We start from the raw sequence: 72,089 nt of genomic DNA, 5'->3' as shown, positions 1-72,089 counted from the left end.
CCCCTCTTTGAGATTCATTTGTTCCAATTTTATTTATACCACTATTTACAGAGAAAATAAGTTAGGATATTGTTACTACTTGTGGCAAGTAGTTTTTAGTGTATTTGTAGTGTATTGATACTACATTGTGTTAGTGACTGATGATTATTTTGATCATATATACACAGTTATCAGTATTTTCTGTGATTTTTGTGATTTTTTAAAATGGCTTTCCTTAATCTGACTCTGTCATTAACTGATACTCCTATTTCTTTTTCATTTTATCACGATGTCTTCTTTTTCCTCTTCCTCTTCCTCCTTCTTTGTGTTTTTATCTAATAACTATCTAATAATGTATTATTTTACATTTTGAAATGATTTTGCAATTTCTGGATTAAATACAATATATTATATACATTAATTTCACCTGTTTCACTTTATTTTCTTAAATGCAGTGCCTTTATGTATGTGGCTCATATCTGTGGCTCATTTTTCTATTTCCATTGGTCAGAGTTGGTCTATCACCAATTCATCATCACCATCTCCAAATTCCAATGGATCCATTCAATTCAATAAATAGCTGAGGTGTGTGGTGCCACGGAGGATACAAAGATGTTTTCAAAATATTATTGCATATTAGAATCATCTACAGAGATTTTAAAAGTCCCCTTCCCAACTCACAGAATAACAAGACTTCTGACTCAGGCATCAATGTCCTCTCTGTTTTTTAACAAATTTTGCTTATATGCATTTATAAAGTATAAATCCATCCCAAGTGTACAATCAATGATATTTATTGTAATCATATATTTGTGCATTCATCATTTCATTCTTAGAGCAATTACATTATTCCAATAATAATAATAATTGTAATAAACAAAAAGCAAACAAATTTTCTTCTTCCTCTGTCATGTGTAGCAACTATTCTATTTCCTTCACATTAGTATATTAGTATTTATTTTGTAAATATAATCCTATATAAGCAATATCATCCATATTCATGTTTTACATGAGGTTTTACTATGTTATACATTTCTGTTAATTTTTTTAGCTATACTTCTAGTAATAAACATGACCTAGACTTTCCTTTTAAGCCATTATCCTACCCATATAACAGCTCTGTTAGCTACAACCACCATTATAAACTTTCACCATTTCTATTCAATTCCAAAGGTTTATAAACAACCTTTTTAACAATTCTGCACAGATTAATTTTCAACTTTCCATTCTCAATGCACCTTCTGTTGTCTGGTGATCTATATTCTAATTATTAAAACCATGATTTTGCACAATATATTTAGTTCATAATAGTGCAATCATGCAGTAATTGTCCTTTTATTTCTGGTTTGCTTCACTCAACATAATGTCCTCTAGGTTTATCCATGTATTCATAAGCTTCACGACTTCATTTCTTCTTACCTCTGCATAATATTCCATCATATGTATTCACCACAATTTATCTACTTATCAGTTGATGGACTCCTGAGTTCTTTCCAAATTTTGGCAAATGTGAATAGTGCACCTAACAAAATTGTTGTGCAGATGTCTATCTGTGTCTCTGCTCTCATCTTCTGGGTATATACCTAGAAATGGTATTACCATGTTACATGGCATGTCTATGTCTAACTTTCTTTGGAACTGCCAAATAGTCCTTCACTGTGGCTGTTCCAGTCTACATTACATCAAACAGTGAATTAGCATTCCTACCACTCCAGTCATCTCCAACATTAACAGTTTTCCAAGATTTCAATAGGGACCTGTCTAAAAGGTGTAAAACATATCTCATTGTAGTTTTGTTTTGGATTTCTCTTATTTCTAGTGATGTAGGACTTTTTTTTTTCATTAATTTTGTTGCCATTTTGAATTTTTCTTTGGACAATTGTCTTTTCAAGTCTTTTGCCCATTTTTAAATCAAGTAGTTTGTCTTTTTATTTTTTGACTTGTAGGATCTCTTTGTATATCATGGATATTAAGCCATTATTGGATATGTGATTGCCAAATATATTCTTCCATTCAGTTGGCTGTCTTTTCATCCATTGACTAAGTCCTTTAAGGTGCACAGCTGTTTTATTTTGAGAAGATCCAATTTATCTATTTTGTTTGTTTGTTTGTTTCTCTTGCTTTGGTTGTAAGGTTTAGGAAACTACTGCCTACCATAAGATCTTGAAGATGTTTTTTTCACATTTTCTTCTAAGAGTTTTATGGCTGTGGCTTTTATATGTAGGCCCTTGATACATTTTTATTTCATTTTTGCATAAGATGTAAGAAAGAGGTCCTCTTTCTTTGGGATATGGCCATGCTGGTTTATGATAGTAAAGATGTTGTATGTGTCACTTGATTCTTTCTCGAATTTATTTAATAACTGAGATGAGGCAAAGATTTAAATTAACATGAGTCTGTTTCTGCCTAAGCAATCTGCAGATTTACCTAGTTTAATAAGCATCCAAAGAAGACTTCTTTGAAAACCTCATAAAATAATTCCAATTTTTTCTAGAATTCTAAACTTTTTCTACAATAAAATATTCAATAAAAAATGGTGTATTAGTCAGTGAAAGGGGTGTTGATGCAAAATACTAGAAATTGGTTGGTTTTTATAATGGTATATTTATTTGGGGTGGAAGCTTACAGGTACCAGGCAGTAAAGCATAAGTTATTTCCCTTACCAACCTCTTTTGTCTTGTATTGGAGCAAGATGGTTGTTAATGTCTGCTTGGTTTCAGGCTTCCTGGGTTCCTTTGTTCCCAGGGCTTGCATCTCTTTGGCCTCAGGGTTCCTTTTTTCCCAGGACTTGCTTCTCTCCAGGCTCAAGTCTCCTCTCTTCCCAGGGCTTGCTTCTCTTTCCTAACAACCAAGCTCCTCTGTATACTTACTTCCTGGGATTCTGGCTCAAGACTAGAGCATCAAAACTCCAACAATAAATCTCCAACATCAAAGGTCCATCTCTGTCCTTTGCCATATCTTTTATCTGTGCCCCACCAAGGGACAGGGACTTAACACCCTACTTAAGTGGTCCAACCAAAGCCCTAATAATAATTCAATCACTATAACACCCAGGTACAGATGAGTTTACAAATATAATCCAATATCTATTTTGGAATTCAAAAACCATATCAAATTGCTTCACCTGGTTTATACATAATACAATGTAAATATAATTATACATTGATCATATTATATATTAATGATTATAATTTAAAACCTATGATGATTGTCAAATAACTGAATTTAGCTTGATATAAAAATCAATATGTAGATTAGTGAATCAGATCCAATTAGCCAAAATGAACTCCTGTCAAAGGTAGTGGTGCACAATAATCAATGTTGAAAGAAATTTTTGTTTAGTGAATGGCCCTGGAAGTATAGGTTAACCAATTAAGTCTTCCATTGTGTAAAATTTATAAACACCCACACTTGCTGCTAGCAATAAATGAGTATCCCTATTTCTCCACACCTTATGAAACATTTAATATGAACAAACTAAAAAAACAGGAGAAGATTCTAACAAACTAATAAACAGGAGTAAATGCAGAACATGGAACAACTAATGAGAGGTGTCCAAACAACCTAAGAGCCAATCTTGACAGTGACTTATAGGAGGGAAATATTTTAAAAGAAATTAAAAAAAATTTTGTTCCTGGGTGTGATGGAGTTGGACTCAGATGTGAACTTTCTACACATGCCTCTTCTATCACTTTTACTACAGCTGTGGTTGGAGCTGGGGTTTGTGTATAGCCAGGAGACTTCAATCTCTGGACTGGCCATGTGCCAGTTGTAGCTCCTATTCTCTGGTTTGTTGGAACTGCACAGGTCAGCTAACAGGAAGGTGTAGATGGTCAGCCACCACACCAGGGAATTGAGGGTGCCTACCACTCTAAGCAGGAGAATCACATCCATCAACCATGTGGTTTTTAAGACCGCACTTGATATAGAGGTGGAATGGACATCAACAAACCAGAACCACAGGATGGAGGAACAAAATATGGATTAGAGTGAACTTACTAGCATTGGACTATAGAACTATCATGACCAGTAATGGAAGAAACTATAACATTGATCTGGAGAAAGTGGCCAAGGGAGTTACTGAGGGTAGGGAGAGGGAAGTAGAGATGAAATATGGACATATTTTCAGGACTTGGAGTTATCCTAAATGATATTGCAAAGACAGAAACTGGACATTATATATCCTGCCATAACCCACTGCATGTACTGGGGGAAAGTGTAAACTACAATGTAAACTATAATCCATGCAGTGCAGCAGTGCTCCAAAATGTATTCACCAAATGCAATGAATGTGCCTCAATCATGAAAGAGGTTGATGTGGGAGGAGTGGGGGAGTGGGAAGTGGGGTATGAGGGAACCTTATATTTTTAATGTAACATTTTTTGTGATTTATGCATCTTTTAAAAAAGACAATTTATCATAAAAAATAAGTAAATAAAGTTTTAAAAATATATAAAAAAGAAGACAAATATATAAAAAAGAAGACACTGAGAGAATACACCCATGAAATCATAAACATACATAGAAAGAAAATGGATATGATGATTATAAATGGCATGATGCAAGAAATAAAAATTTCACCAGCAGCACAAAACAGAGTTTTACAGACAAAGGAAGAATCAATGATGTGGTAGACAATACATCTGAAATCAGACAGGTTTTAGAATAAATAGATAAGAAGATAGAAAAAAAATGAGCAGGAACTTAAGGACTTTAATAACTATATGAAATGCACAACCATATGCATTATAGTCATCCTAGAAGGAGAAGAGAAGGGAAAGTGGACAGAAGGTACATTGGAGGAAATAATGGCGGGAATTTAGCCAACCTTATTGAAGGACATGGATATACATGTCCAGAAAGTGCAACAAACCCCAGTGTAAATCCAAACAGGCATACTCCATGAAATATACTTGTCAAATTGTCCAATACTAAGGAAAAAGAGAAATACTGTAAGTGGCAAAAGAAAAGAGATCCATCAACATACAAGGGTAGGTCAATAAGATTAAGAGCTGATTTTCTCATCTGAAAACATGGCAGCTAGAAGGCAGTGGTATGATATAGTTAAAGTGCTAAATGAAAAAAAGAAAGTCTTACAGCCAAAAATTCTCTATCCAGCAAAGCTGGCATTCAAAAATGTGGGAGAATTCAAAATAATCAAAGATAAACAGAAATTAAGAGAGTTTGTCAATAAGAAATCAGCCCTTCAAGAAATCCTAAAGGAAGTTCTACAGAATGAAAGGAAAACTAGGAGAGAGAGAGATAGTTGGAGGAAAGTGTAATAATAACTAAAAAGATAAAAGAGAAATAAAAACATTTGGCATACATAAACCTTAGAAAATATGACTAATGTAATTCCTTTACTATAATAACACTGAATGATAATGGCTTATATTATCCCATCAAGAGACACAGCCACACAAAATGAATAAGGAATTATGACCCATCTATCTGCTGTCTGCAAGAAATTCACCTTAGGCCCAGGAATACAAGGAGGCTGAATGTGAATGGTTGGAAAATAATTTTACATGCAAACTATAATGAAAAAGGTGCAGGAATGACTGTACTAAACTCAGACAAAATTGAGTTTAATGTACAAATATGGTAAGAGACTAAGAAGGATGCTATATATTAATAAAACAGGTAATCTAGCAAGAAGAAAGAGCAGTCATAAACACTTATGCACCTAAACAGGGTGCCTCAAAATAAATAAAGTAAACATTGGGAAACTAAGAGGAGAAATAGATGCTTTTACATTTATTATGGGGGACTTTAATCCACCATTATCACCATTAGAACATTTTGACAGATAATCAATAAAGAAACAAAGACCTTGAACAATACATTAGAGGATTGGGCGTTACACCCAGTATATTGGAATATGCATTACACCCAAATATATTGGAATACGCATTCTTCCAGAATATACATGAAACATTCTTAAGGATATACCACATGCTAGGCCACACAATAACACTCAATTAATTCAGAAAGACTGACATTATGCAAAGTAATTTCTCTGACCACAATGGAATGCTGCTAGAAATGTGGTAATGAATGTACCACACTAATGAAAGATGTTGCTAATGAGGGAAAATATCATAGGTGTGGGGAGTGGAGCATATCGGAATCCCACATATATTCTCTGTAACATTTATGTAATTTAAGTATTTTTTTTAAATAAAATGAAAAGACTATATATATATATATATATATGGGATTCCCAATATACACCATCCCCCCCTCCCACACTTACTGTATTTCCTAGTATGGTACAACTGTTACAATTAATGAACATATGCTAAAACATTGTTGAACAATAAGTTTACATTATATTTTATACTTTGCCCCACACAGTTTTATAGGTTTTGACAGAATGTATAATGTTGATGAACTTTGTTATGTAGTATTATAAATGACTTAAGTTTTTGGGATACTGTGATATAATGGATGAATTTTGTACATAGAAATAAAATGCCCTTTTAAATATTTTTTCCTCTATTTTTAAAAAATGATATCTTCAAAAAATATAAGAGGTCCCCATATACCCCCCACTCCCCTCACCCAATTCCTCTAATATCAACAACCTCTTTCATCATTGTGGTACATTCATTGCATTTGGTGAATACACTTTGGAGCACTGTTGCACCACATTGATAATTGTTTACATTGTAGTTTACCCTCTCCCCCAGTGGGCCATAGCAGGACAAACAATATCCAGAATCTGTCCCTGCAGTACCACCTAGTACAACTCCAAATTCTGAAAATGCCCTCACATCATATCTCTTCTTCCCTCTCCCTACCCTCAGCAGCTATCATGGCCACTTTCTCCATATCAATGCTACAATTTCTTCCATTACTAATCACAATAGTTCCATAGTAGAATATCAGTAACTCACTCTAATCCATACTCTATTCCTCCATCCTGTGGACCAGATCCTGGGATGGTTATGTGCACTCCACTCCTATATCGAGAGGGGGCTTAGATTCCACATGGATGATGGATGCAATTCTCCTGTTTGCAGTTGTAGGCACCCTTGTCTCCTTGGTGGGGTGGTTGACCTTCTTCACCTCCCTATTAGCTGGCCAGGATAAGTCCAATGAACCAGAGGGTAGGAGTTGCAAGTCTACTGAAACTCAAGGTCTGGCTGTCACATGGACAGTCCAGAGATTCAGTTCTCCTGAGTATACACCAACCCTAGTGCCAACCACAGGCTCAGTAAATGTGAGAGAAGAAGCATGTGTAGAAAGGTCACATCTGAGTCCAACTCTATCACACCCAGGAACACAAACTCCAAAGTAGGGCCAACTGACATGGAACTGAACTGAGGGTGAGGGGACCATTTGAACATAGGAGATTGTTAGGTATGTGGCTGAAACTATAATGTTGAGAAAACTCTTTAGAAAATATAATAAGGAAGGCTACCTGTTTAAGATGCTTAAGGGGGGGGCATCTGACACAGGGCAGGTTTCTAGAGTGTGTGAGTGCTCATTTTGTCATAGTGGATTATATCATTGGGTGGAGACCCATACAATGAATGTGAAGGAATATCCACATCCTGGGGAGGACTGATGTTCTCAAACAGAGGGAATTGTTTCTCTTGATAGAATTGGTGGCTCCCAATGGATTAAGGCAGTTGAGTATGTCAAGCCCTCAACATTTCTGTAAGAATCTGTGAATACGGTCCATCAAGTAATGAAGATTGGTTGTCACTGTAGGCCCTGAGGGGAGAGAGAGAGAGAGATTGAATAGATGGAATCAATGTAACTGTGAGGCAGTGGAAGAGTTCCAGAAGATCAAGTAACGATGGATATAGGACATATTAAATTACACCAAAAATGTATAAAAGGCTATAGGCTAAAATATAAACCATAATGTGAAACATAAGATAACTAAAAATTTAGAAAATTGTAGTAAAAAATACAAACCATAATGCAAACCCAAATGGAACCATGTTTGAAAGCTATGTTTCAATATCTGTACATCAGCTGCAGCAAATATAATATGAACATGAAATTTTTTTTTTGTGCTCAGAAACTGGAATGTGGTGATTTCAAGCTGTATGTACCCTAAAAAAAACATAGCCTTAAATCTAATCCATTCCTGTGGGTGTGAATGCATTGTTAAGTAGGGTCTTTTGGTGAGGTTATTTCAATTAAGTTGTGGTCCACCTACTCAGGATGGGTCATAGTTCTTTAATGGATCCCTTTATAAATGGAATGAATACGTAGAGAAAGAAAACCATGGAAGAAAGTAAACAAAATCAACAAAACCCAGAAGAGAAGGAAGAGGCTAGCAGACATTACCATATGTTTTGTAATGTGGCAAAGGAAAAAATAATTGCCAGTAGCTTGTCTTCAGGAAGAAAGAAGGATCTTGACGATGCCTTGATTGGAACATTTCCCTTGCTCATAACCATGAGTAAATAAATTTCCATCGTGCAAAATGACCCATTTCATGATATTTGCATTTAGAAGCCCAGAAAAGTAAACACATTCAAAAGGTAAATACATAAATAAATATAAATCCCAGTATTATTGTATTGTTGCTGTGAAAATCCACTTTTTATTTTTGACATGATTGAAACTACAAATTCATGAAGTATAATCATAATTCTATGATTCTGGGCACAAAGCAGACATATGTAATCTGTGTAAATATTAAATTAAAAGAGGAGAACAGAAGGTTATAGGTTCAGAGATTTTGTATCTCATTCAAGTTAAGTTGTCATTAATTCTAGCTAGGTTTTTATACATTTAGCATGTTAAATGCAAACTGCATGGGAACTGCAAAATAAATGTTTTTAAAAAAATAGATGAAAGAGTTGGGAAGGGCATGAAAGTAGCAGAATAAGGGACTTCACAAGTCAGCTTATCCTATGGGGCAGTTAGTAAACACCCAGAGCTATCAAATCACCTGTTTGGGGGCCACAGGAGAGTAGACAAACATCCTGCAACATCCTTGAAAGAATGGAAGGAGGAGACTGACTATCTGCAGAGAAGATTCATGTGTAGAGCACTCCAGGTCACAAAAGCCAGTGCCTATAATACACAGTCAGCAAAAGTTGCCTCAGGAGATAGTCTGTGCCTCCAGTTGGAAGCTCCATTTCACAAAAATTGAGGAGGAAGAGATGTTTGGGCACCAACTTCAGCTACTGTTGAGTAAATTTGGCTACCTAAACTATAGCCCTAAGAAAAGCTAAAATTTCAATCTGTTCAAGCCAGTAAAAGACCATTTTAATTCCACCACCAGCATGAGAGGAAGTGGGGTTGACTTAAAAATCACAGAGAAGGTAGGGACCAGCTTTTTTTTCCCCACACAGATCAGATTGCAGACCTAGACTAGGCTCCAGCCCCATTTCTGGGAGGGAAAAAGCTATGGGTACATGCATCAGCCTGTCTGGGAAACTGCAGGTGCTGTCAGCTGGCAAAGACAGACTAATTGGCTCCACCTCTGCACCCAAATAAGATAGGAGAGTAGCTGTGTTTCTTTGACCTCTCTGGGCAACTGCAGGCACTTTTAACCCACATGAATTGTTTGTTGAATGCTTTCATTTCCATCTCCATCCTTGCCCACCTCCCCATAGTGTATGAGGGGCCTGATGGTTTCCTTAGCCTCTCTGGACAACTTCAGGCACATTTGGCCTATACTGTTTGGTACCTGTGGCTCAACTCCCAACCCTGACAGGATGAACAGTTACTGCTTTTCCACAGCCTTTCAGGTAACTCCATATGCTTTCATCCAACACAGACTGAGTTGTCAGACACCTTTAGCTCCATTCCTGTCCCCAAGTAGGATAGGAGGGGAGATATGTTCCCTCAGCCTTTCCAGGAAATGGCAGGCACTTTCAGCCTGCACAATTGGACTGGTGGCTGCTTGTGCATCCACCCCCACTACCCAATAAGAAAGGAGAGGGTTGGTGTTTCCTCTGCCTCTCCTGGCAACTGCAGGACTTTCAGCTTAAACAGACTGAACTATTGGGCATCAGTAGCTCCATTCTCACCCCTTAAAGGAGAGAAGGGACAGTACTCCCTCAGACTCTCAGGGCAACTGCAGGTGTATATGGCCCACACAGATTAGATTGCTGACCACTCCAGAGAGTCCATGCCCATGTCTGGCAGGAAGGGGGATCCAGGGCTATGCCAGTCTACCTGGGCAAGTGCAGTCATTTTTGACTCATAAAGAATAGACTGCTGTCTACACCTGCAGGTACATCATCACCCCATGCAGGAAAGGAAGGGTCATGAAGCTTCATCATTCTCTCTGGACTACTACAGAAATTCTTGGCCTGCACAACTTGGATTATTACACCAACCTGCAGCTTTGTCCCTAACCCTTGCAGAGGAGAACATTGGGAGATGCTTCATCATTTCCTGGAGTAACACAGGAAGTTTCAGACTCAGCTTACAGCACCAACTACACCCATGGCTCCTACTGCACAAGAAGCAAGGATGAAAGGGCAAGAAAGCCATAAACTAAAGAAAGAAACAGCACACATAATAAATGTATCTAGTAAGCCAAATGCCAAAACACCAACAAAAAATTACAATCCATATCAAGAAACTGGAAGATATGAACCTGTTAAAGGAAAAAGATAAGCCTCCTGATTACATAGAGGAGTTGAGGTAACTAATCATAGAAGTTCATACAAATCTCCTTATAAATTCAGTGAGATGGCTAAAGAGATTAAAGACATTAAATGAAACTGGGTGAGCACAAAGAAGAATTTAATAAGCAGATCTTATGGGAATGAAAGGTAAAATAAATGAAATTACATATACAAGAGAGGCATATAACAGCAAATTTGAGAAGGCAGAAAGACAGATCAGTGAGCTTGAACACATGGCCTCTGAAACCAAACATACAAATGAAGAGGTTAAAAAAAGAATGGGGGGGAAATTAACACTGTCTCCTGGAAATAAGTGATGGCGTATATGGGAACTTCATATTTTTTTAATGTAACATTAAAAAAACAAATAAAGAAAAAAAAATTTTTAAAAACCCTTTAAAAAAAAGATACATGCAAATGTATGTGTAACAGGTGTCCCAGAAAGGGAAGAGAAGGGAAAAGGCCAGAAGGAATATTTGAAGAAACAATGGTAGAAAATTTCACAACCCTATTGAGGGACATAGATATTGTCCTAGCAGCACAATGTACTCCCATCCAAATAATTATGAACAAACCACCTCTGAGACACACAAGCAGAATGTCAAAGACAAAGAATTCTGACAGCAGCAAATGGAAAGTGATGCACAATGCATAAGTGATATTCAATAAGATTGAGTGCTGATTTCTCATCTGATACCATGGAGGCAAGAAGGTAGTGGTATGATATAATTAAGATACTGCAAGAGAAAAATTGCTTTCCAAGAAACTTATATCCAGCAAGATTGTCTTTCAAAAATGAGGGTGATTAGAATATTTATTAAACAAAATAAAAGAAACTCAGAGAGTTTGTAGGAAGAGACCAGCTTTTCAGGACATATAGAGTGCTGGCTGAAAAGCAAAGGTAGGAGAGAAAGACTTGGAAGGCAGTCTAGAAGTAAATATTACATCAGTCAATGTAAATAAAAGTATAAAAATGATAGTGGAAAAAATATGACAGATAAACCCAAAGGAAAAAAATGGGTGAAATAAGCATTTCCTTTCCAGTAATAACATTGAATGTTAATGGATTACACTCCCCAATCAAAAGACACAAAATGGTGTAATGGTTAAGGAAATATGAACCATCTATATGCTGTCTATAAGAGACTAAGAGACTCAGCATAGACCCAAGGATACCAATATATTGAAAGTAAAAGAATGGATAAAGATATTCCATGCATGCAGAAACAAACAAACAAACAAAAATTTGAAATAGCTATACTTATATGTATCAGGTGACTTTATAAACAAAACTATTATTAGAGACAAGGCAAGACATTATTTATTAATAAAAAGGCCAATTCACCCAGGAAGTATTAGTAATCATAAATGCACCTAACTGGGATGCCCCAAGGTACATGAGGTAAACACTGGCAAAACTGGGGGTGAAATATGTATCTCTACAATAATAGTTGGAGACCTCAATACACCACTCTCACCAATGGGTAGAACACATAGACAGAGCCTCAAAAAAGATACAGAAAGCTTGAATATTATGATAAGTAGACTAAACCTAAGAGACATATATAGGACTTTGTTCCCCAAAGGGCAAGATATACATTCTTCTCAAGTGGTCATAGATTCTTATCCAAAATAGGCCTATCTTGTTTCACAAATCAGATCTCAATAAAATCAACAAGATCAAAATTACACAAAGCACTTTCTCTGATCATAATGGATTAAAGTTGGAAATCAACTAGAAAGAGAAAAAGGGAAAATCCACACAAAAAAATGGACATTAAACAACACATTGTTAAGTAATCATTGGGACAAATAATAAATTTAGAGAGAAATTAATAAATATCTTGAGATGGATGAAAATGAAAACACAATATATTAGAATATATGGGATGCAGGTAAGGTAGTTTTGAGATGGAAATTTATAGTTCTCAATGTTTATATTAAAAAAAGAAGAAAGATTTAAAATCGATGGCTAACTAACAGCTGGAGGATTTAGCAAAAGAAAAACAAACTAATCCCATACAAGTAGAAGGAATAAAGTAAAAAAGATCAGAGAAGAAATATGAAATTGAGTACAAAAATGCAATAGAGAGAATTAACAAAACTAAAACTTGGTTCTTCAAAAAGCTTAACATTGACAAATCTTTAGCTAGAGTGAAACAAATAAAAATAGAAGATGCAAATAAATGAAATAGAAAAATGAAAATGGAGTCATAACTACTGACCCCAGACAAAGAAATCATAGAGGATTCTATAAACAAGTGTACAATTAAAAAAAAAACAGAAAATGTAGATGAAATGGAAAATTTTCTAGGAATGTACAAACAACTTTCACAGACCCTAGGAGAAATATAATACCAAAACAAACTAATCACATGTAAAGAATTTGATACAATCATCAAACAACACCCAAATTGAAAAGCGCAGGAACAAATGGCTTCACAGTTAAGTTCTGTCAAGCATTCAAAGAAGATTTAATACCAATCTTATTCAAGTTCTTTGAAAATACTAAACAATACCAAATGCTACCAAATTCATTCTTAGAAGTCAATACCACCTTAATTCTAAAGCCAGATGATGTTATAAAAATTAAAATTATTGACCCATTTCTCTAATGAATATTGATAAAAAAATTCTCAACAAAATTCTTGCTAATCAAATTAAACAACACATTAAAAGAATTATTTACCAGGATCAAATGGGTTTATACCAGACATACAATGGTGCTTCAACACCAGAAAATCAACCAGCATAGTGCACCACATTAATAAATCAAAGAAGAAATTTCACTTGATTCTCTCAAGTAACACAGAAAAGGCACTTAACGAAATACAGAATGGACTCTTGATAAACATACTACAAAAGATAAGAATTGAAGAAAACTTTCTAAACATGTTAAAAGCTGTAAATGAAAATCCCACATCTAACACTGTATTCAATTGTGAAAAATTGAGAACTTTCCTTTTCAGATTGGGCAAAAGACAAGGATGCCCACTGTTACCACTGTTGTTTAACATAATGTTAGAGGTTCTAGCTAGAGTAATCAGGCAAGAAAAAAAATAAAAATGCATCCAAATCAGAAAGGAAAGAGTAAAACTTTCCCTATTCACAGATGATATGATCCTATACCACAAATCTACAACAAAGCTGTTAAAGCTAATAAAGGATTTCAGTAGAGTGTAAGGATACAAGATTAACAAACAAAATTCCATGGTGTTTATATACACTAATAATGTACAATTTGAGGAGAGAGTCAAGAAAAGCATTCCATTTACAATACTGACTGAAAGAATCTTATATTTAGGAATAAACTTAAAGAAGGATGTTAAGCACTTCTGTTCAGAAAATTGCGATGCATTATTAAAAGAAATAATAGGCCTAAAGAATTGGACAACACTTCATCTTCATGAACTGGAACACTAAATATTATTAAGATGTCAATTCTACATAAATTGCTATACATACTCATTGCAATCTCAATAAAAAATCCACCAGATGGTAAGCAGATGTGGTTCAAGTGATTGAGAGCCTGATTCCCACATATGAGGTCCTGATTCCACAGCCCATGTACAATAAAAAATAATAATAATAAAATAAAATTTCACCAGCATTTTTTAAAGAAAAGGAAAGCAGATTTATCAAATTTATTTGGAAAGGGAAGGGGCCCAGAATAGCCAGAAACATCTAAAATGAAGAGCAAAGTTGGAGGACTCTCAATTACAGACTTTAAATCATATTACCTAGAAAAAATGGTAAAAACAGCATGGTCCTGGCATAAAGATAAGCAAACAGATCAATGGGAACAAACTGATGGTTCAGAAACATACCCTCACATCTATGGTCAATAGATATTTCTCAAGGATTTCAAACCTTCCCAGCTGGGGCAAAACAGTTTTTAACAAATGGTGGAGGGATAACTGGATATCCATATTCAAAAGAAGAAAAAAGAAACCTATCTCACAGCTTATAGAAAAATTAACTCAAAAATGGATCAATGATCTAAATATAAAAGCTAGAACCATAAAGTTCCTAGAAGAAAATATAGGGAAACATGTTCAAGACTTTGTTGGTATGTCTTACATTCTTAATTTAAGCCTTACAAAAAAATTAGGCGCAATGAAAGAAAGCAAGGGTAAATTGGACCTACTCAAATATACGTACTTTTGTGTTTCAAAGGACTTTGTCAAGTAGTTGATAAAGCAGCCTTCTTAATTTGAGAAAATATTTGGAAACCACATATGTGATAAGAGTATGATTTTCAATAAAAATAAAGAGATCACACAGCCCAACAGTAAAGGAGCAAGCAATACAGTTTAAAAAAAAAGGCAAATGATTAGATATTTCTCCACAGAGGAAATAAAAGTGGACAAAAGCACATGAAAAATAATGTTCAGTATCACTAGTTATTAGGGAAATGCAAATCAAAACTACAATGGGGTAGCATCTCATACTACATAGAATGGCCATTATTAAAAAAAACAGAAAACATTAAGTGCTGGAGAGGATGTGGAGTAATAAGAACACTCCTTTGTTGGTGAGGATGTAAGATGGTGCAACCTTTGTGGAAGACATTTTGGTGGTTCCTCAGGAAGCTAAATATAGAACTGCCGTATTAGCCAGCAATGATTGTACTAAGAATATAACCAGAAGAACTGAAAACTGTGACATGAAGAGATATCTGCACTCCAATGTTCATAGCAACATTATTTACAATTTCTAAACATGGAAACAATACAAGTGTCCATCAACCAATGAATGAACAAAATGTGTTATATATCTGTATCTATCTATCTATCTATCTATCATCTATCTATCTATAACATGCTGTGCTTCAGTAAAAGAAATGAAATTTATACACATGATAAAATGGATGAATCTTGAGGACATTATGCTGAGTATAGTAAGCCAGACACTAAAGGGAAAATGTTGCATAAACTCACTAACAGGAACTAAACACAGAGAAAAAAATGTATGGATTTAAAAGCTAGAGTATAGGTTATTAGGTAATTGAGGAGTGCCAAGGAGGACTATTGATGCTAGAAAAGGTGGAGAAGTTTTAATTAACTTTACTATAAAAGTGTGTAACGGATAGAGTAGATGGTAATATATTATTGTAAGTAGTAGCTGATTTATAAATGGGATTGAGCCTGAAAGTGTTAGTATAGGGAAATGGCTGTCAATTGAGGAAAAGCTAGAGAATTATCTAGGGACTGGATGAAACAGTAAACCCAGAGGTTTTTGAGAATTGTGGTTGATGGTACAGATTCAAGAGTGTCATTCTGTGAGCTAGAGTGGATATATGTCACTATTGCAGGGTGGTGGGAAAATGCAATTGGTGTGATCAATGGACTGTTGCTAAAAGCAATACTATAATATTCTTAACATCAAAGCCAAAGATGTACTGTGTTGATAATGTGGGGATATGGAAAAAGTGTGCCAAATGTACTGTATGGACCTTTTTTGGTGGTAATTGTCTGATGTTATCTCATAACTGTAACAAATGTTCTACCACAGTGTAGTGTGTAGGAGAAGGGGTTTTGTATGGGACTTTTACCCCTTTGCATAATTGTTTTGTATGTTTCACAATGCCTGTAATGAAAATATTTTAAAAATATGCAGAGGAGGAAAGGGTAAAAATCACACATTTTCATGACAAATTTCAACTAAATTCTCAGGAAACATCAACAAAAGGAACATAACAGTTATAAACATATATAAACAAATGGCAAATATTTGAAATAAATCCTGCTTTATCAATAATTACTTGGAATGAAAATGAATTAAAATATCTATTCAAAGACAGAAATTTGAAAAGATGCATAAAATCTGTGATCATTTGTATACTGCTTATTGAGAATCATCTTAGTCCCAAAGGTACAAAAAAGTGGATGGGAAAATATTTCTCACAAATAGTAAACAAAACAGAGCCAGGATGACTAAAAATATCAGACAAAATGGTCTATAGTCAAAAAGTGTGATGAGTCAAATGATGATTTTATATATTCATAAAAATTAAATATTCAAGATTTAACAATTGTTAATATAAACATAGCTAATAACAGAGTCCTAAATACATGATAAATGGGACCTCCTCAAAATTAAACATGTTTGCACCTTAAAGGTCTTTGTCAAACGGGTGAAAATGTTGCTGACACAATGGGAGAAAATATTTGGCAATCACATATCCATAATAGTTTAATATCCATGATATACAAAAACATCACACAACTCAACAATAAAAAGACAAAATACCTGATTGAAAAATGTTCAAGAGACTTGTCAAAAGAAGAAATAAAAATGAAGAAACACATGAAAAAAATGTTCAAAATCTCTAGTATTAGGAAAATGAGATATCACATCTATTAAGCTGGTCACTAGTAAAGTCAGAAATCTGTAAATGTTGGAGGTGACGTGGAGAGAGAGGAATGCTTAGTCATTGTTGGTGGGTATGTAGAATGAATGGTACAGCCACTGTAAAGAAATGTTTTGCAGTTCCTGAGGAAGTTGAATATAGGCTTGCCAGGTAATTTGGCAATACAATTACCAGATATATACCCAGAAGAACTGAGATTAGAAACACTAATAGACATCAGCACACTGATGTTCATAATGGCACAATTCACAATTGGAAAAGTTGGAAAGAACTCAGATGTCTGTCAGCTGATGAATGGATAATGAATTTGTGGTGTATACACATAGTGGAATATTTTCTGTGGTAAGAAAAGATGAAGTCATGAAACATATGACAACATGGATAAGCCTGGATGACATTATACTGAGAGAAGCAAACCAGAAAAGGACAAATACTGTATGTTTGAGCTAATATAAACTAAATACATTGGGTAAACCATGGACTTAATAATTAGAATATAGGTCAGCAGAAAATAGAAGGAGGTTAGAGAATGGAAAACTAAGGGTTAATCTGTGCAGAATTGGTAAGAAAGGTTGGTTGTAAGTCTGTGGAAATACACAGAAAGGGTGAAAGCATATCATGGTGTTTAAAAACCAGTACTGTTGTATGGGTATGACATTTATGGAAAAGGAAAATAAGGCCATGTGTATTAATCTAAACTGTAACATGGGATTGTATAAGACTGTAAAACTTCATGTAAAACACAAATATGTAAAACACAAATATGATAATGCATATATGATTGTTTTTACAAAATATAAATGCAGATATACTACAGAAGGAAAAAAGTAGCTATGTACAACAGGGGAAGCATAGAAAGACTGAGAGATGATGAGTTTTTTTGGTTTATTATTATTTCGGAATGATGAAAATTCTCTAAGAATGATTGAAGGGATGAATGCATAAGTACGTGAGTATGCCAGCTACCAGTGATTGTACACTTTAGATGGATTTATGCTTTATTGTATGTATCAATAAACCTATTTATTAAGAAATAAAGTAAATTCATCAAGAAGATTTAACAATTCTAAACATATGTGCATTTAATAACAGAGTCCCAAAATACAGGAGGCAAGCATTGACAGATTTGAAAGAGTATAAATAATTCTTCCACAAATAGAGTTTGGTCCATAAACAAATTTTCAATAATGGACAGAAGGGAAGGGAGACAATTCTAAAATAATAATTGTTCTACAATACTTTTGGAAACTTCAAAACAGCACATTTAATAATGGAGGAAGTATCCACACAGAAGATCAACAAGGAAAAAAAGGACTGTAACAATACCACAAGACTTGACAGCCTCAGATAGAGCACTCTATGCAATAACAGCAGAATACATCTTCCTCTGAAGTGTACATGGATCATTCTCCAGAGTATATTGATATTTGGCCACAAAATAAGTCACTTTAAATTTGCAAATGATTATAATCATGGAAAGCATCTTCTTCAATCACAAAAGAATGAAGCTAGAAATAAAAAAGAAGGAAAACCAGAAAATCCATGAATATGTGTTTATTAAACAAAACACTCAAACAATCAGTGGATCTGGAAGAAATTGCAAAATAAATAATAGCTACCTTGAAACAAATGAAAATATAAACACAATATGTCAGAACCTATGGGATGCAGCTTAATCATGCTAAGAATGAAATTTATAGAAAAATGTCTTTATTTTAAAAAAAGAAGAGTTCAAAGCAGAGACTTAAACTGAACACATGGAGAAATAGAAATTAAAAAAATAAATAAATAAAACCAAAAGCAAACAGAAAGAAGGAAATAACAAGAGTGTATAACTAAATGAAATTGATAATAAAAACAGTAGAAAAACTTAACAGAACAAAAAACTCGTTCTTTGAAAAGATTAACAAAATTTACAAAATTTTAGCCTACCAAAGGAAAAAAGGGAAGATGCAAATAAACAATATTTTAAAAATTAGAGATGGGATATTACCACTGATCCCACAGAACGGATAACTTAGTTGATATGGATACATTTCCAGAAATAGCAAGCAACCTACTTTGACCAAAAATAAATTGAAGAACTCAACAGGAAAATCACAAGCAATGAGATTGAATGAGTCATTAAAGATCTCCCAACCAATAAAACCAGCAAGAGATGACTTCATGGGTGAAGTCTACCAATCATCCTGAAAGAACTCACACAAATCCTATTTAAACTTTTCCTGAAAATAGAAGTGGAAGGAAGATTACCTAAACTTTTCTGTGATGCAAACATCACCCTAACACCAAAACCAAATAAAGATGGCACAAAAAAAAGAAAACTACAGACTAATTTTTCAAATGCATTTACATGCAAAAATCCTCAACAAAATACTTCTTAAATCATTCAACAACACAACAATTGAATTATACACAATGACCAGTGTGTTTTATGTCAGGTTTGCAAGGATGGTTCAACATAAGTAAATCAAAACAATGTAATTCACCAAATTAACAGCTGAAAAAAAAAACTCATTATCATCTCTATTGACTCTGGAAAAACAATTCACAAGACACCTTCCCTTCTTGATAAAAACACTTCAAAAGATAGAATTAGTAAGAAATGTCCTCCTATGATAAAGGATATTTATGAAAATCCCACAGCTAATAACATACTTAATGGTAAATGCTAAAGGCTTCCCTGTAAGTTCTGGAACAAGACAAATATGTGAACCCATGCAGTGAGCCAGTGCCCATGCAAGTGAGTCACACAGCAAGATAATGGTGCAACAAAAAGAGACTTGAATGGAAGAGTCAAGGTGAACCACAGCAGAAACCAAGAACTGAGGTGGCGCAATTGACAGAAATCCTCTCTCCACATCAGAGGCCACCATTACTGAATCCCGGTGAATCCTATAGGAGAAAGACAAGAAGAGAAGACAAAAAGAGAGAGAAATAGATGCAGAAGATCACACCGCAATTGGACACAGACAGCCAAAACAGCAGGGTGAAGGAGGGGGAGGGAAAGAAAACAAAAGAGTAAGAAAATCAACTGGATCAGAAAATCAGAAAAGATATTTTATTCCAATGAGACTGGATATGTTTCTCAATGATTCCCTCAGCAATATCCTCCATTTTGTGTTTACTTCATCCCACACTTAGTTTCACCCTAGAGAACAAAGTGGATGAAGGTGGATACATTTCACAACCAAACACAATGCACCCAGATTTACTAACCAATTTGTGTGATTTTTTCAAAATAAAGGAAACATTTATCAGAACCTTCTAGAAAATCACCATTTTGTCTTTTTTTATAGTCTTTTTAAAAAAGATTTATTTATTTATATTTCCCCCTTCCCCTCCTCCCATCCTGCTGTTTTTGCTGTCTGTGTTGTCTTCTCTTCTCATTTTCTCTCTAGGATTCACCAGGATTCAATCCTGGAGACTCCTGATGTGGACAGAGGTTCCCTGTCAATTGTGCCACCTCAATTTCTGGTTTCTGTTGCACTTCACCTTGACTCTCCCCTTGTCTCTCTTATGTTGTGTCATCATCTTCCTGTGTGACTCATTTGAGCAGGCACTGGCATACCGTGCAGGCACTCATGTGGGCACTGGCTCACTGTGCAGGCATTTGCACTCAACATGCAGGCACTTGTGCTCACTGGCTCGCTTGTATGGGCACTGACTCACTGCACAGGCATGTTTTCTCTTCTTCTTTTCCATCAGGAGGCCAAAGGAATTGAATTCATTTCCTCCCATATGGTAGGTGGAAGCTGTATTACTTGAGCCACATCCATTTCCCAACCTTTTTGTCTTACTGGCAACAAACAAGGAACACATTTATTAAATCAACAGTATCTGGTAATATCTATAAATAAGAACTGAGGACATGGATGCAGAAATACATGAACCAACTTAAGGTGATAAGAAAATGGAAATGAAGTCAATGGATGCAAGGCTTACAATTAAATAATGTTCACAATTAGATGGTGGAATGAAGAGATATATCCATATAATTTAGAGCTTCTCAAAATTTTTGGTGTCTAAAAACTAGTTAGGATCAAAAAGAAAATTCATGTACATGGATTTTGTCTATTTATTAATTCCCATGTTAGAAATAATAATTTGGAAATTTAAAATATTATTTTACTTATAAATTTGAAAAAAATAATAAAACTATTACATGCAAACTTAATAACTAATAAAATTTTACATAACTTGTGAAAGGCGCATGGAAATTTATTTTGTCTACATTTATCATTTACCTTAATTAAACTTTAAATAAACAGTGTACAAAAAAACATAATTAAAAAACATCCAAATGCTTAAATGGAAGCTCTAGGAAAGAACAGAAAAGAAACTTTTCTTTTCCTACTAATTATCATGCTATTCTTACCATACATTTAGGATGGTTTTTGAACAACATTTTCAATAATCTGTGTATTGGTTCTTGAAAGAATATGAAGTTGTTTAAAACATTGCAAAGTTAGAAAGCAAAGAAATTATTGAGAAAATAATGAACCATGGGTATATACAAATGTCAGTAGCCTTTAGTTGTAAATTCTATATATAAATTGTAAGGCTCAAAGATATCTACACAAGGTTCATTTTCAAGGAAAATAAAAATTGCCAATAAATGTAAGAAAAATGTTTAAAATGGCAGTAATCAAAGACATAATAATCACATTTGAGTTTTTAAAATCATGTACCTAGGTAATTTTTCTCAAATGGTCAAGTTTTCAGGCACTCTTTTAAGTCTACTGGTAACATAATATCAAATATTGCATCAATTACACTCAAAGAAGAAGATAGTTCTTCATGTATGATCCGAAGTTTCAGTTTTATTTCATCTTCTTTAAAATACGCTTGTATCTATGCCACCCCTTCTCTCACAGCACATCCTCCATTTTAAAGTCTCTTTATCATTATGTGAATCATTGTTTTATGCCTCATTACTTCCAGACTCTTTCCAATCTAATGCATGGTTATTTCCTGAAAGATACTATCAAATTACTGTTCTGTTAGGAAGACTTCAGCGTGTGATTCTTCTGAGATAAATTCAGATTCCTTGAGCTGGCATTAAGAATCTCAGTAACCTGATCCACTTCCATCTTTATTATCCTCATTCACCAACAGCTCTCACCACAGCACTATGACTTTTCTAACTCATTCAACTCATAGTTCCCTTGCCTCATTCCCTACCACCAAGGTCAAGCTCTTTTCCAATGCATTGACTCTGTCATGCTATTACTTGTTTTAATCCAACCATCAAAAATATTTCCCTTGTTTTATGCACATTTACTTTTAATGCTACTTTGACTAAATACCTCAAGCTAGACTGACGACCATTTTCTAAATACCAAGCATATTATATAAGCACAAGACAATTTAAAATTCCTTGTGTATAATCTGCATTGTATTTTGCTCATGTTTGTTCAATATTCTTATAGTTTAAACCATTTTGGCATTAACTCTGACTTAAGCTAATGTGAATAAAGGTATGAAATATTAGGAGGTAAAGGCAGTGTTTATCCAAATCTCAGCCTTTTGATGGGTGACCTAGATGATCTTTGGAAAATACTAAATATTTTGATGTGTGAGTTTTACTCTTGAATATAATGTCTAACTCTATAGTAGGCAATATCTGTGACAGGTTTTCAGTATGTTAATTTTTCATTATTTTGCCCTTTTAAATGATGCAATAATTATTTTTTTTGCTTAGATATTTGTATAGCATTTTCCTATTTCTTTTCACCTCAATATAACATTAATTTATAATGGAAACTGTACTACTTATTAGTATTCTTAAAAGCTGACAAAGACAAGCAATGATATCAGGTGAAAAAGAAAAGCATTGATTTAATTAATATCATTACTTATGTCAATTAATTAGTATATAGAAATTGTTCTGTGTCCTGGGTAACTAGCAAAATTATAGGAAAATATTCAATTCCATAGGGATTTCTGTAAAAGTAGCACCATTTTCAAGCATAGAGTGATACATCATTTATAAATGATATTTTATTTCTGAGAGCTTAAAAACTAAATAACTTCAAAACAAAAGATTAACATGTTCTTAATTTGTATTTAAATAAATGCATGTATCCATGTTCAAATATAGTCTCCAAACTAAAAGTTTGGAAGTCAAATTAAAAAGCACAAAGTATACCTAATAGATGGTGCTACTTAAGCAGGGCTTAATATTTGAGAATATAGAACCCTGCAGAAATTTTTAAGATTACAGATTCAATATAATTGCTGAAATGCTAAATTTATATGCAATCTTCTCTTTTTTGTGTTTGTTGAATTTGATGAATTTGTAACTAATTACACTCTGCACACTTGTAACTAATTACACTCTGCAAAAATCATTGAACATAACTGTTGGACTCTATTAGCTTGGATTTTGAAATACTTCTCTGTAGAAACATTCCTCTGAGAACTTATTTATCAATTACACTTTTTGGGACTTACACATCATCATATTTTACTGATATAATATTTACATATGAAATGGCATTTTACACTTTATCAATATAACTTGAGTTTGAAAAAAAGTTAATATCATACCAAGGACCATTTACCTCAGTGACTGATATTCAATTTAGAATGTTCTGAGATTTATTTTTCATAATTCTTTTCATAGAATTTGTTATTTTATTTCTCAGGCTTTAAATAAAAGGGTTTAAAAAGAGGAATTACTAACTTATGAAAAGATTACAACAGGTATATCTTTATCTTCTTCTTTAACAGAACTTGGTTGAATGTACCCATAAAGAAGGGAACCATAGAATATTGAGACATAAAGTAAGTAGGATGCACAATTGATAAGGCTTTGTCTCTTTCCTCATTGGATTTCATACCAAAAACTGTGAAAAGTATGTAAAGATAAGATATAATGACTCTGATCTTAGTAAATATTTGAGTTGAACCTGTCAAAGATAGGTAGCAACAGTTCATTGATAAAGTTGTCAGCTCAAGAATGTCTGTGTAGTTGAAACACATCACAATAAAAATGATTAACTTTATGAGATCCACAGAATGTTCATCTAAAAAGTAGACCTATATGAACCATGGAATACAGGTTTCCAGGTATGTAATTCCCAGTGGTCATCTGAACACATAATTTCTTTGACATCATGGTGTGGTACTACAGTGGGCTGCATATTACCATATATGAATCATAGGCCATTTGCAACCAAAAGAAAACAGTCTACAGTTTCAGAAAGACAGAGAAATTAAAATTATGGAATGTATTCACAGAGAGAACTCATTCTTTCTTTTGAAAGGAAATTCTCTAACATCTTGGAGGTAATAGCACAGGAATAGCAGGAATACATCAGAGCCAGGATGCCCAGAAAGAGGTACTTTGTTGTGTGAAATCTTTGACCCACATAGATCAATGCCACCAGATCAACATTCCCCAGCATTTTGACCAGATCGATTGCAAAGTATCCTATGGACAGTAGGTGCTTTAGCACTTGTTGATCTGTAAATCCTGTGTGGATAAATTCAATTATAATGGAGTGGTTATCTCCCCTTATCTCCACCATCTCTGTTGAGGTGGGCATTATTGATAAATAAGGTTCTACCTTAAAATGTATCTTATTTTCCCTTGAAATTTCTCTTTATACCACAGTCAGTGTAGCTTCCTTAATTGTATTGTGTTGTGTTTGAAACATAGGCATACATAACTTCTATGATAGATTATTTCCTCTAACTTCAGTTCTGTGATCTCAAGTTATGAGATCAGGATTCATACAAATATTTTGATCATTACAAAGAAAGTGCTTATAGTAGTTCAGCAGATTGACCTTGTTTATGAATTCCAAAAATAGTTATTGGATTATGTTTTTAAACTGATGTGTCAGAAGTATCACTTAATTGATTAAATTAGGATTAGGACTTTGATTGGGTCATGTCAGTACGGTGATTAGCCCAGAGAAAACACTTGGCAAAGGACAAGGTTGGGAGTTTTGTGTCCTGGAACTTTGGGAAGTAAACATATAGGTAAAGAACCCAGAAGAATAGAGAGGTCTCCTAAGATATGGCAGTGTTCCCAGGAAGAGAGGCAAGCCATTCACCTGATAGTTCATACCTGGCCTTGTGGAGGGAGCAGAGCAGCTGAGTCTGAAGAGAGTCAAGCCCTGGGGAGCCAGGCAAAGCCTAGAGAGTCTCATCATCTACAACTGACATTGTGGAGAAAACAGAGCAGTTGAGCCACTAGAGAAATGAGCCCTGGGAGAGAGATGAGACCGATCCCAACCTGCTACTGAGATTGGAATATACTGGGACCACAGAGCCTAGGTAAGAGGAGGAAGGCTGAACCCTCACAGACTTTATCTGCTGTCTTGCACCAACACATGGCAACAGACTTTGGTGAGGGAAGAACTTATGCTTTATGTCCTTGTGAGGGTAAGCTTCTATCCCAAATAAATACCCTTTATATAAACCAAGAGATTTGTGGAATTTTGCATCAGCACCCCTTTGGCTGACTAATTCAAGTAGTAAAGGTTTACGGTATGAGTTTATGCAAAGTTAGTACACAAATCTAGGATAACCATGTTTTAGTCAGCATTTCCAAAGAATTATGTGACACTTTTTGTATTTTCTAACCTTAAAATATATTAAAAATAATTTATTGCATTAGAATTATTCCCCTGAGCAAACATTTTTCATAGACTGTCCTAATGGAATGAATATCTGATAATGGTAGACAACAGAATAATAAGGAAATATGAGTGGGGAGCCAAACGATGCTTGTATGCAAAGGGACTTTCTGTTAGTTTCTTCAAGTGTTTTATATGACTATTAGATAGGTTGTTTCCTCCAGGTAAGCTTGACTTAACATATATCCCCCACATTCCAGGTAGGCTTGACACATTTGGCTTGCATCCTCCCTGAATATCCAAAGCCTATAGAGTTTATACTTCTCAGTTGGCTTTCCAGGCATATTTGGATTTAAATAAGTTTGAGTTTATGCACAGGCTATATATTTTTGGCATTAAAAATGAATAGCTAGGTGACTGCTAATAGGTCAGTGTATTAGTCAGAGTTCTCTAGGGAAACAGAATCAACATGTTCTACTATGACATGAAAATAATGCAACTTGTCATATGATAGGGGAAAGAGTTAGGGAAGAAAATCAAATAAATTCATTTTGCGTACATATGCAATCATAATAATAATGAAACAAGAAAGACAGATTCATGACTATTAATAATTCCCTTTCTGTAAGTGGTCATATGCTCAAAGTTCATATTTATCACTTCCTTCATCGACAACCTATTCCATGTTTCAGTCAGCCACCCAAACAATTAGAGCCCTTTCTAACCACTTGAGCTACAGTTTGGAATATAGAATTTCTACTCTGTGAGTCAATATCAATAAATTCAGTTTAATCCAACTTTGTGTTCCTCCCACCACTATCCAATCCCCTTAATATTCATTCCCACAAATATCCACCTGATTTATGTCTATTTAAATTGGAAAACTCATGCAGTTCTTTCAGAGTGTACCATACTTCCCCATTGATCACACTTTGTATTTCACCGTTGGGTGCTTGTGATTTTAGTCTAGCAATAGATCTCAAAGATAAGACGGGGGTGGGGTGGTTAAGGAGAAGGATTAGAAATGCCTTGCAAGCCACTAACTTCAAGGCATTTCTTTGCACTTTTTTTTCTGGTGAGAAAGGGTTAATCTCTTCAGGCAGGGGTTGAAAGTCAGATTCCTCAGGGCAGACTGGAGGCTCTGCAGTACTTGCTGGAGTTTGGCTAGCTCCTCCCTCAGGGATGGGAAGAGGTGAAGACTTCATGGTGCAGGCATGAGGCTGGGCAGTACATGCTGAATTTGGCTTGTACCTATAGGAGAAAAACAATGCAGACCCTTAGGATTTTGGAGCAAAGCCCTGCATCCTCTGCAGATAAATACTCTCCATTTGAGAAAGGGCTTTGGGCCTGCTACTGGGCCTTAGTATAAAATGAATTCTGAACCATGAACATTCATGGTTAAGCATTGAATGCATGCTTAACTTGATGGGTCATGAAGTTACCATAAGACATGAGTTGCCTATCATGAGCTGGGTATTGTCTGGCCCACCAAGCCATAAAGTTGGACATACACAGCAGCACTCCATAATAATGTGGAAGTGGTATAAATGAGATAAGTCTCAAGAGGGTTCTAAAGGTACAAGAAAGTTACATGAGGAAGTAGCCCAAATGCCCATGTTCACCACCACTGCCCTGTTACCTTCTCTTTCCCAGTCCTAGCTTTGGCCTCTTGGGGAGTCCTTAAACAGTTGACTAAGGAAGAGGAAACTTGAGCTTGGTTTACAGATGCTTCTGCAGGTGAAATGCAGATACATCTGAAAATGGACAGATACAGCACTGTAGCCTTTTTCTGGGACAACCCTGAAGGATAGTGGGGAGGGCAAATACTTCCAATGGACAGAACCTCAAGAAGTGCACCTGGTTTTTCATTTTACTTGGAAGAAGAAATGGCCAGAGGTATATTTCTACACTGATTCATGGCCTATTGCCAGTGGTTTGGTTGAATGGTCAGGGATTTGGAAGGAACATGATTGGAAAATTGGTAACAAAGAGAACCAGGGAAGAGTTATGTTGATAGAAGTTTCTGAGCAGGCAAAAAAACCAAACAAACAAAAAAAACCATGAAAATATTTGCGTCCCACGTGAATGCTCACCAGAGGGTGACTTTAGCAGAGAAAGACTTTAGTAATCAAGTGGAGCAGATGACTTCCTCTGTGGCTAATACTCACTGTCTTTCCTCAGCCTCTCCTGTAATTGCTCAATTTGCTCATGAACATAGTGCTTATGGAGGTAGGGATGGAGGATATGCATAGGCCCAGCAGTGTGAACTTCACTTCACTTCACCAAGGCTGAATTGGCTGTAGCCACTGCTGAGTGCCCAATCTGCCAACAGCAGAGACCCACTCTAAGCTCCTGTTATAGCAACATTCTTTGAGGTGAACAGCTTGCTACCTGCTGGCAGGTTGACTAAACTAGACTACTTCCACCATGGAAGGGGCAGCAAATTGTTTTTACTGGAATAGACACATTCTCAGAATATGGGTTTGCATTTCCTGCACAAAATGCTTCTTCCAAAACATTCATCCGTGAAATTACTGAATGTCTTATCTACCACCATGACATTCCACACAACATTGCTTCTTACCAAGAAACCTATTTCACAGCAAATAATGTGTAGGAATGGGCACATGCTCATGGAATTCACTGGTCTTACCTTTTTGACATTACCCTCAGCAAGCACTTCAGCTGGCCATGGTTCTTTTCCTGGTGGGGTGACACAAACTTTCATAACTGAAGATTCTGGGCAATTGTTAGTCCTTCTTGGACTGAGTTGTTGAAATTTTCCATTGACATTATTCACAGGACATGACAATATTAGGAGACATCCTAGAGGATCTCCTATATTGCAGGCAACTCTTCTTTCCTCCCATTATGTAGATACATTCCTATTTCTCCGTTGATAGTCAGGATCAATCACCCGTGCCAGGACAGTAATTCCCATTTTTCCCTGTTGATTCAGAGTTAAGAATTGCACAAAGTGGACAGGTGACACTCTTAACTTCCAGTTTAATGAAATTAATGTTGTGTTCCCTGGTGGCAGCATTCCCCCTTTTGGGACTAAATCCTATAGACCAACAGAGCATGAGATTGCAGGGACATGAAGCAAAAATTTTCTTAGTGGGTTACCAGGGGTAATAGTGAGTTGTGCCACTCCCATTTCCACCCCTTGATTCCTGGACCCATGAATCCTGGTTATGGGAGAAAGCACCATAGAATGGAAGCTAATTTAGAGCATACACATCTTTCTGGAGAACATTGGCTTAGCCCTGCAAGGTATTGCCACCTAGTTGGTGCCATAATTGAGTCTTCAAAAGGCCATTTGACCATTCTATTAAGAGTGACAAGTGGTATACAGCCACACAAGATTGAGCAATACCAGTTCTGTGATGCCTTTAGATATCCGGGGCTCCACATATGTTACACTGATTGTCTCAGTGTTTGCCAAACATAAGCCAATAGGCATGGGTAACCCATTGAAACCCATACCTGGTACCAAGCCTTATTTGTCAGGGTTCTCTAGGGAATCAGAATCAACAGGATATCTTTCAATATTAACAGATTTTATAAGAGTTTCTCATGTGACTGTGGGGATGCACATATCCAGTTTCTGCAGGCAGGCTGTAAACCAGGGTTATAATGAAAGTCCGATTAAGGTCCTTGATGAGATTCCAGGAAATATTGGCTGTCCAAAGACAAGCTGGGAAATTCTCCCTGAATGGTGAAATCACTTCCCCTCTTAAGTCATTTGACTGATTGGATAAACCATCACCCTTTGCTGATGGCAATCTCCCTGATTGGTATAGATGTAATCAGCTATCTATGCAGTAAAGCAACTGGTGACTAAAGTCCATAAACATCCTTGTACTATAATTAGCCCAATGCTTGCTTGAATGAACAACTGGGAACATTTACCAGGCCAAGTTGACACATTATCCTAAACATCAGTCAGTGTTAATTATTAAGCTCCTCACAGTGTAAAATATGTTTTCCAGCAAATCCTAAAGGGATTTACTTGCAATATCATTTTATTTCTTGGGGGATATTTGGTCACTAAAACATATATACCATAGGGCAGTGATTAAAAATGATTTGAGAGACACTGAGGTTAAAGGAAATGACTTTTACTAAAGTCTGTTATTATGTTACTGCTGATACTGATGTAGCAGATCTCATTTTTACAATCTTCTTCACCATTCTCTGTACAATAATGAAAATTTTGTAGAAAACTCTGAGTCTGCTTTAAACTTTCCTGCAGGAACTTAGATTATAATAATATGGTTAATTAAAGATAATTATAACACGTTGGGAAAAATACTTTCAGGTGTGGTGGGTTAAAGTAAAGCAGCATCATTGACTACTTAATTCTATTAGTGAATCTGCTCCCAAATTCTACAGTGCAGTCTTTGAAATAATTGATAATATTATTAGACCTATATGAATTACTGAGATTGTTCTCCTTTTTATCTGTTCATTTAAAACTCTTTCATTCTATTTCCCTGTTTTTTACTTCAGATCATGAATCACTCCTTAACTTATATTATGGTTATTGTTTGGTACATTTAAAACCATCACCCTGGACCCACCTAAACATTAACATATAGGCTTCAAGTGATGAACCTTTATATATTTTGTTCATTCTTATATTTTAACAGCTTAAATAGTACCTGGCAATATCTTATTGAATGACTGAAGAAAAATGATACTCAAGAATTCTCCTCAAGAATACTTAATTGTCCCTCATTACTTTTCATCTAAATCCATTTTCCATAGTTTGTATTTTAGAAATTCAAAAATCTATCTACTCCTTGACTATTACTTTGCTTTCTTTCAAATCAGTACCCTTGTCTAAGTGCATCATTTCACCGTTCTTATGTGGCACTTGCTTCAGACTTGACACAGTAAAATTCCAAATGTTTATCTTACATAAATCACCTCTTTCTCCAACTCCTTCCTCCCAATCCTCTCTTCTTTGATCACATATCTGATCATCTCCATGAGAACTTCCTCAGGTATTTTAGAAGAAACTGATAATGATTTTCCCACTTCTTTATGTACATAGAACGTACTTGCTTTCATAACTTTAGCAACTTCATCAGGGTTGAACTGTTTGTTTTTCCAAACATGTATATAAGCCTTTATTAAATATCACTAAACAGAACTCATGTCATACATCATTTGGGTGTATCTTGAACTTTAGTATTTGATAGATCAGTTCAGTTCAAGCATAAGAGGAATTTAAAATAAAGAAGGATTTGGCCATGACAATGTGAATTGTTTGTTCATTGGGTGAATATGAAGGTTTGTGCAGTTCTCAGGTATAAGAAATGTCTCCTGACAAGAAGTTAAAAGAGTAAACTTGGAGAATGATACTTACATTACCAAGAAAAGTGTCATATGCAATGCCATAAACATTATAAAGACAAGTAATCCTATTAATTGTGAATATAGAGAAGGAATATCAGAGTGACCAGGTGACAAAAAGAGGTATTTCAAAGGAGGTATTTTCAAATGAATCCTTCAGACTCATTGTATTTTCTTTGGTGTAAGGCAAGTGGAATGGGAGTTTCCTGAGGGACCTGCATGTGTAAAGAAATAAGAGGTCCTAATCAGTCATTGGACAGTGTCTTAGTTTCACCAGAGACAAAATAAAAAAGTGCCACACATTTGTTGGCTTAAGAACAGGAAGTCACTGACTTAATACTCTTCAAAATATTAGAAAGCCAATATCAGGACGTTAAAAGGCTAACTTTCTCCCTGAATCCATAGCATTCCCCTGCTGACTTGGCACAAATGTTTGGATTTCTTGGTTTCCATCTTTGTGTTTGTCACATGGTTGCCTTTTTGGGGCTATATTGGAGGATTGGTTTCTACATCTTCTGATTTCTCTGAGTTCTTCCAAATTCCATCACTTTATAAAAGAGTTGGAAGTAATATTGATATTGTAATATTCATTAAGTTTCCCCCTCCCTCCCAATTCAGTTTGGTCACACATAAATAGGTTTTCAAAATAAGTAGGACTATTCACAAGTGAGTTCACACCTTAACTTATAACATATATTCAAAATGTTTGTTTTCAAAATAGGATCACACTGAAGTGTGGACTAAGTTTAAGAACATGTACTTTTTGGGGGTTCATGATTCATGATTCATTCCACAAAAGACAGTAAACTCAGTGTCAAAATGTTCAAAGTCCGTAATATAAGGAAATGCTTAAAAGTTAAATAAAAGGGAGTGTGGAAGTGAAGTCACCAACATGACAATGTAGGAAATCCCCTATAAATGTTTCAGAAACATTACAATATTAATCCCACATGCATGGAACTGTAGAGGATGAAAGAGTTTGAAGAAGACCTCCACAAAATCTAAATGGAAGAAGAAAAAAAAACCATTTAAAACAGGTAGCAGGTTTATCTCCCAGATCTACCTATCTATAGTCCTCCACCTCATTCAGTCCTGCACAGCTTATGAGTCAAGCAGAAGCCTCGTGGCATTGGTCTCTCCTGCCATGGATGCAGACCATAGAGTCAGTCAAAGTTGTGAGATAGATCCCACACATATGCAAAATCAGGGACACATGTGCAAAGAGACGCAGGGTGGAAAACAAGTAGCTAAGAAATGCCACATACAAAAGTGACCCCAGGGAAAAAAAAACACCACTGAAGAGTTGGCTAGAGTTACACACACAAATCCAGTATCTGTTTGTGGATCACTTAAAACAGGCATCTCTGATTTGATCCGATGTGTCACCATGAGGGGTGATAACCAAAGGGGGAAGGAAACAGAAGCAGAAAAGACTCACAGAGAGAAAAGTGGGAAAATGAACTGTTATAAAACATGACATGTCCCAAAACTTAAAATATATAATGAAAAGGGGGCACTGAGTAAGGGAGAAATTTAAACAAATCATAGGCACTAGGGAGAAAATTCTAAACGAAAAGAAAAAACATATCATGCATGATTTCTGGAGAAGGAAGAAAAGAAAGGGCACTTTCTCCTGGAGGTGAGACAGTTATGTGCAGAAGAATTGAGAAAATATGAACAGATAAAACAGGAAACCCTGACATTCCAAAATAAGTTGAATCATAAATTAATAGCTTTAACACAAAGTTAACCAACAATAAAATCACAGACAAAGAGAATGAATTTATTTTGAGTGTTACACCTCAAAATGATCAATGTCTAGACAGTGGCAAAAAATTACAAACCATACTAAGAAACTGTAACATATGCATCACAAAATAGAAAAAAAAATCGATGATGTATACATGAATTTTGAAACAGCTAATTGATGAAATTGAAACAAATTTCCTAAATCAATTCCAGGACATGAAAGTAAATATGGATAGAAATAAACTGATAGAGTATGTAGAGCTAATGTATATTAAGATGACAATTTGTGGAAAAAAGAAAAGTTAAAAACATTGAAAAGAAATATAACAGAAATTATCAGAATGAAAGGCACAATAATAAAATTAAAAATATTTTACTGTCATAATACAGCAGATCAAACCAGCAGTAGAATTAGCATAAAAAAAGGCAATTAAAATCAAACAGTAAGAAAAACAGAAAAAAATTAGAAACACTTGAACAAGGTCTCAGAGATTGAGTAATAGCTTGACACATGCAAACATTTGCATCATAGGAGTGCCAGAAGTAGATGAGAAGGAAAAAGGAGAAGAAAGGATGTGTGAGGAAATAATGCCCATAAGTTCTAAAACTCTGAAAAAAAAAATGTACAAGTCCAACAAATGCAATGTAATCCAAACAAATAAATCATATTAGAACTAATCTGAGATATATACTGTATTAGCCAGCCAAAGGGGTGCTGATGCAAAATACCAGAAATTGGTTGGTTTTTATAAAGACTATTTATTTGGGGTAGGCACTTAAAGATACCAGGCCATAAAGCATAAGTTACTTCCCTCACCAAAGTCTATTTTGATGATTTGGAGCAAGATGGCTATGTCTATGAGGGTTCAGTTTTCCTGGGTTTCTCCCTTCCAGGGTCTTGCTTTTCTCTGGGTTCATGTTCCAAATTTCCCAGAGCTTGCTTCTTCCCGGGCTCTGGTCTCCTCTCTTCCTGAGGCTTGCTTCTCTTTCCTCTGTGTGCTTACTTCCTGGAACTCCAGCTTAAGGCTTCAGCACCAAACTCCAACATCAAAAACCATAAACTATGTCCTTTGCCATGCCTTTTAGCTGTGAGTCCCCACCCACTAAAGGTTGGGGACTCAACACTCTAATGATCTGACCCAATCAAAGCACTAATTATAATTTAACCATACCCAGGTATGGACCAGATTACAAACAAATCCAATATCTATTTTTGGAATTCATAACCATATCAACCTGCTACACTCAACCCCTGAATTCCAAAAAGACATCACAGTATTTGAAAACCCTTGAATCAGTAACAATGCAAGCATTAAATCATATCACAATCAATTTAAAGAAATAGAGTTTGTCTTGGGACAAAGTTCTATCTGCCAAAAACCTCTGAAATTTACAAAACAATTTATCTGTTTCCAGTACACAAATGCACAGGCAAAGAATAAACATTTTCAGTACAAGGAGGAGAAACTGGAAGGAAACATGAGTCTTGGGTTCTCTACGATTCAGTAAAGCCTGCAGGGCATTCTCCACTATATTTCTGTCTGAGAGTCATTTTTTAAATTTAATTATTTAATTTAATTTAATTTAATTTAATTTTATTTTGTTTTACTTTTTAAAATATTATATTCAAAAAATATATGAGGTTCCCATATAACCCCCAACCCCTCACCCCACTCCTCCCACATCAACAACTTCTTTCATCATTGTGGCACATTCATTGCAATTGGTGAATACATTTTGGAACACTGCTGCACCACATTGCTAATAGTTTACTCAGAGTCATTTTTAAGATTATGGTTTCTTTTCTTTGGCGCCTCATGGGAACCCACCCTTTCAAAATGCTTTTTCAATGCCCATTTTCTTGTTTCTACCCTCATCACACATCTAGGTGTCAACCAAGCTTCAGACCTCTTGCTCCTATAGTGTTGGGGTGATTGCCACACCTTACCTAAACTTTGGGTTAGATTCATAACCCCACAAGTACAGTGATTTGAAGACAACATTCCGCCTAACCTTTGGTGTACAGGCTATACACTCTCAGAGCAATGAGTTGACCACCTGTTCTTCCATAACCTTTGCCATACAGGCTCTACCCTCTCAGAGAAATGAGTTGACTTTGTGGCCTTCCCTAACTTTTGGAATACTGGTTCAACCCTCTCAGAGCAATGAGTTGACCACCTGACCTTTCCTAATCCATGGGGGACAGGTCCATTCCTCTCAGACATGTGGGTGCTGACTTTAAACACCCTAATCCTTAGGTTATGTTCTCCACCCTCTCTATATCCTGGGGTGGCAAAACTCTCCCAGAACAACAGGTGGGAACATCCACCCTCTTAAGCTGCTAGTGCAAACTGACTCTCTCTGTACACATGTGTGGGATTCCTCTCTTGGCCCAATGTAATGCCTTAATTCCAGATCTCAGCTTCCATGGTTTTTCTCAAGTCATTTCCCCTTCAATCTCTCCTTACCATGTCTCTTTTATTCCAAGCTAACAGTGGTTTTGTTCATACAGCTCTCTCAAAAACACTGTTGGTTTAGTATGCAGGAAGCAGGGGTCCAAACCATCAGACAGCGAGACTTTCCAGAAGGCTTTCTGACATTCTCCATCTTCAATCCTGATTTACAAGTTCCACATTTAGTTAAGTCCTCCAGTGTGGCACTTTCTTCTGGGAGCTTGATTTCCAGAGGCTTGGAATTTCCAGAATCAGTTTCTGCTTTCTTTGTGCCTGACAGTTTATTCTTTAACATCTCTCTCTCTCTAGCATTTTGCTATAAGTTTCAGGTAGGTTCCTAGCTGCATTCTTCATGTTTACTTTGGAGATTTCTTCAGTTAAATGCTCAGGCTCACCATTTTCAAATTCTGCCTTCCATAAAACACCAGGAGTTAATTTTGCTAAGTTCTCTGCAACTTTAAAACATGGATTTCCTTTCCTCCAGTTTCCAATAATAGTTTCATCATTTACTACTAATGATGTGGGCTATGGGTGGGAGGCTCTTTGTTTCTTCAGAGATAACCTTAACCTAAACTGTCTGTCCTGACTTGTGGGTATGGAATGATAAGAGGCTACAGTCCTGCTCTTGGTGACCATGGCAATGACTCCAGTCCCAGGAAGCAATTTAGCAATGCAAACTCTATATACATACCAGTCAGTCCAGGGAAATTCTGATGGTGGTGATGCCAAAACTTAAGGGAACTTGGACTTGGCCTTGAATGGGAAATATAACATAGCCTGTGCATAAATTCAAAATCATCTAATTCTGTATCCAAGTGTGCCTAGTCTCTAGAAATCCAGTTAAGTGATATAGGCTTTGAATGTTCAGAAAGGATGTAAGACTGAATGTGTATTCAAGGTTGTATCCAGACAGAATATGGCAAGATGCTAATTCAAGCTCACCTGAGGTGTGGGCAAAATGTTAATTCAAAACTTACCTGGTACTCAGGCAAGCACTTAACTAACAAAGAAAGTAGTTTTCTTTAATAAAAGCACCATTTAACTCCCCACCCTGTATAAAAGGAACTTGAAAATCTTGTTTGGGGCTCAGGTTTGCAACAGAAATCTCCCTAGTCCAGGCAGCCATCAATAAACCATTTTTCCTTCTCAAAATCATTCCTGAGTTCTGGCCTTTCTATACACAAATAATTGAACCTAGTATCTAATTCTACAACACTAAGATATTATAAAAAGTCTCTTTAGCATCCATATTGCTGTCAATAGTTTCTTCAAAGCACTGTTGGTCTTTTCTTCCAAGCATCTCACAATTCCTTCAAAAAATACCCCTTATCTATTTACAAAACCATTCCAGCATTTTAGTAATTGCAAAAGCAATTCCCCACTCCTCGGTACCAAATTCTGTATTAGTTAGCCAAAGGGGTGATGGTACAAAATATCAGGAATTGGTTGGTTTTTATAAAGGGCATTTATTTAGGGTAGGAGCTTACAGATTCCAGGTCATAAAGTATACGTTACTTTCCTCACCAAAGTCTATTTTCACTTGTTGGAGCAAGATGTCTGCTGATGTCTGCAAGTGTTCAGGCTTTCTGGGTTCCTTCCAGGAACTTGTTTCTCTCTGGGTTCAAGCTTCCTTTCTTCCCAGGGCTTGCTTTTTCCTGGGCTCAACAGTTCTCTCTTCCTGGGACTGGCTTCTCTTTGCTCTGTGAGTTTACTTCCAGGGCTTCAGCTTAAGGATTCAGCATCAAACCCCAACATCAGAACTCCAACATCATCAACCCTCCATTTTGTCCTTTGCCATGCCTTTTTATCTGTCCTCAAGGGGTGGGGACTCAATGCCCTAATGTCATCACCCAATGAAAGCCCTAATCATAACTTAATCACACCCGGGTACAGACTAGATTACAAACAAATCCAATATCTATTTTTGGAATTCATAACCATATCAAACTGCTACATATACACTATTTAAATTTCAGATTTGAAGCCTTTAACTGGTCTCTTTCTTTGGTAACAGGATGCAGAATGTCAAAGAGGAGCCAGACAACATCATCATACCATTTGACTCCATAAAACTCAGTTAATGTGTTGAAAATACTCACTCAGACCCTTGCTTCTTATAAGTGTGGATGTAGGGGAATCCAGTCATGATATTTTGTGTATCTATTTTGCCAATTCATGCCATGCACTGTTAGTGGCCTCTTCATTACTGGAAAGGGATTCATTAGTACCCTTGAGTCAAATTAGATTAGAGAGTCAATTGCAAAACTCCCAGAACCACCTCAGACATCCCATGTTTAAGACTCTGTTCCTCAAGAAAACCTCCTGGTTCTAAGCTGTATTAGTCAATGTTAACTAGTGAGACAAAATCAAAAGGAGATATCTGTCAGTAGATTTTATAGGAATCTCTTATGTGACCATGGAGATGCACAAATCCAGGTACCATACACTTGTTGTAGAATTTGAGAGAAGTTCAATTACTTGAGTATAGAGAGGCCAGGACTCAGGAATGATTTTGAGAAGGAAAAATGGTTTATTGATGGCCGGCCGGACTCGGGAGCTTTCAGTTTGAATCCCGAGCCCTGAACAAGATTTTCAAATGTCTTTTATACCGTGAGGAAAGGCCAAATGGTCGCTTTGTTTCAGTTCAATAGGCTTCAATTAGCATATATATCTTCCACATCTTAGGTAAGCTTTTAGCATGGACTCCAGACATTCTAGATAAGCCTTTAGCATATTTGGTTTTTGCATTTCCCCTAAATACTTAAAGTTTATAGCCCTTGCATTGTTAAACTGTTTCCTGGGACTGGAGCAGTTGCCATTGTCCCTAAGGGCATGACTGCAGCCTCTTACTATTCCACACCCACAAGTCAAACAGCTTGGGTTATCTCTGAAGAGACAAAGAGCCTTCCACCCATAGCCCACATCACACTTGCTGCAAACCAGGGGATCCAGTGAAGGTCCAATGAAGGTTCTTGATGAGTTTCTGGGAGATGTTGTCTGTCCAAAGACAAGCTGAGAAACTCTCTGAATGCTGAAATCACTTCCCCTTTGAAGACATTCAACTGATTGGATAAAGCATCACTCATTGCTGATGGCGATCTCCCTGAATGATGTAAATGTAATCAGCTATCTATGCAGTAAAGTCACTGGTGACTAAAGTCCATAAATGTCCTTGTATTACACTTATCTCAGTACTTTCTTGACCAAAAACCTGGGCACAATTACCCACTCAAATTGACAGATTAGCTAACTAACACAATAACCAAACATTTTTAAGGTAAAACATATTTTAAAATATCACCACAAACAGATTCGTCAGTCTAAATGTGATAAACATGATAGTTTTGCAAAGGTCCAAGTACATGAAAGGCTTCTTGATAGGTAAAGCTGTGGTACTAAGATACTAGTATTTGGGCCATAGGTACTAGCAGACCTGTGGTACTAAGATATCTGAAAAGAGATGTATAAATCATGGAAAGCTATAGAAAACCTCAATATGAAAATCACAACATAGACTCCTAAAGTTTGATTCCAAGGCCTTTTTCCTCTAGCAGAGATGAACAAAACAAGCAATAAATACCTCCATCATGTTCTATGATCCATTAGTGGCATAGGACATCAATTTACCATAGGCTTTGAACTGCCCTCTCTAAACTGGAATATGTCAGACTAACAAAGTGTAAGTTGCCATTGGGCAATGTCCAATGTATTCATTATTAAATTGGCACATCTGGGATCAGGGATGAGATGGTCTGGAGGAAAAAGTGACTTGAGCAATAAGATGATCTATATGTTTATGTCATCCACCTCAATTGCAGTGAAATCTCAGGTAGTACTTCCAAGATCATGGATTTTCCCCTTTTGACCACCTGATAGATGAAAATAAAGACCTAGTTCATTTCTTAAAACAGTCAGAGATAAAATCACTAAGGAATTGAGAGGTATTTATGGGCATAAATCCCTACTTTAGGAAAAAGAATCTCAAAATAATAATATAATTTATATCTTGAGGAACTAGAAAAAGAAGGGCAAACTAAATTTAAGTTACTAGAAAGAAGGAAATATTGAATATTACAGAGAAGACAAATGAAATAACAGATAGAAACCATTTGAGAGATTCCATAAAGAAAAAGTTGTATCTCAGAAGAGATCAATAAAATTAATGAATATTTAATTAGATTCACAAAGAGAAGAAAATTTGAAAATCACTGAAGTCCTAAATAAAAGTAGGGACATTACTACTTATCATTCAGAAATTTAACATATTAATGAAGAATACTACAAAGAGCCATTTGTCAACACACCAGATAAGCTGATGAAATGGGAAATTCTTAGAAACATAGAAATTATCTAAGGGATCAAAAGAAGTAGACATCTGAGAACAGACGGCCAGGGGGAGATTGTCAATAGGTGGCAAGATCCTGAATGAAGAACCAGGAATCTGCGTTGAGAGCACAATCATACAGATGTAAGCTGGACTCATGAGTGAGTACAGCGCATCAGAAAATGAATAAAGGAGAAAAGACTATGGTATGGACAGAGAAAGTCTGGGTGACGCTAATTAAGAAGCAAGAGAAGTTTGTTTTTAGGATTAAATAAGATAAATGTGTCTGGACAAACAAAAAAAAAAAAAAAAAAAAGAAGTAGACATCAACAGACAGGAAAAGAGTTTGATGAATAATAAAAAACATCACAACAAGAGGAATCCAGATTCAGATGCCTTCCCTGGTGAATATTGCCAAACATTTAAAGACTTTTATTTATTTTTCATAAACTCATCAATTAAATAATACAGAGAATTCATTCTCACTCATTCTGTGAATTAGCATCATCCTGATTCCAAAACATTAAGACAGTGCAATGACAGAATATTACAGACAAAATTCCTTTATGAGTATAGATGCAGGAATCTTGAAGAAAACACTAAGAAATCAAATCTACAGCATATTACAAGGATTATGTACTATGGCAAGTGGTATTTTCTAGGTTGCAAGGTGGTTTAACAAAAGAAAATCAATGAAGGCAACATATCATGTATTAGATGTCAAGAGAGGTTCAATTATTTCCATATGAAAAGGCCAGGATTCATAATAATTTTGGGAAGGAAAAAGTAATTAATTTTTGGCCAGCAAGACTTGGGAGTTTTCTGTTCAAAACCTGATCCACAAACAAGATTTTTGACGTTTTTTTATGCAAAAGAAGGACCAAATGGTTCTTTGTTTCAATGTTCAATAAAATTGAATTAACATTTATTTTCCACATCCTAGGTAAGCTTTTAGCAAGGACTCCATGCCTTTTAGGTAAGCTTTTAGCATGGACTTCATACATTCTAGGTAAACTTTTAGCACATTTGGTTTGCATTTTCCCTGAATATTTAAATTATATAGTGTTTGCATTGCTGAACAGTTTTTCCAGGACTAGCGTTGTTGTCATGGTTACCAAGGGCAGGGCTGCAGTTCTCACTGTCCCACATGCACAGCTCAGGACACATATAGCTCAGGTTATCCATGAAGAAATGAACAGCCCCCCACCCATAGCCTACATCATTTCCTCCCTTTATGTCAACTTATCTTGCTAAGCTTTGGCATAATCATTGTTGGAGTTATGAGGTGGGTGGTTGTTTGTTGTTTTGATTGATTATCCCACTTATCAATTTCCCAGTGAGGGCCCAAAGACGAAGTTCCTGGGTAACATCCAGGGTTTATCCTGTTTTCAGAAGAAGTTCTCATCTTGGACAGTAGAATCCTGGTCAGGGAGAGCAACAGTCATACTGGGGATTATTGGTGCTTATGTAGATTTCTTGCTAAGCTCCAGATCCATCTATTAATTTTAATTTACCCTTAAAGAGTTTACACCTTTAATATTAAAGTGGTGCTGAAGGGGGATGATTTCTTTTCTGTAACTAATTCCTGCTGGACATAGGCTGTAGTCCTTACCTAACAAGGTATAAAAACTTTGTTAGTTTATTTTGAATGGTGGAGGATGGATCTGGCATTCTGTACAAAGCTGGATGAAGTTTTCATATGGTTAATAAGATGTTCATTCTGAAAGAAACAAACAATTAAAATCTTGGATTACCTGTTTTTTAAAAGAGGACATTCGTTTACAGAAGTAGACAAGGTTGGGTACCTATAAAGATGGCACCCTTTTTAAAAGTTGGTGGGGATTAATATATATATAAAGTTATTTATTTTCAAAGAGAAATTGTAATAGATAACAGTATTAGGCACTTAGCTTTGTTTTGAAGATGCATTCCAGGCTGTTTAATGATTAGCACTCATGTGCTTCATCAGATGTTTCTGGTGAACTGGCACCTTTTGGGCAGTTGGTTTCATTTAGGTTTAGTGCACCAAGTTGGAAATTCCCTTAGGTTTAGCTATGGGAGTGATCAGAACTACAGAATGAAGTTTTTACATGTTGGTTTTAATTGAATAATTTCTACTAATTTTGACTGTTCAATAGGTCACCCATCACTAGTGTTGTGGAATTTAAGAGAAGTTCAATTATTTGAGTATAGAGAGGCCAGGACTCAGGAATGATTTTGAGAAGGAAAAATGGTTTATTGACAGCCGGCCGGACTCGGGAGCTTTCTGTTTGAATCCCGAGCCCCGAACAAGATTTTCAAACGTCTTTTATACAGAGAGGAAAGGCCAAATGGTCCCTTTGTTTCAGTTCTCAATAGGCTTCAATTAGCATATATCTTCCACATCTTAGGTAAGCTTTTAGCATGGACTCCAGACATTCTAGATAAGCCTTTAGCATATTTGGTTTTTGCATTTCCCCTAAATACTTAAAGTTTATAGCCCCCGCATTGTTAAACATTTCCTGGGACTGGAGCCCTGCCAGTCCCCAAGGGCAGGACTGCAGCCTCTTATCTTTCCACACTCACAAGTCAAACAGCTTAGTTATTTCTGAAGAGACAAAGAGCCTTCCACCCATAGCCCACATCACTAGCAAGCAAGCTTTGTTTTGCTAAATAGTAGAGTACAGTAGAGTAGTAGGGTGGCTGAGCCTGGCACCAATTAACTGGCTACCTGCAAACCACTGATGGCCCCACTGATTTCAGCTAAGACCACAACCTTATTTTATGGATATGTTTATTAATTATTTAGAAAATGAAGTTACAAGAAATTTAACATATTTAATGTACTTTTGTACCCAATCCAGAATAGAAAAGATAACATTATAATTATTAGACATATTTTTAGAGCAGGATAAAAGTACAACTCTTAATATTAATTAATGTATTACTTAATGCATAAGGATTCTGAGTTGCAATTAATAGTTTTAATTTTCAGGTTTGTAATACTTTACATGTTATCTCTCCATGGGAGCAGGCCATAATGCCAATTGTGTTTAAGTTTTACCTACAGTATCCTGGTAATCATGGCTCCACTTAGCATGTTCATACAGTGAGCAAGTCATAGCACCATCGATCCTAGAGAGAAGAAAAGAAGGTAGGTTCCAGTATTTCACTGGCATGGTGCATAGTGCATAGATGGTAGGCAATACCCACTGTATGCTTGGCTCTACGGAGCCATCACTGGCTGCTGCAGAAGTCTGAAACTGCAACATAGTTCCTATCAACTTCAGGAGCACAACCAGAGGCGTGATGTAGCAAATATTTTGATTCAAGGGGTCAGTGACCAGCCTAGCCAATAACTCACATGGAGAGGCAACCTGTAATGTATTTAAGACCTGGATTGAATGCACAAGAGAATTTGACAATGTTAAAGTTTATTCCTTGATTTTACATATATTTTTAAACATTTTTAATGCAGCACATTGTGTATTTAATGACTTTATTTCTTTTTTTCCACTTTTATCATGCAGGTATTAACAGGCATTTTATCTCAGTAGTAGAAGAAAAAAAAAACTATTTTTCACTATTAAAATGAAAATAAGATTCCCAATAGAATTAAGGTAACCTTTCATTACCATTTACATAAATATGCACCTGTGGTGAACTTTAGACAGGTTTTATTATCACGAAGTTATTCTTTGCTATTAATACCAATCCAGGTTTTTAGTTAACAATAGCTTTTAGAACTAGAACCATTTAAATGTTTCAGTTTGGAAGATTTTTTTTTTTTTTAACTTTTTACAATTGACCGCAATTATATACTTGCAAATTTACTTCAGATCACAATTGGCAACCAGTGGAATCTACCTCATATATTTAAGAGAGAGCAGTTTTACACTTAATTTAGTTTCATTAAACATGAGCTTACAGTTCCCATTATTTTAAAGATTCAACACATACAATGTTAACTTATTAATCTGCTATTTCTAAACCGAAGAGATGCAATGTTAATTCATTAACCTGATATTTATAAACCTACAAGATATTACTTAAGCTAAACAAGTTTTAATTGTTATTGATTAAACAAAGAATGTTGTTTTCTTTTTTTACAGGGTATTAAAACCTTTTGTTTTGATAATTCTAAAACTGTGAATAATTTCAAGAGCATATTAACTTTTAGGCTTTGGAATATAAAGCAATTATTTAACCTGTTTTAATTATAATTTAATAAGGATTTCATAGCTTTTTAACAGTTCTGTATTTAGATTTAGATGGCACAAAAGTGACATGCACAACCCCCTTTTTTTTAAATTTGACTATAAGTTTTTAAAGTTTAATTATTAAGTGGAATTGTTAAGGGGTGGGCCAGATTTCCAGGAATTGCAAGTAAATGCAGTCTACAATTACCATCACAATAGCTGCAATCCAAGCTACATTTACTCCATTGCAATAGCACCAGCTATCACTATATATATGTATATGTATACACACACACACACACACACACAGGGGTACTTATACAATGATTCTAATTCTTAGGTACAGTTCTTAATATGTTTTTATCTTAAGATGACTTATTAGACACCTTTATTAATTAAGTTACAAGAACATTATTAGTAACAACTCTGCAATGCTTTCCTGTTTTTTTTTTTTTTTTTTCTTAGTAGCTGAACAAATTTCATCTGTGGTTTATGCATTTAATTCCCCAGGAAGACAATATTGGCATTAAAGATTCATTTTAAGTTACCTTTTACTGTGAATTTTTTAGGCACAAGCAAGCTGACAGAAACCAAACACAGATTTTAAAATTGAGTACAAAGCTAAGTACAGATTAAAACTGAATTCCATATCTTAGCATTTTAAGGAACTCCCTGACCCTAACTGATAGCATATGAAATCTCATTTCAATTATTATTTACACCTTTTATAGGAACAATTGAGTTTAAATTAAGAAGTTGAGGTTTATTAATTTTTTTTTCAATTTTTAAGGAGACATAACATGAGGTCTCTGGGTTTTCAGATTTATCTGTTTTGTTTTTCTGCAGTATCTCATGACCCTTACTGCTGACTGCTTCTAGGCAAACCATTAAAAGGACTATCAAGTGATTAGGGGTTTATTGTTTACAAGCAATAACCTCCTTCCTTTAGACAAGTTTACAGCTTTAAAACATTTCAGAGCATTTCTACATAGACATACACAGGGAGATATCTCCCTTACCTACCCCCTTCCAGGTAGATCTGTGATTTGATAGGAATGTGGTTTATGAATAGAAGGTGTGGATTCACTGGAAAGGGGCAAGCTGCTCCCCCTTCCCTGCTCTCTGCTTTTGTTATGCTTCCTTCTAAAGGGAGGAGGGGAAATAAACTGATGGTAGCAAGTTCCAGGCTACTAAAATGGCTTGAAAGAATTTTTCAAATTTAGCACTATTCCCGGGGACACCCCATCCCAGAAGGGCTATGATTCAAGTCACTGGCTTCGTCAGCCACCCTGAATGGGCCAGCTCCAATAAATTTGGGTGTGTGGTGTGGACAGAGACTCAAACAATCCCTGAGTTCCTGCAGATGTGGCAGACCCAGAGAGGCAAGACAGCAGGGCATGTGCACACACATTCATGCCACTATTTTGCTTTATGAACTACAATAAATTCACTTCTTTACCAATGGCAAGGGTTCAGCTTAACCAAATGTTACCACTTTGCATAATTACACAATTCTAACACTAGTGTTCAGCTGACATAGACAGAAACACAAAACTTATTAATCTGACTTACAAAATTATATATATTTTCTTCAGCACAGCTGCCCCCAGTGATAACAAACTTTAGAAAGAGAGAACACTTAAAATTAACATCTGAACAGGATCTCCTGCTTATGCTTGCTGTCTATAAAGTGAATTCATCTGAAATTCAGCACCATAACAAAAGATTCCAGCTAGACCTTTTCACTGTTTAACTTTATACCCAGACCAAACTTCACTAGAAAACTGATTCATTTTCCTGTAATCAAGTTTTTCAAAATCCAGGCCAATTTCCAGGATGTTAGGACTAAATGTATGAACATCCTTTCTTATTATAATCAAGCCTTCCTAACTCAGTGGAGATAAGACCAGAACCAGATACAAACATGCAGTTAGACAAATCCAAACACCAGGATTTTTCCTTTTATTTTTTCTTTCCTTTCAGAGCTGGAGGAGACAGCTTCCCCCCAAATTTCTGGAGGTAGTGGGGTCTCTCCTGGGAGGTGATTGGGCTCCCCTTCCTAGCAATTAAAGCTAAGATTTTCCTGACACTATGCTCCCTGTGGGAGACTTACATTTTTCCATGTTTGGAGATTCTTTTATTCCCAGAATTTTTTCAAGACCTTCCATTGCCCTCAGTTTTCACTGGGAAGATTCCAGTGGAGCCCACATCTTTTCTGGATTAAATGTAATCCAGGGGTGCCCAGATTGGGGTTCACCCGAGTCCTCCCTGCTTCCTTGGTGATCTGGAAGGGGTAGCAAAGTGCTACCTTCTTTGGTTTTCATTTTGCAAATCCCATATGAGCCCGAAATGTTGTAGACATTGAGAGAGGTTCATTTATTTGTGTATGAATAGGCCAGGATGTTGTGGAATTTAAGAGAAGTTCAATTATTTGAGTATAGAGAGGCCAGGACTCAGGAATGATTTTGAGAAGGAAAAATGGTTTATTGACGGCCGGCTGGACTCGGGAGCTTTCAGTTTGAATTCTGAGCCCTGAACAAGATTTTCAAACGTCTTTTATACAGAGAGGAAAGGCCAAATGGTCCCTTTGTTTCAGTTCTCAATAGGCTTCAATTAGCATATATCTTCCACATCTTAGGTAAGCTTTTAGCATGGACTCCAGACATTCTAGATAAGCCTTTAGCTATTTGGTTTTTGCATTTCCCCTAAATACTTAAAGTTTATAGCCCTTGCATTGTTAAACATTTCTTGGGACTGGAGCCGCTGCCAGTCCCTAAGGGCAGGACTGCAACCTCTTACCGTTCCACACCCACAAGTCAAACAACTTAGTTATCTCTGAAGAGACAAAGAGCCTTCCACCCATAGCCCACATCAAGGATTCATAAAAATTTGGGGAAGGAAAAAGTAATTTATTTTTGGCTGGCCAGACTCAGGAGCTTTCTGCTCAAAACTCATGCCCTAAACAAGATTTTTGAGTGTTTTTATAGAGCAGAAGCATCAAATGGTTCTTTATTTCAGTGCTCAATAAGCTTGAATTGACACATACTTTCCACAGCCTAGGTAAGCTTTTAGCATGGACTTCATATATTCTAGGTAAGCTTTTAGCATGGACTTCATACATTCTAGGTAAGTTTTTAGCGCATTTGGTTTACATTTTCCCTGAATATTTAAAGTTTATAGTGTTTGCATTGCTAAACTGTTTTTCTAGGACTAGAGTTGTCATGGTTACCAAGGACAGGGCTGCAGCTCTCACTGTCCCACATTCACAGCTCAGGACACATACAGCTCAGATTATCTGCAAAGAGATGAACAGCCCCCACCATGCATAGCCTACATCAATCATAATAATAGAACAAATGCAAAACACACACACATGAGCATCTCAATTGATACACAAAAGACATTTAACAAAAATGTAATACTATTTCTTGATCTAAAAAATTACACTAAAAAATTTGGAATTGGAAGGAATCTTCTTCAGCATGATGAAAATCATTTATGAATACTCACATATAAACCATTTTTAATGGTGAAAGACAGAAAATAATCTTCCTAAGATGAGGAACAAGACAAGACTGCACACTTAAACCACTGTTATGCAATATTTACTGGAGTCCTATGAAGAACAATAAGATAGGAAAAGAAATAAAAGGGTTCCAAATTTGTAAAAGGAAGAAGAAAAAGTTTCTCAATTGTTGGAAACTGAGGCACAGTGGTCTCACAAGGAGAGATGCGTTGTTTCCATGGCTATGCTTGCACCTTAAGGAATGGGATAATTAAAAGTTCCTGGCAAGCTGGATGAAGCTGTTAAAGGCTGAAAGAAAAGATGAGCACATACCTTTTGTAGTAAATAGAACATTTAGACTTTGTACCTTGAGATAAGATTTTTTGAGTTCCTTAGTAATGCTAATAGTTAACTGCCTGTTGCTGCTTGTTGTCACTTATACTGCATGTTGCTGCTTGTTGTCACATAGACTGGGGTATAAAGAGAGCCCCTTGTAAACAATAAAGTTGTCTGAGGTGTCTCTACTTGCAGACCCCTTGATCCCAGCTCTCTCTCTTTCTTTCTCTCTTTGTTTCACTCTCTCTTTCTCTCTTTCTTTCATTCCTGATAACCTTTGAGCCCAAATCTCCAACACTCAATTCTCACATGACATTATATTTTAGATAGAAAATTCCAAAAAGTCCCCCTAAAAAACTAGTATATCCAGGATGGCAGAGTACAGAAATGTAGGTTGAACTATTCCTCTAAAAATTATGGGAAGGTAAGCAAGCTTGCCAGGCATATGGGTAACCAAGGTATCACAGGGCCAATAAGAGAGGATGGCTAGAGAGGGAGTTTCCCCAGCTGGATGCCAGGGAAAAAAAGGAGTCATGCAGTGGCATGGGGGAAGAATGGAAAGTAAGAGAGGGCCCAGGAAAAGAGGAAATCTGCCCAGCTGACACTGGGGGAAGGAGAGCCATGCAGCCAGCTCTGGGGTAAATGGTTGTCACTAAGGAGGGATCCCATAAGCAGACCTGGGCACATCCTGCTTAGGGTAGGGAAGAGATGGGCAAGCCACAGAGAGAGCTAGGGGAGGACTAGCCAGAAGTATTTATTTCCTATTTTTCTTTTTTCTATTTTTCTTTATCCTGGCACTGGCAGAAAGGTGGGTTGTGGCATGATTGATTGGCAGGTACAAGTAAAAGGAGAGGAGTAGACCAGTGAGTCACTGTTTGCCAAAGGAATCCTGTTTTATTTGTTTTTTGTATCTTTCTGTATGGATGAGGGTTGATTGAGTGGCCAAAACAGGCAGCCTGAGAGGAGAATCCTAGCTGGTCCTGGTCAGGCAGGGTAGATTAGCAATCAATGTATGGATCTAGAACTTGGCAGAAAAAACACATGGACATAGATATCCCACAAGATAGCTACTTGAAGAAACTTAGCAAGAATTCCCTTTCAGAGTAGAATTTCTTCAGAATCAAGGGGAAGCCCTGAGTATTCTTCAAGGGTCTTATTATTGGACCCTCCCTGGGTACTGAGAGATGGGTCATCAATCAAAGCAGCAAACAACTGGGATTCCACCCCCAACATTAATAAAGGGGCAGAATAATCAATGGCTTAAAAAGCAAGCAAAAAATCCAAATTGACCCCATTCTTGCCTTTTCTCCCACTGCCTCAATCAGCATGCAATTTGCAAAATTGCAAAATTTACAAAATACAGCATGCAGGTTTCTGGCATTTTGTACCAGCACCCCTTTGGCTGTTCTTTTTCTAGTTCTTCCAGAGGTGCAGTTAGGTTTTGAAGAGCAAACTAACTCCAAAGGAATTAGAAAGTTGGAAATAACAAAGATAAGAACAGAGCTAAAAGAAATTAAAAATAAAAATGCACTACAAAAATTAACAACAAAAAAAAAGGTCTTCAAGATTTATAAAATTGATAAACCCTTAGCTAGACTAACAAAGAAAAAAAGACAATAGATGCTAATACACAAAGTAAGAAATGAGGAAGGTGATATCATCACTGACCACACTGAAGTAAACAGTATCATAAGAGGAAACCCAAAAATTTCATGCAAAAATGATGGATAATTTAGAGGAAATAAAGAAATTCCTGGAAACCCATAAGCAACCTTCTTTGATGAAAGAAGAAATTGATGAACTCAATTTATGACTGATGAATCACAAGTAATGGGATTGAATTAGTCAGCAAAAATCCACCTACAAAGAAGATCCCAAGACCAGGTGGCTTCAAAGATGAATTCTACCAAACATTGTGAAAAAAAAAAAATAACACCAATCCTGCTTAAACTCTTCAAAAAATAGAAGTGGAGGGAACATTGTCTAACACATTTTATAATGCCAAAACCCATAATACCAAGGTGAAACAAAGACATCATAAGAAAGAAAACTATACATCAATCTGTAATAAACCTAAAAGCTAAAATTCTCAACAAAATACTTGCTGATCATATTCAATGAAGCATCAAATGAATTATACCCCATGACCAAGTGGGCTTCATCTGTGGTATGCAAGGAAGTTTCAACAAAAGAAAATCGATCTATGTAATATATCACATAAACAGACTGAAAGAAAATAATGATCACATGATAATCTCTATAGATGCAGAAAAAGCATTCAATAAAATACAGCACTATTTTCTGAGAGAAACATCAAAAAATAGGAAAAGTAGGAAACTTCCTCAATGTGGTAAAGTTTAATTATGAAAAACCCACAGCTAACATATATAATGGTGAAATCTTAAAAGATTTCCCAAATAAGATATGGAACAAGAGAAGAATGACCACTGTCACTGATGTGGGCTATGGGTGGAAGGCTCTTTGTCTCTTCAGAGATAACTAAGTTATTTGACTTGTGGGTGTGGAACGGTAAGAGGCTGCAGTCCTGCCCTTAGGGACGGTGACAGCAGGCTCCAGTCCCAGGAAATGTTTAACAAAGCAAGGGCTATAAACTTTAAGTATTTAGGGGAAATGCAAAAACCAAGGCTTATCTAAAATGTCTGGAGTCCTTGCTAAAAGCTTACCTAAGATGTGAAAGAGATATATGCTAATTGAAGCCTATTGAGAACTGAAACAAAGGGACCATTTGGCCTTTCCTCTCTGTATAAAAGACGTTTGAAAATCTTGTTCGGGGCTCGGGATTCAAACAGAAAGCTCCCGAGTCCGGCCGGCCGTCAATAAACCATTTTTCCTTCTCAAAATCATTCCTGAGTCCTGGCCTCTCTATTCTCAAATAATTGAACTTCTCTTAAATTCCACAACATTAATGGCGACCACGAAGGGACAAAAATGAAGGCCAGAGACGGTAGCATTTTGCTGCCCCTTCCAAATCCCCGAGGAAGCCGGGAGGACTCGGGTGAACCCCAAATCTGGGCGCCCCTGGATTAAATTTAATCCAGAAAAGATGTGGGCTCCACCAGAATCTTCCCAACAAAATCAAGGGGCAATGGAAGGTCTGAAGAGAAAGATTCTGGGAACGAAAAAGAGCTCCGAACAGGGAAGAAGGTAAGACTCCCCGGGTGAGCAGAGTCTGGAAGGCCCTAGCTTTAATTGCTAGGAAGGGGAGGCTGATCACCTCCCGAGAGAACCCTAGTAGCCCCAGAAGGCTGGGGGGAAGCCGTTCTCTCTAGGCTTGGGAAAAGGAGGAAAACCGGGGAAAAGCCCTGGTGTTTTGGGTTTGTCTAACTGCATGTTAGAATCTGGTACTGGTCTTATATCCACTAAAGGAGTGGATTCTCGATTTTAATAGGAAGGGTATTTACAGGTTCGAGTCCTAATATCCTGGAAATTGGTCTAGATTAAGGAAAACAAAACTTGGTTACAGGAAAATGGATTGGCTTTTCTGGTGGAGCTTGGTCTGGGTGTAAAGTTTAAACAGTGGAAAAGTCTAGCTGAAATCTTTTGTTATGGTGCTAATTTGTGAATGAATTTGCTTTATACCAAATGTTAAGTGTTCTGAGGTTTGTGATGGCTGTGGGGGCAGCCGTGGTGAAAATAAATATATAAACTTGTGAGTCAGATTAGTGACCTTTGTGCTTCTGTCTGTGTCAGCTCAATGTTAGTGTTGGAGTTGTGTCCTTACATGAAGTAGAATTACAGCTGAGCTGGAGCCCTCCCTTGCCATTGGCAAGGGGGTGAAATGATTCTGGGGCAAAAGCTGAGGAGTCTGGATGTTTGCGGAGTCTAGATGTTTGTGCATGTTCTGGTGTCTTGTCTCTGGTCTGGCCCTTTGCCGGGGCTTGGAGGCCATCTGTGTCCGAGCCAAGCACCCAAGTCTGTTGGGAATGTCCCAGTCAGGGCGGCTGGGTTCCTGGGAGAGTTGCCAAATTTGAGTAGGTTCTGTCTGCCCATTTTGGCTGAAAGCTGGAAAGGGGGGAGCGGCTTGCCCCTTTCCAGTGAGTCCACCCTTCTATTCATAAGCCGCATTCCTGTTTGTTGTGCACCCGACTGCCTGGAAGGGGGGGAAGTGAAGGAGGTGAAAAGCAGAATCAGAATAAATGCAGTAAAGTTCCCTCCTTAGGGTGTCAAAGCCAAAATACGTTTGCATTCTGCTCAGGTTCTTAGAAGGTATTGTAGTAACCTTAAGTAAGAGAATGTGTTCTGTGAAGGTAAACTTTGTATTAAGGGTATAAATAATTATAAAAGTTTTACAAAGCATTGTTTAAGGTATTTAAGTGGCTAATTGCAGAAAGTCATTATTTAACAAAACTGAATTGATAATAATAATAATAAAAGGCAATTTTATAACAAACTTATTCGGCAGCCAATCTCCCCTGCCAACTTGCTTCCAAAAAAACTGTTTCTGGTATTACATGCTACTAAGTATTTAAAGTGAAGAAAAGTTCATTATTTTAACAAACTTGTTTAGTATTAATGGCAATTATATGTTGCAAGAAGTTTGCCTGGTATCTTAGTATGTGGGATATATGGAGTGTGTTTTTATTGTTAAGGCAACAGAAGATGATTTTGTCCTAAGATAAAATGATTGATTATTGGAAAGAGTAGAGTGTGGGACAGAACCTGAATGAATACTGAAAGTGTAGAAGGTTTGTGGAAGGGAAATTTTTATGATTAAATTGAGTAAGATCAATATACAAAGAAAATATTTTATCAATAGCTTCTTGTGCTTTAACCTCATCATATCCTCAATGTTTGAAGAAGAGTTCTTTTAAAAGAACATTTTATGTTCTAGAAATCAAATCCTGAAAAGTAGCCTTTTATTTCAAACTAACTGCAAGAGATTTATTCTTTCACTTTAAAGGAAAAATTAAAGTAATGGTTAAGTTCATTTAATATGTTATAAGTTGAATGAAAGGTATTTAAAGGTGTTATAAAATTAATAGGTTTTAAAAAATTAATAAAAACTGTAACTAAGAGTTAAAATCATTTATAAATGCATTTATATCGTAAAACAGTGGAAAGACAATAACTGAGATTATAGCTGGGTGAATTTAGCCTGAAACTATTATTTAAGTGTAAATTCTACACTAACCTTTCCTTTGTTTATGGTTACTTCAAGCCTAACCTCACCCTTTGCCTTTGCCTACGGTTATTTCATAATTGAGAAGAGCTGGGACAGCACTGTCTCCTCTCCTGGTATTAGTAACCCTTTCTCTCATGAATTCAAGTGTAAACTAAATAAATTGCTGCCTGATAGAATAAGGTTAAATGACCACTGGAGTTTTATTATCTCCAAAACCAAAAGGGGGGTGGAGGGGGAAAAGTCTCCTGCCTTGACGGTCAGTGTTCCTAAGAGTGGCAATTCATGAGAGAAAGCAGTCTGTCTCCCTGAGGCTTCAAATAGCCTCAGTAAATATATATAAAACTAATCTTGTTGCTTATCCAAAATTCTGCTAATTTCAAGGTAAAATATAAAGTTCTAAAACAAAATGGTGCTAAGGCATTGAGAACATTTTGGTTATTACAATCCATTAAGTAAGAAAGAAAATTCTTGTGGTAAACTGCATGGTCATAGTGCAAATTAAGAAGAGTTTCAAAAGTCTTTGAAAAGTTTAAAGTAACTAAAGTCATGTTGTTGTGTCAAACTATTCATGTCTGCCTATTTGCTCAAATTGTTAAAAAATATGCAGTTATATTTATAAATATTCTTAAAGCCCAAATTGAACTAAGCAGGATGAAAAAGTCATAGAAATCTGATTATGGAAACAATTGGGAAAGGGCCTCCTCTTTGCAAGAGCTTTTAAGGCAAGACTAGGTGTGGCAGATTAAACCTATCTACTAGGCTAGGGAATTAAGAATCAGTTTGCCTGGTAATTTCCCAGTTTAAACCTTTGTCAGCCATAAATTGGAAAAAAAAAAACAAAAACAAAACAAAGATTAGGTTAATTTTCACAGAAGAAAAATGTTGATGTAACCCGGCGGCCTGCTGCCTCAGTCTCCCACTCCCGGGTTGGACAGCAGTGGAGGAGACCAGTTTAGGCCAGTCCTATGGGCAGTGGAAGGATGCCCAAGAAGGAGCTAACTAAGTCGGTGCCATTTCAGCACTAAATTCTATTCCTTATTTGACAAAGGGGGGGAGCAGGTAAAAACTAAAATGGTTGGAATGTGATAGAAGAAGCAGTTAAATCAAACTTTTGCGTGGGAAAGTTAAATCTCAGATAAGCTGTAACTTCTGAAGTATCCAATCTATGGAAAAACAGGAAGAGCTTGCATGCTAGGCTTAGGGGTATAAATTGTGTCATTTTTCTTTGTTCGGGGCACCAGCCATATCTGGCTCTGCGCCCCTTCTTGCAAGATTGAGAATAAAGTATTTTCTTCTCCACAATCTGGTGAGCCTTATTTTCTTCCAGAAGATTTCTTTCCAACAAAATAAGGTAATTAGTGGCTCTATTAACAAATTTCAGTAAGTAAAGGAAAGTCCATAAAAACTATGGAGAGATCTTTCCTGGGTTATGATTTTAAAAAAATTAAGTAATTGTGTAATGTGTTTTGAAACCTGGAAGTCAGTATGCATGTGTTTTAAAACCTGGTAGTCAGTTATGCTTTTAAATTAATAATTTTCATAACTTAAAGAAAAGAAGTTTTTAGCTTCCTGTAAGGGAAAAAGAGAACATTCCTTGCATAAACTATTATGGTTTCAATTTTATTTAACTTGAGTGTAATCTCCCATAGTTAATTTATAAACTAAATTAACATATGTACAAAATCTTTACAGTAATGAAAATTGTAAGTGAAAATTGTAAGTTCACATTGGTGAAATTAGGCTAAAGGGAAAAGATTGTAGATACGCTCTCTTAAATAGAGAGTAAATTTCTTTCATTGGTAATTGTAATTTAGTAAGTTTATTTAAACATGAGGTGTCTAGTCAATGCGGTTATAGTCAATTATAAAGAGTTTGTAAAACATCTTCCAAACTGAAAATGTTTAAATAGTTCTAGTTGTAGAAGTTATTGTTAACTAAAGAAACTTAGATTGGTATTGGTAGCAGAAATAACTTCATAATAATAAACCTGTCTGAAGGCCACTGCAAAATACACATTTAAGTAAATGGTAATAAAAAGTTGTCTTGATTCTATTGGAAAAATTGTTTTCATTCTAACAATGAAAAATAATATTTTTCCTCTATTACTAAAGTAAAGCACCTACTGTTATCTTCATAGTAAAATTGTGTAAGTAAATAGTCATTTGATATATGTATTGCGTTAAGTTGTTTAAAATATATATAAAACAAGGAATAGACTTTAACATTGTCAAACTCTTGTGCATTGGAACCAGGCCTTGTATACATTACAGGTGGCCTCTCCATGTGAGTTATTGGCTAGGCTGGTCACTGACCCCTCAATTAAAAATATGTGCTATATCAGTCTCTGGTTCTGCTCCTGAAGTTGATGGAAACTATATTGCAGTTTCAAGCTCCTGCAGCCAATAATGACTCGGTACAGCCAAGTGTACAATGGATATCGCCTCCAGACTGGCACTGTTCCATGGTGCCAGAGAGCACTATGCACCAGGCTAGTAGAATACTGGAAAATCTCTGGAATACTGGAAGGATGCTGCAACTTGCTCACTGCGTTGAAGAACATGCTAAGTGGAGCCATGATACCAGGAGACTGTAAGTAAAACTTAAACACAATTGGCATTATGGCCTGCTCTCATGGAGAGATAACATGTAAAGTATTACAAACCTGAAACTCAAAACTAATAATGGCAACTCTGAATCCTTATGCATTAAGTAATACATTAGTTAATATTAAGTGCTGTACTTTTATCCTGTACTAAATATATGCCTAATAATTGTAATGTTATCTTTTCTATTTTGGATCAAGTGCAGAAGTATATTAGACATGTTAAATTCCTGGTAAAATCATTTTCTAAACAGTTAATAACATGTCTATAGAATAAGGTGGCAGTCTCAGCCAGTCTCAAGTTAGCAAAAGTGAGGCTTGCTTGCTGATGGTGAGTCACCTATTGAACAAGTCAAAATTGCTAGAAATTGTACAATGAAAACCAAGGTGTAAAAATCTTTATTCTGTAGTTCTGATCACTCCCACAGGTGAAAACTAAGAGTATTTCCAAATTAGTGTTCTAATCCTGAGTGAAGCCAGTTGCCCAAGGAGTGCCAGTTCACCAGGAGCATCTGACAAAGCGAATGACTGTCAATCATTGAACAGCTTGGAATGTGTCTTCAGACAAAGCTAAGTGTCTGTTGCAATTTCTCTCTAAAGATGGATAACTTAAAAAAGAACATATATGCTGTTCCCACCAGCTTTTAAGGAATGCCATCTTTATAGGCACCTAACCTTGTCTACCTCTGTAATCCAATGTGTCCTCTTTTAAAAACAGGTATTCCAAAATTTTAATTAAGTTTGTTTCTTTCAGAGTGAACATCTTATTAACCATATGAAAACTTCATCCAACTTCGTACAGAATGCCAGATCCATCTTCCTCCAGTTAGAATAAATTAAAGAGTTTTTACACCTTATCAGGCAATGACTACAGCCCATGGCCAGCAGGAAGCAGTTACAGAAAAGAGATCGTCTCCCTTCAGCACCCCTTTTAAATTAAAGGTGTAAACTCTTTAAGAGTAAAATAAAAGTAATAGATGGATCTGGAACCTGACTGGAAATCCACGTGAGTGCCAGTGGCAGCAGAATAACTGCGGGAGGCCCCTGCCCAAGATTCTGCTGTCCAGAATGAAAAGTTCTAAACTTCTAAAAACGGTCCTTGATGCTGTACTAAAGACTGATAAATAATCAGTCAAGACAACAAACAGTCATCCACCTCATAGCTACAACAATAATTATGCCAAAGCTTAGCAAGTAAACTTTGACAAAGGGGGGGAATGATGTGGGCTATGGGTGGAAGGCTCTTTGTCTCTTCAGAGATAACTAAGTTATTTGACTTGTGGGTGTGGAACGGTAAGAGGCTGCAGTCCTGCCCTTAGGGACGGTGACAGCAGGCTCCAGTCCCAGGAAATGTTTAACAAAGCAAGGGCTATAAACTTTAAGTATTTAGGGGAAATGCAAAAACCAAGGCTTATCTAAAATGTCTGGAGTCCTTGCTAAAAGCTTACCTAAGATGTGAAAGAGATATATGCTAATTGAAGCCTATTGAGAACTGAAACAAAGGGACCATTTGGCCTTTCCTCTCTGTATAAAAGACGTTTGAAAATCTTGTTCGGGGCTCGGGATTCAAACAGAAAGCTCCCGAGTCCGGCCGGCCATCAATAAACCATTTTTCCTTCTCAAAATCATTCCTGAGTCCTGGCCTCTCTATTCTCAAATAATTGAACTTCTCTTAAATTCCACAACATCACCACTCTTATTTAACATTGTAATAGAAGTACCTTTTTTGAGCACTTAGGCAAGAAAAAGATATAAAATTCATCCAAATTGGAAAGGAAGAAAGAAAGATTTCATTATTTGTGGATGACATGATCTTATACATCAAAAGGCCTGAGAAATCTACAACAAAGCTTCTAGACCTTATAAATGAGTTCAGTAAAATGGCAGGTTATAAGATTAATATGCAAAAATCAGTCGCATTTCTGTACACCAATAGTGAGCAATCTGAGGAGGAAATCAATATAAAAATTAAATTTACAATAGCAACTAAAGGAATCAAACACTTAGGAATAACTTTAAATAAAGATGTAAATGACTTTTATAGAGAAAACTACTGTAGCAGTTTGATATTGTTGATGAATTCTAAAAAGAAATATTGGTTTATGTTTGTAAACTGACCTTCTGCTCTGGGAAGATCAGATTATTTTGGATTTATAAGTTTACTTGATTAAGTAATTACATAAAACTCTTGTGCCAGTAGAGTATTGAGTCCCCACATTTGGTGGGTGGGGACTCTCAGATAAAAGCCATATTAAAGGACAGAGTTCAGAGTTTTTGATGTTGGAGTTTTGATTTTGGAGTTTGATGCTGAAGCATTAAGCTGGAGCCCCAGGAAGAGAGGAATACTCAGCTTGGAAAGAAGCAAGCTCTGGGAAGAGAGGAACCCAGGCAATCTTCTTGCTCCAACACGTGAAAATAGACTTTGGTGAGGGAAGTAACTTATGCTTTATGACCTGGTATCTGTAAGCTCCTACTTCAAATAAATACCCCTTATAAAAACCAAGCAATTTCTACTTTTTTGCATCAGCACCCCTATGACTGACTAATACAAGCACACAACACTATTAAAGGAAATTGAAGAAGAGCTAAATAAATGGAAGAATATTCCATGTTTATCAATAGGGAGAGCAAGCATCATTAAAATGACTATCCTACCCAATCTGATTTATAAATTTAATGCAACCCAATAAAAATTACCACAGTATTTTTTTTCCCAAAAAAAAAGAGCTTTTTTTATGAGGCATTCAAGTCAGGAAACAGGAAAAAAATCTTAAATTTTTCTCCCCAACTTGAAAATGTTTAGGCTTTTATGGGATTAAGCAAAGGGAGGCTAGAATAGTGGTGTGATAGATTGTGCATATATTTAAATTAAGGATTCAAGTTAATCTGTATTTATTGGTTGTCTCTTTTGGCTACTGTCAGTAGGGAGGACCAAGGGAGCATAGTTATAAATTATTCAGCTAATACAAAATAATAACTACAAGTAAAGGAAACAGTGAGTAAAAGAATGAGCTAAAATACCAACTAAATATTGAGTAAAATTATTCTAGCCAGCTGTTCCTAAAGCATCTCACAAGAAAGTGCATCTTCAAAATTTAGCTAAAATAACTTCATGACAAACTCTGTAATGGCCCGTTTTGCCTTATTCTGCAGGCGACTGGTGAATGGGGTGTCAGTTGTGTGTGCTGACCTGAAAACCAATGTTTCTGAACCATCCCCTGATTCCTTCTGAAGTTCAGTTTGTGAAGTTTCAAACTGATGTAAAGGGAACCTGTATAAGCCAGGGCAATCTCAGGACAGGACAGAAATTAATCCTTGCAATTTGAAAATTACAAACATCATGTTAAATGAAGACACGAGACTCACAGCAGTGTACACTGCATGATTCTGCTAATATAAAGTTCAAGAAGGGACCTATCCCATCCATGTTGTTGGAAGTCAGAAGAGTGGTGCCTTTGGGAGGAACAGACTGAATAAGGTAAACAGAACCTATGGGGGTCTGGGAATCCTCCGTGCATTGACTCAGATGGAGTCACACAAATGGGGACACTGGTAAAACATGCACCAAGATGGTCAATTAAAATTGCACTATACTCAAGACCAGTTATATCTCAGTTAGCAAGCATATTAAAAAATAAATAAAAATTCTTGCTCTAAGAAGATGTTGTTGTGTTTAGATAGCAGCTTCCTTGAGGGGAGAGAATTGGGTTGAGTCAGGCAGCTTTGGAGGTCATGAGGATTCAATGAACAGAGCAGGTGGTTGCCTGGAACAAACCTGACACTAGAGTCAGTTCTTAGGAGGGATATTACATGTGGCAATTATGATAAAATACTTCTCTTGAAATTGACCCACATTGTTTACTTATATAAATTTCTTCAAACAGGAATCTTATGTCACTTCAGCAAATGGAAAAACCAGTTCCCCTTGCTGCAAATTGTTCATTACAAGCAGAATGCTACAATGAAATGGAAATAATGGTATATAGCTGTGGGGAGCCACCCGGAGCTACGTGCATTTGCGGTCTCCAGCAACATGGCGGTTTTCATAAGTACGCCTACTCCACCCCTATGCTTCCGCCTTCTTCTTCCCCTTTCCCCAGTTTCCCAGGCAAAAAGTGTCACGCCTGCGCAACAAGAAGTTGAAGCCATGACCAGCATTGAAAACGCGCAACCTATAGCAAGTGGTGTAATAGCATTTTATTGCCTTATATGGAAGAGCCGCTTCATCAGCCTATCACCCCCTGCTAAATACCCTCCCCTTAGTATATATTCTGATGCTCTACCCTCAATAAACAGAGACTGGATCAGAATCCTGTCTTGTCTCCTTTTCTCTCGCCTCTTGTCCCCCAATTCCCACTCCCTCTTTCAGGTGCTGGTTCGTTTGACCTGCAGGCTGGGTCAATTGGCGCCCGAACACAGGGACCTGAAAACGAGGGCTCCAGTAAGGAATGCCGACAGACAGTCTGGCCGGACCAAATGTAACGTCCAGAAATCAAAAAGGAGAAACAGAGTAATAAGAGGACTCCGCGAGGGAACCTGCCTCCCGGTTGTGAAGCCTCGGTAAGTGATCGGCGAATATGGGACAAGCAATGAGTGAGCACGAACTTTTTATTAAGAGCCTTGGAGAGGCATTAAAGGCGAGAGGAATAAAGGTTAAATTTAAGGAGCTAATAGAATTATTTAGATTTTTGAGAGAAGTCTGTCCGTGGCTTCCTCAGGAAGGGACCATAAATGAAAGGTGATGGAGTAGAGTTGGGGATGCTCTACAAGACTTTTATAAAACCTTTGACCCTGAGAGAGTTCCCATAACCTCTTTCTTCTACTGGAATGTTATCAATGACCTCTTCGCAATCCGCCAAACCAACTATTGGCTGCACAAGTAGTTGCTAAAGGCAAGGAACTCCTAGCACAGGACAGGTAAATCCCCCCCCAGCAAAAAGTCCTGCTAAATACCCCCCCCATTCAGACTCGGTGTCTATTAAAATAGACAGCGATGATGAGAGTGCCCCTTCCCCTTGCAAAAATAATATCTCTTAGGGAAGAGCTGGCCCTAATCAGAGGAGGAGAGCTATTAGTAATCCAAACCCTAACGCCCCGTGTACGGATTCTGATAACTCCAACCCTGAGGCTGAAGAACGGCTCTGTTGGTTTCCGCCCACCCCCTATTTACCCCCCCGCTTCTGCCCCCACTAGCCTAGACCCCAATGCAGATCTAAAGTTATGGCTCTCTCTTTTAAAAGAGAGAAAGGATCTACAATCTCAATGCACAACTCTGCAGCGTCAGCTCAATTTAACCCCTCCTCTAAAAAATCCCTTAACTGCCAACTTCCGCAAACCACCCCTTTTTTCATTCCCTGTTATCAAGAGGCCTGGGAGCCCTAAAGAGCCTGGTGAGGGGAGTGAGGTTGCTGTTGAACCTGAGCCTGAGCTCATCTATAACCCTTTTCCTTTCAAAACCTTGAAGGAGCTTAAGTCCGCGGTCACCACCTATGGCCCTACTGCTCCATACACCCTCTCTCTGTTAGAACACATTGCTGATGGGTGGCTCACCCCCCCATGACTGGCACACCCTTGCCTGCTCCGCTCTCAGTGCAGGAGATTATCTCCTCTGGAAGTCAGAATATTGTGAGTTTTGCAAGGAAACCACACAGCAGAATCTCAGAACTGAGAATGGGTGGACCGAGGACATGCTTCTCGGCACAGTAGATTTTAAGCAGAACTCAAATCAGTTGCATTATGATGCGGACTTTTCGAACAAGTCCGTGCAGCAGCCCTTAAGGCCTGGAAAAGACTGCCTACCAAGGGACAATCCCTTACCTCCTTAACTTCTATCCTTCAGGGCCCCGAGGAACTATTCTCCGACTTCCTAGGTAGACTTTGCATGCTGCTGAGAGAATGTTTGGTGATGCAAATACTGATGCTGACTATGTAAAACAACTTGCCTTTGAAAATGCTAATGCAGCCTGCCAAGCGGCTATCCCACGCTTTAGAAAAAGGGAAAATCTCTCTGGCTACATTAAGCTTTGCTCAGACATAGGCCCCACAAGGCAGCAGGGCCTGGCTATAGCTGCCTCCATAAGGGAGGCCACCTCTGAACAGGCCCAAGCCTTCGCCGTGGCCTTGAGAGAAGTGCTTCCATCACTGGTGCCCCGTGCACCTAGGGCCTGTTTCTCTTGTGGCAACCCTGGCCATCTAGCCAGAGATTGTCAATGCTGCCCCCCTGCTAGCCAAAAGCCACCCCCCCTTCCCAACTCCTGCCCCCGTTGTCACAGGGGCAGACACTGGGCTAATGAATGCAAATCAAGAACCAATTCTTCAGGTCGCCCACTCCCTCCTTATCAGGGAAATGGGAGGAGGGGCCAGCCCCAGGCCCCAACAAACAATCAGACTTATGGGGCAATCAGCTTTGTTCCTGCCAGTGGCAATCTATTTCCGACCTCTGTAGAGCCACCTCAGGGAGCACAGGATTGGACCTCTGTACCTCCTCCCACACAGTACTAACACCGAGTATGGGAGTTCAAGCCCTGCCTACAGGCATGTTTGGCCTTCTACCAAAAGGCACTTTTAGCCTCATCATTGGGCGAGGCAGCTCCCTTATTAGTGGCCTCCACATTTCCCCGTAGTTGTGGATAGTGATTTCACCAGAGAAATAAAAATTATGACTTCTGCTCCAAAAAGCATTATTTCCTTCCTGGCCAGACAGCGGGTCGCTCAACTACTAATACTCCCCCTAATACCCACCAACAACACTGCCATTGATAGTGATCGCAGGGATAGAGCATTCGGCTCCTCTGATGCATACTGGGTACACCCCATCACCACCCACAAACCTACTATGTCTCTTTGGCTTGACGGTAAATGATTCGAAGGCCTAATAGATACAGGGGCAGATATTACCATCTTAAAAAAGGCTGATTGGCCATCCACCTGACCCCTTTCTCCCTCCTTAACCAACTTACAGGGCATTGGGCAAACCCAAAACCCCGAAAGAAGTTCCAAGCTCTTGACTTGGAAAGATAGGGAGGGAAATCAAGGAACTATACAGCCCTATGTCCTCCAAGGGCTCCCTGTCAATCTGTGGGGATGAGACTTACTTGCCCAAATGGGACTCTGTACAGCTCAAATGCTTTCCCAGGGATTTAAGCCAGGAAAAGGCTTAGGAAAGCTTGATACAAGCATTACTCAACCCATAACGGCCACAGGACACACCCACAAAAAAGGCCTGGGAAATTTAGCCTAGGGGTCGTTGATCTTCCTGTACTCCATGCAGACCAAATCACCTGGCTTTCAGATGAACCTGTATGGGTTGATCAATGGCCTTTCTCCTCAGACAAGCTACAGGCTGCCCAGCGGTTAGTGCAGGAACAGCTAGCGGCAGGACATATTACAGAAAGTGACTCTCCCTGGAATACTCCTATTTTTGTCATTAAAAAGAAATCTGGAAAATGGTGATTATTGCAAGACTTAAGAGCAGTAAACAAAACAATGATACCTATGGGAGCCTTGCATCTTGGTCTTCCAACCCCTGTAGCCATCCCCTTTGGATATTATAAAATTATCATAGATCTAAAAGATTGTTTCTTTACTATCCCATTACACCCGGCTGATAAAAAATGCTTTGCATTTAGCCTCCCCTCTATGAATTTCAAAGAACCTATGAGGAGATATCACTGGAAGGTTTTACCCCAAGGCATGACAAACAGCCCTACCTTATGTCAAAAATTTGTGGCTACCGCCATAAGAGAAGTAAGGGCAATGTGGAAAGACCTTTATGTTATTCACTACATGGATGACATTTTAATGGCTGGTAAAAAGGAACAAGATGTCCTAACATGTTACCATGATATGAAAACATCCTTAAAGGCACATGGGCTTCAAATTGCCCCTGATAAAGTACAATTACAAGATCCTTATACCTACCTGGGGTTTCATATGGCAGGAAATAAAATAACCACCCAGAAGGCCAACCTCAGACTAGATAGACTAAAAACCCTAAACGACTTCCAAAAGCTCTTAGGCAACATAAATTGGCTCTGTCCCTACTTAAAATTAACCACAGGAGACTTAAAACCCCTATTTAACAAATTACAAGGAGACTCTAACCCCAACTCCCCTAGAAGTCTTACTCTGGAAGGACGCCAAGCCCTTAAAATAGTCGAACAAGCTATACAATCACAATTTGTCACTACCATGGACTATAGCCAACCCTTGTTTTTTGTCATATGTAAAACTTCTCTCACTCCCACGGCAGTATTCTGGCAAACAGCCCCCATAATGTGGGTGCACTTACCCATGTCACCTGCTAAAGTAATTTATCCTTACTACCAAGCTGTTGCAGATATTGTCCGCCTAGGGAGAGAACAAGGCAAACATTATTTTGGTAAGGAACCCGATACCATTATTCAGCCCTATACTAAGGAACAAATCAGCTGGCTGTTGCAGGCAACTGAGAGCTGGTCTATTGCTTGTGCATCTTATGCCGGACAAATAGATAACCATTACCCCAATGATAAGCTACTACAATTTTTGAGTATGCATGTCTTCATTTTCCCCTTCACCACTTCTCTCCAACCCATCACTGGAGCCCTATCAGTATTCACCGACGGGTCGTCCTCGGGAATGGCTGCTTATGTCTTTAATAACAAAACTGTCGGGTTTCAAACCCACTCCAAATCTGCGCAGCTTACAGAGCTACAAGCTGTCATAGCTGTATTCTCTGCATTCCAAGATGCCTCTTTCAATCTCTTCACAGATAGCGCTTCAGTCCCTTTGCTTGAAACTGCCACTCAAATAAAGAATGTCTCGGAAGAGACAACCTTATTTACTCAACTACAATCTCTTATTGAAAAAAGAAATCACCCCTTTTTTATTGGTCACCTTAGAGCTCATTCCAATCTTCCCGGTCCCCTTACCCTAGGAAATCATTTAGCTGATCAAACTACTCAGCTACTGTGCTATGTTAACCAGGGCATGCATAACAACTCAGATAACCTTAACAAGGCTGTTAAAGCTCACCAATTATATCATATTAATGCACATACTTTAAGGCTTATGTTCAAAATTACCAGAGAACAGGCTCGTCAGATTGTTAAAGGATGCCCTTCCTGTGTAACCCTTTTACCTACACCTCATTGAGGAGTGAATCCTCGAGATCTCATACCCAATGCCCTCTGGCAAATGGACGTAACTCATATTCCTGAATTTGGTAATCTAAAATATGTGCATGTTACTGTTGATACCTTTAGCAGCTTTATTTTCACCACCCCACAAACAGGGGAAGCAGGAAAAAACATTATTGCACAAGTGTTAACTGCCATGTCAGTATTAGGAATCCCACAACAAATAAAAACAGATAATGGCCCTGGTTATACCAGTCACATGTTTGCCACCTTCTGCCAACATCTGGGCATAAAACACATCACAGGCATGCCATATAACCCCCAAGGCCAAGGTATAGTTGAAAGAGTGCATCTGTCTATAAAAAACATCATAGAAAAAATAAAAAAGTGGGAGTGGTACCCTGTCAAAGGATCCCCAAAAAATCTATTATCCCACTCTCTCTTTATTCTAAATTTTTTAAGCTTAGATCAGAAAGGACATTCTGCAGCTGACCGCTTCTGGCACCCTAATACCAGCACAAACCATGCCACTGTCCTATGGAAAGACCCAATGGATAATACCTGGCATGGACCGGATCCCATCCTAATATGGGGAAGAGGATCAGCTTGTGCCTATTCCAAAGAACTAGATGTAGCCAGGTGGCTGCCGGAACGATTGGTAAAACAAATAGATAATAACTACCTATCCAGGGTGGAGAACTCTCCCTGAGATGAACTCTGCTTTCTTGCAGGAGAGCAACCAATGCTAAAACCCATGCGACAGTACAGCCCCCCTGGAATCCTTCTGTTACTCCAGCACTCTGAGTCTTTAGTACAACCTAAGAGTGTATCAGCCAATGCTGCACACCACATCTGCCATCGCCAGCTGCTTGTGACTGAAGAGCCCATCCTTGCTACATCCCCCTCATGTTTCTCTCTCCCCCTCTTGCTTTCACCTCCCCAAACCTCCATTATGAAACTGCAGTAAGAGAACACAGTGCGTACCATACCTCCTTCTGGCCTCCACACATTATAACCAAAATGGGAGCACAATGACTGCTGGCAGCAGTTCTCAAATACATATGAACCCTGTCAGGTTCTGAAGTGATGAACTGGATAGCCAATGATGGGCAACTGGGTGTGATTGGTTCCATGGCAGAGCCACCTAAGACAGAGACACAGCCTTTCACCGCTGTTGCATTCTCCATGACGGGTAAGGCAATCCGCCTAACCGTTTGCATGCCCTGACCTAAGACAGGCACAGTTCCCCCCGAACTCAGGGTGCTTCATAAAATATAATAAAGAAGGGGGACCTGTGGGGAGCCACCTGGAGCTACGTGCATTTGTGGTCTCCAGCAACATGGCGGTTTTCATAAGTACGCCTACTCCACCCCTGTGCTTCCACCTTCTTCTTCCCCTTTTCCCAGTTTCCTGGGCAAAAAGTGTTGCACCTGTGCAACAAGATGTTGAAGCCATGACCAGCATTGAAGACTCACAACCTATAGCAAGTGGTGTAACAGCATTTTATTGCCTTATATGGAAGAGCCGCTTCATCAGCCTATCACCCCTGCTAAATACCCTCCCCTTAGTATATATTCTGATGCTCTACCCTCAATAAATGGAGACTTGATCAGAATCCTGTCTTGTCTCCATTTCTCTCACTTCTTGTTCCCCAATTCCCACTCCCTCTTTCAGATGCTGGTTCATTTGACCTGCGGGCCAGTTCATATAGCTATGGCAAGCTCACGCTGCTCAAGGCTGTGAGTGATAAGTGGATCCCTTTTTTGAAAGGAAAATTACCAAGAGTCTGGGGGGTAGGTGAAAAACTGAGCACTGTACCAAGACCTTTTTCTGACAACAATGAAGGGATGGGAAAGAGAAGGGAAAAAGGAACAGCTTTCACAGGTGTCCACTCATAATAATCACCCCCTATTTTAGCAAAGAAGTGTGACCTGGGCCTAAAGAAACAAAGGACAGTAATGTAGGCACTGGGTGCCAAGGAAAACTTGTAATTATGTTTGTGGGACACTTGAGCCAACCATGCTCATTTGGTCAGCTTTCTGCTCAGGGAATCCAGAATGAGAACATCAGGCTACACCTGTCATGAATGATGGGGTGAGATGTCCAGGGAAGGTAGAGAGCAAGAGGCCATTTCATACCACATGGGAAAACCAGGTAGAAAATGTTAGCTGAGGGGAAATAGAGAGAAACAGTATAATCCTACAGAGACAAGAAGAGAGGTGGAATCTGGGGACCTCAGAGAACAAGGACTCAAGGACTGGGACAGTCACTTCCTACCATGAACTCACTGAGACAGAAATGGCCTTATGAAAAGATAGTGACATAAGCGGACCCACAGAGAGGAAACCAGGACAAGAGATCTAGAAGGTTAGGACTGAACTGCACTTTCCTTCAGTTCCTAAATTCAGTCCCTCAAGGGTCACAATTGAACAAAGTGTTTGGGTTCCATGAGGCACCCCCATTTTCTCACTCAACTTCCTTTTAAGTTGTTTCTGAGTATTATGTGATGGACCATGTTTCTTGCCCAATGATCTCTGACAGAGGCAAAAAGAATGCAGGCAGGAAGAGGTAAAACCAGAACAAGACAAGGGCCATGGGGACAAGGGAGAGTAAGCTCCAAAGGCCTTCTCTACCAGACAGGACTTGAGGGAAAGTCTGGAAGCAAGAAGGAGACTGCAGGTCTTTACATGAGAAGTAAGGCCTTATCCAGTGAGACCAGGAGTCCATAGGTCTCCAGCATCACTCCCTATTACAGGGTCATCTGGGTCAGGTGCAGCTGCCCACACTCCTCCTAGGTAAAAGTCACAGACATATCCTTAAAGATCACTGATGCCTGCACTGGTAAGGGTCACCACAAAGGGTCAATGATGAAGGGGTCATAAGAGGCAAGCAACCAGGCTGGTCCTACACACTGAGCTGCACTCTTCCCCAGCACCTGCATAGGCCAAGGGATGGGTCACTTCCTGATTCATTTCCTCCCCTTCTTGGTCCCAAACAGCCACCTAGAAAGTTGCCCTATCCCTGCACTCACCCCAGAGCAGATGTAGACAGACCCACTGAAACCAAGTGAATCCTGAGGTGGCAATGCCATAAGTTACACCCCAAGCATTTTTTACTGAATTGGAAAAGCTAATTATGAAATATATTTGGAAAGTCAAGAGGCCCTGAATAGCCAAAGACATATATTGGTACAAGGATATACATACTGAACTAGGGATCCAAATAGATTTCTGATGTATATCCTCACATGTACAGTCAACTGATATTTGTCCAAGGCCATTCAACTGGCAGAGAATGGCCCTTCTGCAAATGGTGCTTGGAGAAATGGTTATCCATAACCAAAAGAATGAAAGAGGAACATCATCTCACACCTGATATTAAAATTAACTTAAGATGGATTAAAGATCAAAATATAAGAGTTAAGACCATAAAGATTTTGGAAAATGATGTAGGGAATCATCTACAGGATCTTGTATTAGGAAATGGTTTCATGAGCTTTACACCCAAAGCATGAGCAATGAAGAAAAAATAGATAAATGGAACCACCTAAAAATTAAAAACTTTTGTACTTCAAAGGAGTTTGTGAAGAATGTAAAAAGACAGCCTACTCAATGGGAGAAAATGTTTGGTAACCATGTTTCTCATAGGGTCCTAATATCCAGCATATATAAAGAAATTCTACTCAAAAATAATAAGACAAACAACAAAATTTTTAAAAATGGGCAAGCGATTTGAAAAGACACTTCTTCAAAGAAGAAATACAAACAGTTCAGAAAACATACAAAAAGATGCTCAACATCATTAGCTTTTGGGGAAATGTAAATTAAAACTGCAATGAGATATCATCTTACATCATTAGACTGGTGGCTATTAAAAAAAACAGAGGACTACAAGTTTTGGAGTGGATGAGGAGGAATGGGACCTCTTATTCACTGTTGGTGGGAATGAAGTATAGTGCAGCCATTGTGGAGAAGAGTTTGGTGTTTCCTCAGGAAGTTAATTGTAGAAAAGCTATATGATCCAGAAGAATTGAAAGCAGGGACATGAACAGGTATATGAACACCAATGTTCACAGCAGCATTATTCACTATTGCCAAAATTTGGGAACAGCCCAAATGTCTATCAACAGATGAATGAATAAACAAATTGTGGTATATACATACAATGGAATATTACTCAGCTCTAAAAGGAATGCAGTATTAACACACGGGATACCATGGATGAATCTTAATACTGTATGTTGAGTGAAGCAAACCAGACACTGAAGGACAAATAGTACATGACCTCACTGATATGAATTAAGCAAATTGTTCTGGCTCACAGAGCTAGAGCCTAGAAGATAGGTTTAGAGGAGACAGAAAGAGAGAAGTTGTGAATCAATGCACATACGGGCAAAATCTACAATAAAGTGGAAGGGTACTGGTCTGTGAGGGGGATAGGGTGGAGAGGGTGAATTAGACTGTCCACTGAACTGGGGAAAGGATTGGAATCTCTGAGCATTTGTGGATATGTGAATGAAACTACAATGCTGGGAATGTTCTTTTGACAAATATGGTAAGAGAGCATCGCTGGTTTAAGATATTGGGTATAGGGGGACAGACAGGACATCTCATACCTGGGGTGGGTTTCAGGGAGTGTGTAGCATTCATCTTGTCATCATGTGTTGTATCAGTGTGTGAAAACCCACATAATGAGTGGGAAAGTGCTGGAATCCCACCCTTGAGAGTCCTGTTATGTTCTCAAAATGAGAGGCAGGATCCTCTTGAAAACATAGGCAGTCCCCAATAGGGGAGGATAGGCCAGTATGTCAAACCCTCAATGTTGATGCAATTAACTCTGAATGTTGTTCTTCAAGGAGTGAAGATTAGTTGTTGCCATAGGTCCTGAGGGGAGGGGAATGGAGGGATACAACTGATGGGTCATAGGACATTGTGGAGGCAATGGAAGTGTTCTACATAATCTTGCAATGATGGATACAGGCCATGTCAAATTTCATGAAAATTTATATAAGTGTATGGTCCAAAATGTAAAAACAAAATGTAAATCATTGACCATGGTTAATAGCAATATACCAATATTTATACATCCATTGTAACAAATGTACCATTCACTTGTAAAATGTTATTAATTGGGGAAAGAGAAAAAGTGGGAGGATGTTGGGTAATGAGAATCTCCTATATTCTGCACATCACTTTCTGTACCTAAAGCTTCTTTGAAGACAAAAAGAAAAAAATATATAAGACAATGGGGAAAATAAACAGAAGAAAATATCACTGTACATATAAGATATTAGATCTTACAGTGAGGAAAACATAATATCAGTTTTTAAATTTTAAATTTTAATTATTTTTACTATTCCAATTTTTAAAAATTGTGTTTTATTTTTAAAACTATCATAATTATTTCATTTTCCTATTAATTCTATGTGATTATTTTTTAGCTTATTTTTTGAAGAAATATTGAACCACTGAAGTGTTACAGCTGTGGCAGGGAGGATAATTGGTTTGGAGTGAAAGTGATGGGGAATGCTTTGGATGAGTTTCACCCAGTGCATACCCGTAAGTCATATAAATGTGTTCAAGTGTGCATGGGACATTGCCAAGGTGGGTGGAGATTCATACAATAACTGAAATAATATCAAACTCTTATCCTGGGAAACAATGCTACATTCTTTAATGGGACAGCAAGAATCCCCTGAGTACAGGGACAGTGACTAGTGAAGGAGTAAGGACTATTGACAGGCTCTTGATACTGAGGAATGTACTTATGGACCTTTACTTTTTAAATTGAAACTTAGTCTAGTATTATAGGGTGCCCAAGAGTTACATCTGGAGAGCCTCCTTGTCAAATCTAACATTTCTCTAAGCTGAACTCAGCATATAAATATATTACCTTCCACCCAGGTTGAGCCATGACTCCTCCTGGGCACCAAGGGATTACTAAAAACACCAACTAGCAATGTAACTGGAAAAAGACATTGACCAAAAGGGGGAAAGGGTAAAGACAAATGACTTTCTATGGCTAAGAGACTTCTAAGTTAGTCAGGATGCCATTCCAGAGGTTAAGCTTGCATATACACATCTCAGTAGAATCTCATTGAATGTCAAATTAAATATTGCCTCAGATAGTGAAGATATCCAGACACTATAGGCAGGGAAGACAGCTCAGGAGTTTGGCGCCCTGCCAGTGAAGAATACTTGGGTTTTTTGCTCCCCTGTGTGACAGAGTTGGGCTCAGCTGTGGTTTCCCTAAACATGGCTCTTCTGTCTCTTATATTAGAACCTATATTTAATGCTAGAGTTGATAAGTGTATGCCCAAGAGACTTAAATCTTTGGTCTGCCCATGTACCAGATGGGCTCTGAATCTCAACAGAGTTGCAACACCTACTCTACAGTTCATTGGACTCACCCACAACTAACAAGAAGATGATGATTGATAATGACCATCCCAAGGAACAGAGCGAGCCTGCAAGTGCAATCAAGATAGTCCCATCCACCAACTCCATGGAATCTAAGCCCCCTCTAATTAGAGGTGGAGTGGTCACCTCTAATTAGATAGATTAGACTTAATGTTCTTCTAGCATAGACTTGTGATAAGAACAATTGAAGAACTTTTACCATTGATGTGGAAGCAGTGGCCACAGGAAGTTTTGAGGAGATAGAGAGGGAAAAAATAGGTGTAATATGGGGATATTTTCAGATCTTGGGAATAGTCCTGAATGAGATTTCAATTTCATACACAGGCCATTACATATCTTGTCATAACTTATAATATTTTATGGGAGAGATTGTAAACTACAATGTAAACTATCATCAAATGCAATGCTCCAAAATGTGTTCAACAATTTAAAAAAATGTACCACACTAATGAAGGCTGTTGTTAACGTGGAAAAATGTGGGAAGGGTTGGGAACAGAGTATATGTGTATCTCCTATATTTTTAATGTGACATTTACATAATATAAATATCTTTTTAATAAAATAAAAAAAACTACCTAAAAAAAACAAAGTGTTGGACTTCTGTCAAAAAAAAACCCTTTTGGGAATTTTTTAGTGCATTTATTGTGGTTGTCACCTCTAGTAGTTCTGTGTGTTTTATTTTTAAATTTTGGGTCACTTTATTGAGATTCTCATATTGTTCATTCCAAGTTTTCATGATATCATTTGGTTAATTCTCTGTATTTTCCTTCATCTCCTTGAGCATATTGAAGATCATTATTGGCATTGTTTATAATTCTTTGGCACAGATACAAAGAGTTGCTGAAAAAGCTATAAGGGTCTATGATGTGTTTCTCCTATTGGGAGTTCCATAAATATATCACTACCCTCACATTTGTTCCCAGATATCGTAATATCAAAGATTTCCTAAGCCTATGGCTCAAATGCCAGGACTGTTATCACTACACCTTAAACCCACTTAAGAGGCATTCATGTTCTGGGACCCACTCAGAATTTACATTCTTCTCCCATTTGAACAGAAACATTTTGTGTGTGGAATGATTTCATCTGTGTCAGTCAATTAGAAAAATTATATAATAAATTTACTCAATTCCATGTGCTGTATCTTAGTGCTCAACTAAGAGTTCGAAAGTAATAAGGCACACATCATTGTATTTTTCTGAATATAACATTATTATTTTTATTAATTTAATTAATAACCTTTCCGATAGAACACCTTGTTTCATACCATTGATACATACAATAAAATTAAAATATTTTAATATCTTTTATTTAAAATCCTTTTAAATATCTACACTTAAGTTCTAT

This window comes from Dasypus novemcinctus, chromosome 4, assembly GCF_030445035.2.
Source record: "Dasypus novemcinctus isolate mDasNov1 chromosome 4, mDasNov1.1.hap2, whole genome shotgun sequence".
Lineage (NCBI taxonomy): Eukaryota > Metazoa > Chordata > Mammalia > Cingulata > Dasypodidae > Dasypus > Dasypus novemcinctus.
The sequence above is the reverse complement of the archived record's forward strand: the minus strand, read 5'-3'. Positions refer to the sequence as shown.